This window comes from Trachemys scripta, chromosome 12 (genome assembly GCF_013100865.1).
Source record: "Trachemys scripta elegans isolate TJP31775 chromosome 12, CAS_Tse_1.0, whole genome shotgun sequence".
Lineage (NCBI taxonomy): Eukaryota > Metazoa > Chordata > Testudines > Emydidae > Trachemys > Trachemys scripta.
Window position 1 is genome coordinate 9,736,310 of NC_048309.1, and position 72,089 is coordinate 9,808,398.

Consider the following 72,089-nt stretch of genomic DNA (forward strand, 5'->3'; position numbering starts at 1 on the left):
GGAGAGAGAGAGAGGATGTGATCTGCAGCTCCTGATTCACCCAGTGGGTTGCTCCAAGTAATGTCAGTTCGACAAAGAGGAGACACCAATGGTCTCTAGCAGCTAGAGTAGGGGTGAGATAGGACAGCCCTCCCCGTCTCCAGGATTTCAAGCATTTCATGCACATACACAAAAGCAAATAGCCAGAGATTGATGGGCATGGCAAAGTGACACCTGAGCTTAGGCCCTGGGTTCCAGGTGTGGCTCTCCATCCCATTGCCAGCAGCAGTTCACTAAGTGAATGGAGAGCTTTAGAACTGGGCTGCAAGTTAGAGATGCCAGTGGAAGCACATCCTGTCCTCATAGGAAGCCAACGGTGGCCACGTCATTGACAAGCAAAGGGGCAGCTTCCGGTCTAGTCACTCACAATGCTAGACTCTAACAGCGTCCCAGGGAGAAAACCACCTCACCAGCAGGGGTCAAGTTCAGAGTCTGGCCCACAGAGCAGGGGCCCTGAACTCTGCCTCCATGTGATCAGCCATGATCGGCCGTAGCTGTTTTACATGTAGGAGACAAATGAACCATTTTTAGTAGGAGAAAGAGAAATGGGTCCCCTGCACATGTCCACCTGTGATCTCTCACCTGGGCCTTTGTTCCAAGCAACGCCTGAGCTGCCTGCATGTAGCATAAGAGATGTTATCTTTCCATTCCCTTGTTCATATTCATCCTTTGTAATAACATTTCTGCATCTTTGCTGCACTGTTTAACTGGCCTACTTACAACCACAGCATAAACTTTGGCTTGCATTTCCTCACAAGGACAGGCAGTCTGCTGAGAGTGGAGCACCTCCTGCCCTGCCAAGGCTGAACGCTAAAAGGATGCCTCACTGGATTTTAAGTTACATTTATGAGGCGGCATCATGAAAATACTAATGCTATTTAACACTTACACAATGGCTTTTACCCAAAGCCCTTAAAGTGCCTCACAGAGATGGATCATGATTGGCATTTTACAGGTGGGGAAACTGAGGTACAGAGAGACATGAATTAAGTCACTTGCTCAAGTGAGTCATTAGATGAGTGAGGAATTAGTTCCGTGCTTTAGCTACGATGCATCTTCCTCACCATTCATTCAACCTGTTTTATCAGGTTAAATTCCATCGCTATGTTGTAAAAACACAGATCAGATTTTCAGATAGTGCCAGGGACTCATGGAAGATGCCTGGTTAAAGCCACTGAACTGTTTAAAAACCTCAATCATATGTGTCCCGGCCTCTTAGCAGATTCCATTATGTCTTTTTGGTTACAAATAGCGTTCCCTGTATCAGTCCTTTTAAGAGGGAGAGGGAAGTTAAAGGATGGGACGGAAACCAGAAGGAAGAAGAATTTGGGGGCTGATTTTCAGAATGTCGAGGCCTGAGATCTATGAATTTGGACACCAACTTTGCATCTGCAGTTGCCACAATTGCACATGCAAACAGGCATTTATATCTCCAGTCACAAAAACATGCAAAATAAGCCCTTGTAAATATATGCAGCCTTCAGGCCTCAGCCTTCTGAAAAATCAAGCCATTATGACCTCTGCTTTAAAGCAGTAAAATGGGGATTATACTAGCATTTTCAGTGCTCTTTGATGTCTTTTGATGAAAGTGCAAAGTGTTATTTTACTACAGAAATGTTCACCACATGCCTGTCAAGGGCAACCGCATTCCATACTCAAGCAGAAACAGAGCCTTAAGTCTAAGCTGATGTAAAACTTGTTCAATTATTGTTCTTTCTGCACAAGTTCCGGCATGGACAGCGATACCACTTTAAAAGTTTTGCCTATTTGGAATGATTCTACCAGTGTGAGAGACTCCATGAATTTAAAAGTATAGGATAGCCTCTGAAACAGACAACAAACTGGATGACATTTTTAATCATGACCATTGTGTACTGCAGAAAATTCTTTAATTTCATGCACAAACCAGGTGTTTGTAGGCACGAGTGGCCAACTGTCTTTCTGACTGGTCATTTATACTTGCAAGGCACACAGGGTGCATGCACCTTTGTGATAATTCTGCACACACTTTTTTACATGCAATGGCAGAGAATTTTTAAAGTCAGACCCAGAGAGAGGAAGTGTCAAACTACATCCCTAATGCATACATCATTCGAATCTACTTTCTGGATCAGTTTGGTAGAAAGCATTGCTCCCTCAGTGGAATATTTCTTCCAAGGGAAGCATTTAAATCAACAAATATTGAAAAACTGGTAGCAACATTGAGAAAGGCTTCAGGAAGATTTATAACTTGGGGGGGGGGGCGGTCAGTATTTTAACAGTATTGGTGTATATGCGGATTTTTAAGCAACATTATATAGTGTATTACAACTGATGCTTCTGCTCTTATTGCTTTGATAAAACACATTGGGCACAAGGGAGATATATAATGTTAACATTGCTATCATGTACATACCTGGTAAAAGCACTCTCAATTTCATTATTTTGACAGGCAGATTCCATTAATACATCCACAACAATCATGTTCCTCTTTTTAAGAAGGTAAAAGAGAAGGATTATTAAAAATTACAGGCAATCCTTCTATCCACTTAATCTCACCAAATTCATTTTACAATGGCTGCCAACACCAATAACATCAGGCAGTATAATCAGCAGTGCATAACATAGCAGAACCTGGGTATTCGCCACAAGGATTTCTGTCCTCACCCCACAATGAAGCTACTTTTCCCTGTATCGTCAGTTGCCCCCAAAATCCATGTAGAAAAGATGTCTGTTAGATGACAGTCTAGTTGTCTCACCACACCCCCGCCAGCAGGCCCTTGGTGTAGCTCTCAATACTGAAGAGTCAGGGTTAGTGAATAGGGTATTAGGACAGTGTGTCAGGTACCACAAGAGTTCTGCCTCTGGAAGGGAGGGAGACCATAGAGTTCCTGAGCACCATGGGAGGAGGTGGAAGGGAAAAACATCCCGCCCCTTCTCCTCCACCGTTGAACCTCACACACTCGTGGCCAGTAGGACAAGCCTCTTGGCTAGGAGGTCACCTGCTGCATGGTTTGTTGAGGGCTGATTGGTGCACGCCACTGTTTGAGGCTCTGCTTATCATTGATTTATGGGGAATTAACCTGGAGGTCAATAGGGCTTCTGCGGGAAGACAAAGTAGGGATGCCCCCAGAAACTGAACTATTCTCACTTTAACTTAGCATGATGTCTACACATACACTTGTTTATCTTACACTAGGCAAAATCCCCTCATGCTCCCCTAGGTCTCACCACTGCCCTTCTCCTGGCCATGTGGCTCCTCATACTTGTGCCAGGCCTTGAAGCTGTCACTGGGAGAGTCCTGCAGCCAGAGCAGAGAGGAAACAGGCTGCTGGAAACAGGGCGAGGCCTGGAAGGCCCTCAGGTCAGACTCCTAGTGCAGCAGCTGGCCCTAGAACAGTGACAAGGAGGAACAGCCCTGTCCATCCTACTGCCCACTCAGGTTTAGCCCCATGACCCCACCATGACAAGGGGCAGCAAGGCAAAAACTGAGTGAGTGGCATTGCATGGGGGTCGCCATGCCACTCCAGGGGCAGTGGGCCAAACTTCAGTGGTGCTGGGAACCATGTGCATCAAGTCGCAATGCCACTCGCTCCATGTTGGACTCGCCATCCCCTCTCCTCACCCCTGCCATTGAGACAGCTCTTGCACCAGTACTGAACCAAACCAGCTGGAGTTCAGGGAGTCTCCCCACCACAAACTGGGCCCCAATGCCTAGGTTTTCTATGCCTGAATACAACCCTGCCAATGGTACACACCATCACGCCATGCGTTCGACTGTGGGCACCACTGGGATGAAGTGACTCATTTTTTCTGGAATCTGGATTGGAATCTGCACCATGTTTGTTAATATGAGCTGCTGGGGTCCACTGTTACAAGGCATGGGGAAAAATTCTCATTGCAAGCAAGTGTGACAGAAATTTAGTGGATCAGAATATTACTGGCTACCTTTTGCATATGTAAGCCAGGCCCGCCCGGCATGGTGCTTCTCAACCTAGGCTTGAGAGAGAGATTGAAGGATCCACTCACCTTCCTGGCTCTGTTAAAGAAGTCAGAGAGGAAGAAAAAAGGGAGGGAGTGAAAAAGGCCTTCTTGGCTCCTGTATCACAAAAACCAAGAAGAAACGGCGACTAGCCAAGAAAAGGAGGTGCAAAAGCAATTGAAGGACTTGAAGGAGCAGATATCACAAGGATATCACACGGCTGCTGTGCAGATATCACAAAGTCAAATCCCTTTACCCAAGCCTGTCATGGAGGAGGGAGGTCGCCACCCTAAGCAGCCTATTCAAACACATCCAAATCAAGAGAGAGAGAGGAGACCATCTCAACCCATGGGCCAAAATCCTCTGGTCTGCTTCAACTGTGGGGAAGCTGGGCATAAACCCTGGAGAAGTCCTAAGCCCAGGAACAGGGAAGGCACGATTCGGAAGTGCCTACAGGGTTATGCCATTCAGAGAAACACCTGAGGGTCCCAACTGACAGACTTCTCCAGCATGATCAATCTCCCTGACGTAGTGACCACTCTGGGAAAGTACCTGCCTAAAGATCTGGTAGGACCAGCCTTGGAAGTAAGGACACACCTGTAAAGCCAGCTAAGGCAATGACTCCCAAGTGACCCTCAGCGTTAGATCCCTATATGGCAAATTACTGCGACACTTGCCTGCCCACTCTGCAAGGACTAGCTGTATGGGGACTAAGTGTACTCCAAGTACATCATGGTTCAACTGGCATTTCCCCCTGATGTGACTGGAGTCGGTGTAAAGTGGACACATTAGCCTTGGTCTGCCTAGATCCACAGAGGGACACACAGGTGCCTGTTCTCATTGGTACTAATGCCAATATGCTTGGACAGCTGCTCATGCTATACCAGGGGTAGGCAACCTACGGCACACGTGCCAAAGGTGGCACGCGAGCTGATTTTCAGCGGCACTCACACTGCCCCGATCCTGGCCACCGATCTGGGGGGCTCTGCATTTTAATTTAATTTTAAATGAAGCTTCTTAAACATTTTAAAAACATTATTTACTTTACATACAACAATAGTTTAGTTATATATTATAGACTTACAAAAAGAGACCTTCTAAAAACGTTAAAATGTATTACTGGCACGCAACATTTTAAATGAGAGTGAATAAATGAAGACTCGGCACACCACTTCTGAAAGTTTGCCGACCCCTGTGCTATGCCATGAGAAGGGAGGAGGCGACCATCTTTACATGCTCTGCGTACACCCTATGGTGAGGGATGCCTACCAGAAGAAGAAAAACTCACGTGGAGATGCCCCTGCAAGGAAGATATTGAAGTTTGCAGGGGAGCCCACAGTGATACCTGCAGGAGCGAAAAGTCTTGTAGAAGCTACTCCATGCAGAAAGCACCAGGGAAGAGGCTTGAGCCACATCTCACGGGAGAGGCAACACATATAAAATTTTGCTTATACACTTTTGGTGCAATTAGCACTTAGGCAATCATGTCCAGCCATTATGGGTGGGATTTACCATTGGTCTTATTCAGATCCCATTGATGTCAATGAACGCAGTGCCCAGCCAACTGAGTGCTTTTTAAAATCCCACCCTTTACGTCTAATCATTTGGGGGGGGGGACCTCCCATTACTTTCAGTCATTACTTTGACTATTCTGAGCTGTTAATTTTGTAAGAGATAAAGACAGTCTGCCTTCTTCTAATTAAAAAAAGCACTGGCATTTCCTATATCCTCAAGAGAATGAGTGCCGCCTACTGTTCTTAAATGGGCCTACTCCTGATGGTTTTACCCCCATTTGATCAGAGACACTAGCTGTTGACTAGCAAAATGGTATTTTTCTTCTCTGCTATTACTGTAAATAACTTTATAAAGTCTACATCTGCCACAGCTTTGTAACAAAATAATTCCACATCCCACTTGACCACAGGGATATGGAGATATTAAAGGTGATAAACATTTATCCTGTCAAGTGAAATCTCTTCAGCCTTTCCTTTAAGGTCATGCTAAGTGTAAGTGACTAGAATTTGTTCCTGGGCTGGTACACTTTCATGATAATTCTGCAAGATGAAATAGATACCACACCGTGATATCTAAGATACCATAGTATTTCCTTTAACTTAGGCTAGGAGACACTTTGGCATCTCAAACTGGGATCGTATAAATGCTGGCTGTGTAAATTCCCAACAAATAATGTGTTGTTACATGTTGATGAGTTAATGGCAACCACTGTGTATTGAACAAGGAAGGGGCTTTTCTCCTTTTGTAATCCAATACCATGTTGTTACTAAAGTACCTTTGATAAAGAGAACACAATGGTAGCGGATACCTTTAAGGTCTGAGCAGTGTCACAGCATCAACAATATGTTCACTTAATAAGCTTATAGCAACTGACCGATAAGCCAGGATCTGTGCAGTTGTAATGGATCCCTGCACAGACTCTCAGCCAGACAATCCGATTCCTCTTTTCACAGTGCCCAGTTTGAAGGCAGATATTTCAGAGATGTGCATATGGATATAGATCAATAGAGGTGACTGCTCACGTTGACAGGACGTTAATGAAACTGATCCACAGTGGGTGATTTACCTATTCTGAGCTGTTAATTTTGAAAGAGAAAAAGACAGGCTGCCGCCTTCTAATTAAAAAAAGCACTGGCATTTCCTGTATCCACAAGAGAATGAGCGCCACCTACTGTACACTCACTGTCTTGGAATTGTAGAGCAGTTTTTAATTTCATTTCATATCAGTAAACCCAAACAAAGAGAATACACGGCAATAATGAACAGAGACAGAAAAGAGAGAATTTAGGGGCACCAGTCAAAACTCTGATCTGGTGCCAGTGCCAATCAGAGAATTGTGAGCACAGATGTGGCATGGGGGTATAACAAGCTGTGAAATGGACAGTGAGTGAGAGGTGAATAGAAAATGTAAGAGGAAAGTCTCTTTGACATCTTGTAGTGAAGGTGGCTGGATGAAATATGGCATTTAAGGTACTTTAACATACACAGGCAGGGCTAGCGTCCTGAGTCCTCGGAAAGGGCACTTCTGTATCAAGTGACAGTATTGAGATGCTTCCTTGACAAACTGTTCCCCAAGAGATTGCTCTGAAATGATTGGATTGTGGTGTTGGGGTTTTTTTTAGCATGCAATTCATTATTTTGCTGTCTAAGGAAAGGAATATACCTGACTATGGTAATGGAGGAAGAGAAGGGTAGAAATGATGTGAAACATAATCACAACGTAGAAGTGCTGAAGTTTGGTTAAAACCAGAATATTCAAGTCGGGAAGGATCCAGCAAATTTATTTTTCTCAATATATCTCACGTGTTTAGGAGATGGGTTTGTTTTCCAAGGTGGTAAAGAACACTCAGAAACCGTCTACTAGACAAAGGAGTAATTAGCAAGACCAAACAATAGGGCACAGATTCCCTGAAGGATTATGTACTTTCATTGGTCTGAAGTCAATATAAAGATTCCAATTTACTTCACTGGGCTTTGATTCAGTCCCTTCGAGGCCAAACAGTGGAGTTAGTGAGTGGGTACAGTTCAGGGTCGAAAGAGTTGGCAAGTATGGAGCTAACATGAGAGGATCAGTTTTCTTTACTGTGTAATCAATAGCTTGTGAGCATAAGGATTTAGGATGGATCCATACTTTCGTGGGAGAGCATCCAATAGATGTTCCTGTTGGTAGGCTAGATTCTGTCTTTAAGGCTAAGCTTTTCAAGAGGGATTTACAGGGTTTGAGAATCCAACTGCCAGTGAAGTTCAATGTCATTTGGGTGCCTAATTCTCTTAGGTGCCTTTGTGAATTCTAGCCTTAGTTTCTTGACAGTAGGACTTTCGGATCTGAAAGCACAGAATGGTCAGACTTTGATAAGGGACTTTGAAGGAGGGAAAGGCTTGTTTTTTTACAGCTGCTACAAGGATCTGTTCTGCACTTGATGGGCCAAATTCTCTGTCTCAGTCAATGGAGCTGAAGGAGAAAGTAGTTAAGGACATTGAGGTCAATGGTAATTGGGACAAAATACAACATGGTTTTACAAAAGATAGATCATGCCAAACCAACCTGATCTCCTCCTTTGAGAAGGTAACAGATTTCTTAGACAAAGGAAATGCAGTGGATCTAATTTACCTCAATTTCAGTAAGGCATTTGATATGGTTCCACATGGGGAATTATTAGCTAAATTGGAAAAGATGGGGCTCAGTATGAAAATTGAAAGGTGAATAAGAACTGGTTAAAGGGGAGACTACAACGGGTCATACTGAAAGGTGAACTGTCAGGCTGGAGGGAGGTTACTAGTGGAGTTCCTCAGGGATCATTTTTGGGACAAATCTTATTTAATCTTTTTATTACTGACCTTGGCACAAAAAGTGGTAATGTGCTAATAAAGTTTGCGGATGACACAAAGCTGGGAGGTATTGCCAATACAGAGAAGGACTGGGATATCATACAGGAAGATCTGGATGACCTTGTAAACTGGAGTAATAGTAACAGGATGAAATTTAATAGTGAAAAGTGCAAGGTCATGCATTTAGGGATTAATAACAAGAATTTTTGTTATAAGCTGGGGACGCATCAGTTGGAAGTAACAGAGAAGGAGAAGGATCTCAGAGTATTGGTTGATCACAGAATTACTATAAGCCGCCAATGTGATAAGACTGTGAAAAAAGCCAATGCGGTCTTGGGATTTATCAGGCGAGGTATTTCCAGTAAAGATAAGGAGGTGTTAGTACCGTTATACAAGGCACGGTGAGACTGGAATACTGTGTGCAGTTCTGGTCTCCCATGTTTAAGAAGGACAAATTCAAACTGGAACAGGTAAAAGAAGGGCTACTAGGATGATCCAAGGAATGGAAACCCTGTCTTATGAAAGGAGACTCAAAGAGCTTGGCTTGTTTAGCCTAACCAAAAGAAGGCTGAGGGGAGATATGATTGCTCTTTATAATTATATCAGAGGGATAAATACCAGGGATGGGGAGGAATTATTTAAGCTCAGTACCAATGTGGACTCAAGAACAAATGGATATAAACTGGCCATCAGGAAGTTTAGACTTGAAATTAGATGAAGGTTTCTAACCATCAGAGGAGTGAAGTTCTGGAACAGCCTTCCAAGGGGAACAGTGGGGACAAAAGACATATCTGGCTTCAAAACTAAGCTTGATAAGTTTATGGAGGGGATGGTGTGATGGGATAGCCTAATTTTGGCAATTAATTGATCTTTGACTATTAGCGGTAAATATGCCCAATGGCCTGTGATATGATGTTAGATGGGGTGGGATCTGAGTTACTGCAGAGAATTCTTTTCTGGGTGTCTGGCTGGTGAGTCTTGCCCATATGCTCAAGGTGTAGCTGATCGCCATATTTGGGGTCGGGAAGGAATTTTCCTCCAGGGCAGATTGTCAGAGGCCCTAGGGGTTTTTCGCCTTCCTCTGCAGCATGGGGCACAGGTCATTTGCTGTAGGATTCTCTGCACCTTGAAGTCTTTAAACCACAATTTGAGGACTTCAGTAGCTCAGATATAGGTTAGAGGTTTGATACAGGAGTGGGTGGGTGAGATTCTGTGGCCCACATTGTGCAGGACGTCAGACTAGACGATCATAATGGTCCCTTCTGATCTTAAAGTCTATGATTCTATGATTAGTTTACACTAGCAGAAACTTTGGCCTCGTGGGTGGGTAGCCCCTGTTGACAATACTGGAAGTTAGGGGAGTTATTGGAAATACCTCCTTATACCCATTAGAATATAGAGGTAGTGTTTCCATCAAACTCTGGATGTATACTTAGAAACAGAGGTTGGGAAAACATCATGTAAGCATGAAGCTAACTTGACTTATGACTTCCTAGTTATTTGAGGCCTAGTCCTGCCACTCTTACATTGAGTGGTACCTTACTCGAGTAACCCCAGCGGGAAGTACCAATGTGAGTAATGATGGAAGAACAAACGTTTATTATTTTACACTAGCACTGATGTTATTCATTGGGTAATAAAAGTGATCCTTGGATTTCCACCCCCACCCTCCATTTTATTGTGTATTAGAAGGAAGATTATTTTATTCTAAATGATTGGGCTCAGAATTAATGTCTGTGTTTGAGTTATAGAGTTTTTGTTGATTTAGCCTCTGGTGGAATTCTCTTCTCAAACTAATCCAGTTGTCAGACTCAATCCTCATTTTCAAATCCAAACAGAAGAATTTTTTCTCTCAATATTGTATTTCTTCACTAGACGTTAGCTTATGAGCTCTAAGATGCTTCTGAAAAGGGTTCTGAGAATAATAAGTATGTGCCTAATTATTTTTCGCAGTGCTTTTGTAGCCATGTTGGTCCCAGGATATTAGAGAGACAAAGTTGGGGAGGTAATATCTGTTAGTGGACCAACTTCTGCTGGTGAAAGAAAGAAGCTTTCAAGCTACACAGAGCTCTTCCTCAGGTCTGTTTTTGTCATTCCTTTCTATTCAGTTTGTGTCTCGTGTTAATTTTTGATGTAACTTTTTCTGCTTAGGTTGTAGTATGCAGGCCAAAATGTTGGTTAAAATTAAGTTTTGAAATCCACATGCAGGCATCTTGTTAGGTCTGATTTACCTACCTGCAGCTCCCAGTAAAGTTAAAAAAAAAAATCTTTATGGGCAATTTTGCCGTGAGCACAAGACCTTTTCCCGGGTTAGAAACTTGGGGACAGGGGCAGCTGCAAAAAGCACTCGGCACCTTTGAAAGCCTCTTTCACCTAGGTGCCTAAATTGTCCAGCTTTATGCACCCACCCAGGCTTGAAGAGTTTGAGCTCCATCTGCAGGTCACGTCCCTTCCAAAGGAATCCATTTTGTCACTCGTATCTGCTTCTTCCACCGCTTGTGACAATTTTTCACAACTCCTCATTGATTTTTATGCAAAGAAGTCAGCTTTATGGCAAAAATGGGAGTGTGTGGATGTGCCTCTTCGGAGCTCTTGTGTGTGAAAGCACTAAACTCCACTTATAAAGGGGAAGGTGCCATGATAACTTGGTGCCGCATTGGATCAGCATGGCTGTGCTATAGTACAAGTGCTCGCTAAGGAAAGGTACGAAGACTATTGCAGGAACTTCCTCTTATGTCGTGTTTCCTCAGTGCTCTGCACAACAGGGCTTATTCAGAGGTCCCAGTCAGGAGCACTAATACAATACAACTATATACTATATATTTGTTAATGGGTCAAATCCTGATTCCTTTACACAAGCAAAACTCACTTTCATGGGAGATTTCCCTCAGTAAAGGCTCAGGACAGAAAGATTCGGTACTGTGTGTTAATATCCATTGCTTACTATAGTAAATACATTTAGCATTGGAAAGTCTCTTGTGTGCCTTGATTGGGTGCCAAGATTCTAATCTTGCTTATACCAGTGTAAATCCAGGGTAATTCCACTGAACGAATCTATCTGTTGTAACTCCATTTGCGTCAGTGGAATTACTCTTGATCTACACTGGTGTAAGCAAGATCGGAGTCTGGTCTGATCTGAGGCAGTTTGCTATTACAGCTGTGACTGTGCAGGTTCTGTGGCCTGCAACGTGCAAGAGGTCAAACTAGATGATCACAATGGTCCCTTCTGACCTTAAAGTCCATGAGTCTGGGCTGATACTCGCTACTGCCTGCCACATGGCTCAAGGAATCCTGCTGACACACATCCACAACCAAAAGCTCATCGCCTCGCTATTTTCTAAAGAAGTTGCTGTTTTAACACTTACTTCAAATCTGGTTCAGTTACAGAAGGGGACAGGAGGGGCTCAGAACCAGAATCTAGAATTGTTCTACTTTCTCCATTTGCCTCCCATGACACAAGTTACTTTCAATGTCACATCCCCAGAGGGCAGGCGTGAGTTCATGGGGTACGTCTACAGTGCAGTTGGGAGGTGTTACCGCAGAACCTATAGACAGACCCAAGCCAGCTTTGGGTTCGCTAGGTCAGTAACAATAGCAGTGATGTTGCAGCAGCACAGGTGGATGCATGACTTAGCCCCACCCACGCAGGACTCTGGGTACATACCGGAGCAGCTGCCACTAGATCAAAAACTCACTGAGGAGTGCTTACACATGCTGCAATCCCACCTTCTGACTGCACTGTAGACATAACCACGGCGAACAAGCCCATGCAAAATGCAGAGTTTACATTCCTTACCTGCTCTTTTACTCTCTCTCCTAAGCATGTTTTACTCTCCTCCTCCGCAGGATTAGCCTCAAAGGCAGGGCATGCTTAGACTGAAAATAAAGATAAAAGATCGAAAAAGTTCTAGGGGAACACAGTCCCTTCTGGAAAAGTCCTATAGCATTCAATAGAGAGGAACCCAGTTAGGTTCCATAGAAACTACTCCAAACACCAGGAGAATTTAATAGAGAATGAGATTCCTTCTATAGGAAGGAAGTGGAATTCTATGGAATTTTATAGCAGGGATATAATTCTCTATTAGGTAAAACAGGATGATTCAAAGGGCCTATAAAATGGCTACCTTTTTCTATTAAATTCAACAGGGTGTTTTTTTTTCCAGGAATGGCTTGGGGCCAGATTGTGGGCTTGGGCTAGGGTTAGGATTGGAGTCAGTTGGTGTCCCAGTCTAGCCTTAATGGCCCTGTAGGGAGGCGGTGTAGTTCCCCGGTGCCCCGGAGAGGGACGAGCTCCACCGGACACCAGAGTGGGCAGAGCCAGAGCTCTCCCCCCAGAGGGTCAGAGGCTGGACAGGAAATATAAGAGCCCAACCCCAGAGCTCACTCAAGAGGCAGACGCTGGAGAGGCCAGACACCTCCGGCCCAGCTCCCGCTGGGGAGACTCCAGCAACCAGCGGCGGGCCTGGAGACTGGCCTGACTGGCCGACACTCGACACGGACCAGCGTGTGGGAGAGTTGCTAATCCTACCCCTTGCCAGCTACCCAGAAGAGTCGCTGAGCCTACCCCTCACCAGCCACCCTGAGGATCCAATGGTGATTCACCCCCCTGAGGACACCACCTTGATGCGTGGGTGGCAGTCTCACCCTCTCCCAGGCTGCTCGGAGCCTGAAGTGTGGGTGTGCCCTTTACCTGTGTTTGCTCAGCCCCTGCCTGAGCCTTGAACTCATCGCTGCCCTGTCCTGCCCCAGGGCCTGGGCTTGTTAACTAGTGAGGTTTTTACCACGAAAGCTTATGCTCAAATAAAACTGTTAGTCTTTAAGGTGCCACCAAACTCCTTGTTGCTTTTGTGGATACAGACTAACACAGCTACCGCCTGATTCTTAACTGCTCCCTGTGTTTGCTCAGCACTTGCCTAAGGTCCTGAGCTGTGACTGTTATATAAAGTCTTCTATTACTGCCCCACCCTGACCCAGGGCCTGGGCTTGTTATCTGCTAAATACCTGCCTGGCGGCTTGAGCCAGGAAACCCGCGTCCCAGCCAATTCCCCAAGGGGCCAAGCAAGGACTAAGGGAGGCAGTGTGGTTCCCTGCCACCTTGGAGAGGGATGAATCCCAATGAACCCTCTCTACAGGCCCACACATTAAAAAATAAATAAATGAGGCAGATGCAATGAAAATATTTCATTCCTCTCCTTCTTGTGAGCCTGCTGGCAATTTTAGCCAAGCCAATGGGATTTGTGTCCCGCTTTTGCCTTCTGGAATCACATGTGGGCCCTTGGCAGCTGAGGGGGTTAATCCTCCATTTTCTTTATTCTGGCAAAACTCCCACTGATTTCATTTTGGAGTTGTGCCTGTGTAAGGAGGGCAGGATGGAGCTGTAAAGTGATAAAGGAGTAGGTGGGTAATTGCTGTAATTCAGATGTCAAGTAACCAGCCAGACTATTGTGTCTTCCCTTCCCTTCGTGTTCCTTTGTATTTTTCCACCTTCAGCAGCCCTGTTTGATTCTGACTGCGGTGCTTCTGCATTCTCACCGATTCCAACAGGCTCAATCTCATTTTCTGTCCTGTATTCAGCTGGGAGATTAGTAAACCAGAAAGTGGGTGGAATGTAATCTGCATTGTGACACGATCCCCAACAGCAATATTCTCCCCTGGGTTAAAACACACCTGACATGATAGGGCATGGGCCCGGAGGCCATTAGAGTCCAGTTCTGAGTGGCGCCAGCTAAGGGCACTGGAACCTTTGTAGAAGTGGGGGCATAACATGAAATTCCAAAATTCCTGGAAATAATTGTAATTAACAACACACATACAGGTCCCAGTATAAACAATGCAAACTCCTTTTGGAGCCTCTTAAATTCTACTGCTGGATAAGCCTGATGGGCTTTGCTGCACTGAGGTCAGTAGAAAGACTCCCATTAATTTCAGTGGGCTTTGGATCAGGACTAACTTCAATCCCATGAGATCAAACATAGAAAAACAGCTCTACAAATGTTTGAGTGCTAGCCCCTGAGATATTGGGGGGTGTTTCAGTGGCTATCAGATTCTTTTTGGGTTCTGTTCCCATCTTTGCCACTCTTCCAGTATGTGACATTAAGCAAGTGCTTCGGCCCGTATTTTCCAATGTGGGCGCCTACGATTAGCCACCTAAATCCACTTGGGTACCTAAATGAAAGTCCTGAATTTTTCGGAGGTGTTGACCACCCACCTCCGTTTTCCATTAGAGTCAATAAGACCATTCACGTGGAGAAGGCGAGGAGGATTTGGCCCTAGTCATGTTTTGCTGTGAGATTTCCTATGACTTGGTGGCAGAGTGTAGTCCTCCTCCTCCTCTCTCCCAGAGAAGCTAGCTTTTTCTGAATGAAAAAAGTAGAATATATACTATTGGGTGTTTTGTTTAAAAACAACGAGGAGTCCTTGTGGTACCTTAGAGACTAACAAATTTATTTAGGCATAAGCTAAGTTTAAAAACGTGTATCATGCTTAATATTTATTCAGCACACTAAAAATATCTTCCTGGGCTTTGCTTTCATTTGGCTCATAAACCTGACTGTTGCAACACCTAACTACAATATTTATTCAATACATTAGCACAGCATCGGTTCAGAGATACTTTATATTTCGATCTATGATACTTATATGTCTCCTGTTGCCGTATAATCAGAGCATCTCGCACCCTTTAACCTATTAACCTCACCAGACCTCTGTGAGATAGGACAGTGCTGCTGCCCTCATTTCTCAGCTGGGGAACTGAGGTTCAGAGAGACTAAGTGACTTGCCCAGGGTCACACAGGAAGTCAATGGTGCAGCAGGAAATTGAATAAGGGTCTCCAAAGTCCCGGTCTAGCACCCTCACAGCTGAACCATCCTTCCCTGATTTCTTTATTACAAGTGTAATTCTGCCCCATTTTCTCCCACTGAGTAGTACCTGGCTCTCAGAGTAGTCTCCTTGCAATCGGTGAGACTACTTGTGGCCAGTTATGGGGGCGGGGGACAGAATCAAGCCCTGTGTTCCCATGAGACATTCAGCCTGATTTTTTTTTCTTTAATATTTTTTTGGCATTTTTATGATAGCGCAAAGGCTTTATGCGTTTGTGCTGTAGGAGCTGAACATACACATTCATTTGATTGACAGTGCATTATTCTGTGATCCTGCTTCGCGGGCAGGCATGTGTTATACCGGTACATTCAGATGAGGTCATTTATGCCTGGATTTCCTAGTTTTCAGCCTAGCCCTTGTATGAGCATTCAGGGGAGGGGAAGAAGTACCTTCCCATTTGTGTGGCCCATGTGAAGGCCAGGCAGAAATGATCCCTAACTATGCCCACTGAGACCCCAGAGCCCCAAATGGGGTGAGCATGGCTCCTCCTCCTAGTACCCCAGCCAGCCCCGCACAGAGGGGTGTTCCAGAGTGATGTAGGAGTCTGTGCTCTCCTGTATGCACTGCGAAGCTCCAGGAGGCAATCTGCTGCCCAGGGTGTCTGAGCTCCCCCTGGAGCAATGCAGCACTGTCCTGTCCCCAATACGGTGCTGTGCCTACGAGGCACAATCAAGCCCTCTATGATTTATTATGGGCTTAGACTTTACAATTTGAGTAACTCCAGAATTCCTTGTTTGGTCCCTTAGAATATATAGCTTTGAAGAGATCCATTTTTGTAATGAGATTGCTAGGGCCCTGTGGGTAAGAAATTGCCAAGAGACCCTGCCTCATTCAGCCCAGATTCCATGAGCTGTACCTCCTCCAGCTCCTGCCATCACTTGCTGCTTTTGTGCCCCTCTTGCCCCCCATCACCCTGCTTGTAAGGAGACAATTTGATCCCATCGGTGTAACGCTGGCAGCTCTGACAGGGCCGGCTCCAGCTTTTTTGCCGCTCCAAGCGGTGAAGGGGGAAGAAGGGGAGGGGGACCCCGATTGAGCTGCCGCGGAAATGCCGCCGAAGATGAAGAGAGTGAATGAAGGACCCGCCGCTGAATTGCCACCGCAGACCCGGACGTGCCACCCCAACAACAGACTCCCCTGCCTTTCTATTGGCCGCCCCAGACACCTGCTTTCTTCGCTGGTGCCTGGAGCCGGCCCTGAGCTCTGAGCAAACGGGCATGTTCACTCCTTCAAAGTTGCTTTGTGACCAAGAAAATTGTGGGCCTGATCATCCTCTCATCTGTACCAGCCAAGTCCATTGGCTTCAGTGGAGTCACTTCAGATTTCTCCTAGCAAAGCCGTATCAGGGCCTGAAGAAGGGAATTCTCTCTAGCTCTAATGGATTTCCGAAATAGGGACTCACTAGTCGCTATCACTTTAAAATGAATTTCTAAATGAAAAGACCCTTTATGCTGTCAATATTCTAACATGGAGATAACAGGTTCTGTTGGATTTCCATCCGCAGCTGCCTGTGTCAGCAGCTTTGCAGAAGCCTGAATACACTCTAGTTTCTACACTAAAAGCCGCTTCTCTATGTTGTTTTTTCCTAGGTACAGTGTGCGTGCTGGTGCCTCATACTGCACTCGCCGCTCCTTTGTTGTGTAAAAATGTGTCATGTGTTCTCTGGAACATTTGTTGGTACAGCATCCGCAAATCACTTTTCATTCTCTCCCATGTCTCTTCTAAATGCAATTCAATTAAATAGACTGATGGTGTTTGTATTAATCTAAACAGCGTTCTTGGCAAGCTGACAGGCTGAACTGGAAAGAGTTGTTGTGTTCTTTTCATGAGAGCCGTGATCGCAGCAGGGGTTTCTTGGACCAAATGTAGCAGGAAACTTTTTTTTTTTTTTTTTTTAATCTCATCTCTGGTAATGAAGAGAAACTGTCCAGGGCAGGCAATACACAATACAGGACATGGTATGCGTCCTCATACCGCCTGCAAAACTCATTGGGGGAGATTTTTAAAGGCACCAATGGCAGGTAAGCACCTAACTCTCAATATTATTTATAAAGTGGTAGCATCTAGGAGCCCTAGTCAAGACCCCAGTGCGCTAGGTGCTGTACAAACACAGAACAAAAAGATTATTCCCCAGAGCTTACTATCTAAGCACGTTTATAATTCATTGACTTTCACTGGGAGTTTGGCACCTGACTGCATATATGCCTTTGACACTCTCTCCTGTTTTGTTTGCACTAAGAATCCCCACCCTGGAATAGCGTGACAGGGTAAACGATCTTGCAAACAAGACACATATTTTGTGGAGGTATTTTCACAGGGATTTTCCTTGATATGCTGCCACAATGTTGCGATTAACTAACCTCTTTAAAAAGAAAACCGAAATGCCCTGTCCCAGATCGTATACATTTCAGCAGTGTCCCAATAAGTCATATTCACGCTCGAAGTAATAGCAGTCAAGTCAGCAGAGGTGCAGCAGTGGTTGATTTATACCCCTCTGTCCATGTGTTTAATATTTCTAATTTGCAGATAGCTTTCCATAGCATGGAGCTTTGTTCTGACATTTTTATTCTTTGCAATAGAGACATTAAAGAAAAATAGGGTAAAGAGACATCCTACCAATCTTGGTCCAACAGGGACCTTTTGAGCTATCTCTAAGGTACCTGTCCTGGGGTTGGGGCACTGGACTGGGTTCAGTTCCCCACTCAGCCAGGGATTTCCTATCTGACCTTGGGCAAAGTCACCAGGCCTTAGGAAAATGGGGGAACTTGCACTGCCCTACCTCACTGGGGTGATGTGAGACTAAAATCCATTACTAAGTGTGAGGCGCTCCAAGACTGTGGTCACAAGGGCCATAGAAGTGACCTAGACAGCTATCCAAATGCCACCCAATTCCTCTCCCCACCACATCCCATTCACCAGGGCTGTGCAGCAGCGAGGTCTGTGAGTGTTTGTAGCTCCTGCTCCAAGGCCTGGCTCAAGCCTTCTCCCTGGTGCTTGCTGTTGTAGCAGCTTCTCCACTCTCCTCACGTGGGCTGGGTCCTGGGTTCTTCATTTTTCTGACTCCCGGCGCCTCCACCCAAATCTTGGGCCCGGGACACAAGGGGTGCTGGGATACTGCACAATGCTGCTACCGGGCAAGGAGTATAAAATCCAGTGTACAAGAAACACCAAAGTACATTAACACAAACCCCAGCGAATGAATGACGCACCCAAAATAACAGTGTAACAAAGGGGCCTTTATTTGGAGCAGGAACATAGATTCTGGAGAAGAAAAGGGTCAGGGTTAACAGGTACTGAGCATCAATGCATTCCCTAGCTCCCAACCCCACAACTCTTCCCAGCCCCTCCCTGTCCCATCTGGAAGGTGCCAGGCAGATGGGACACTGGAGACAAATGCCACAGCGCTGTGAACAGCTTAAACAAAAAGGGTTCATTTACTGTGTCTCCAGGTGCAGCAGGGTTCTCTTCTGGTTTCCTGGTCTGGCATCCTATGAAGGTCTTGTCTGGCTCTTGGTAGCCAGTGCTGGGTTGGTTCCCTGCCACTCTGACACTGGTCTCTGCTGGGCTGGAGCTGCCTGACCCATGCAAGTGGATCCCACAGCAATGCAAAGATGTCCCCTTTGCACACGGGGTCTGGGGGAATCAGAGATTCCTTGAGCTGCTCTGCTTCTCACAGCTCCCAAACTCGGAACTGAAACTTAACAATCTCTTTGTCTCTGAGCCAGGCTGGCTTATAGTGGGCTCAGCAAACAGCTTGTCTGGAGCCCCCATGCAGAAGCCTGCCTATTGGCCTCAGCCAGAGTTTCTAGTCCATTCTGTTCCCATCGCTGATGCTGAGTTTGCTAGAAGATGGTGTCAGAGGGCTCTGGTACCCATGACACTTGTAACCCCTTTGCTAGGACCCTGTAGAGGCTCAGTCTGGCACTCCACAAGCTGCAATAGGGTTGCCACCTGTCCAGGTTTTACCAGGATTGTTTCTTTTATGAGGTAGCTGTCCTGGGGAATCTGTGAAGGGACTCAGTACACACTGCCAGCTGTCCAGTTTTAGGGGCTCAGGATCATCATGGAGATCCTGGGTTTTTGTACCTGAGAGGTGGCAACCCTAGTTGGCAAAGTCCAGGTGGGGGTTACATGAATATCAGTCTTCTTTCCTCGGCAGCAAAGTAGCCTCAGGGCTGTGTCCCCCCACCACCACCACTGCTGCCGCCCACTGGATCCATTGGCTTATCAGTTCCACATGACAGAACAAGGAGTAATGGTCTCAAGTTGCAGTGGGGGAGGTTTAGGTTGGATATTAGGAAAAACTTTTTCACTAGGAGGGTGGTGAAGCACTGGGATGGGCTACCTAGGGAGGTGGTGGAATCTCCTTCCTTAGAGGTTTTTAAGGTGAGGCTTGACGAAGCCCTGGCGGGGATGATTTAGTTGGGGATTTGTCCTGCTTGAGCAGGGGGTTGGACTAGATGACCTCCTGAGGTCCCTTCCAACCCTGATATTCTAAGATTCTATGATCCTAGCCCTGTGCAAGGAATCCCCATGGAGACCTTTGCTATGCTGTGAAGCAGGGATGGACCCCCAGGGCTGGCTCCTTGAATCCTGCTTACCCAGCAGCAATCCTGCCGTGTCCAGTGCCTTCCACAGCTGCAGGATTTCCCCCCTCCCCTCCCAATATTTAATTCATACCGATTTGGGAGAGAATCAGGTACTTGTTTAATACCATCCCTCTCCTACAGTTTAGCGTGTAAATCCTTTCCAGTCCCCAGCTTTATTCCCTTTCTTGCCTCCTCCAGTGTTTAGAAATGTGAGGGACGCCAAGCCAGGCATGTGCAAACCTCCCCACGCAGCTCAGTGTCTCAATCCTGACCCGCAGCAAACCTGCTAATCCAGCTCTTAGCCTTTCGGAAGCAGAGGCTGCCAGTTACAGTGAACTGCGGCAAATTGCAAACTAGTGGGAAAACTGAGGCGAGGAGGAGATCACCAAGCTCATTTTCACTCAGAGCCTAACTGGGATTTGAACCCTAGTCCTGAAGGGATGTTCGTTTAATTGCATTTTTCCCATTTGTTCGCTCATGTGTGGAGCCTTAGTTTACGCATGCAGCAGATTTTGACTTGGCAACGTCCAGACTAATTTAGAGCATATTTGCATTGTGCTGAGCTTCAGTGTTGCACCATCATGTGGCTACTTAATGCAGTGAACTGCAAATTTAAATACACAATGAAGGGGGAAAAAACACCCTCTACTTGAATTTTTATCCGTTGCACCTTTTACCAGCAATTATGGTATTGTGCTAAGCATCATTTATTTTCTCTGTTGCTCTGTGGTATTTCTATAGTGCCAGTCACTGGGATTTACACGGCATATTGACACATGCAAATCCCACATGTGGACATTTGTATGCTCCAGGGCAATTGCAAGTGTAAGTCCCCCTTTTCCACCCACCAGGGCCACCCAGAGGATTCAGGGGGCCTGGAGCAAAGGGGAGCAGACATAAAAAAAGGTGCCACCCACTGCGGCGCTTGTACTCACCGGGCGGTGCTCCGAGTCTTCAGCCGCGGGTCCTTCACTCGCTCCACGGCACTGAAGGACCCGCCGCTGAAGTGCCACCGAAGTCCCGGAGCGAGGTGAAGGACCTGCCACCGAAGTGCCGCCAAAGACCCGGAGCGCCGCCTGGTGAGTACAAGCGCCACAGCAGGTGGCGCCTCTAGCGAGGAAAGGGATTCTCGTCCAGGGCTTGCAGGGCCCAGGGCCTGGGACAAATTGTCCCACTTGCCTCCCCCCCAACACTTTGCTTGTTCTCCCGTAACCACTGTACTTTTGAAAGTCATAAAAAATTTCTTAAAGTACCAAATAGAATTAAATCCACTAACCAGAGCACATCTGTCTCAAAGGAAAATAGAGAGAGACATTTTTATCTGTCATTCTAACTTACCACTTAACAGAAATATACTAACAAGTGGAGTTATCACCCAGGGCCTCCCAAGCTGAAAGCAGGAGCTTCTGATGTCAAACGCAAAGGCCAAAAAGATTTTTGTATAAAGGACAAACTCTAACCCAAGCACACAGCACAAACACCCAATAAAACATAATGGGCTTCTCATTTAACTGTGAGGCTAATTAATCACTGGAACAATTTACCAAGGGTGAATTCTCCATCACTGGCAATTTTTAGACCAAGATTGGATGTTTTTCTAAAAGATCCGTTCTAATTCAAATAGGAATTATTTCAGGGAAGTCCTTATGGCTTGTGGTATCCAGTAGGTCAGACTAGATGATCACAATGGTCCCTTCTGGCCTTGGATTCTATGAATTAGTCCATTTTTTCAAATGATGCCAGTGAGAGGAGAGACTGTGTCCTAACAAAACCAAATCTCCTCCCCCTCACCGCCAGGCAACCTGCCTACCAAAAAGAGATTCTTTATAAAGAGGTTTGTTTTGAAACTGAACAACAGTGAATATTCTTCTTTTGCTTCTGCTGCTTTGTCCAGTAGCCTCCATATTCAGTTTACTGATGCCATCTTCTGGTTAGTTAGTTGACTGCCTTATGTAGCAAAAGCCTCAGTCAGAAGCTTTAGTATTTATCAGTGCCGTTAAAGAGTTTTCTAATCACATCCCAAAAATAGTTTTCCTTCCTTATTTTTAAGAATGTTGATCAAATGAAATATTAGAAAAATATTAGTAAGGCAATCATATTCAGCATTTATGAATAATCATTATATTTTACAAAAACAGTTATGAATGTATGATTCCAACATTTTTTCCCATTGTTGACCATTAAGATATGGTGCCAATTTTATAATATTTACAATATATCTTATTGGTGGCATTCTCTCTGATCTGGCTCCAGATTATCCCAAATCACTGGACATTCTACCCCTTGAGAGAAGGTGAGCAAGAACAAACCATATATAATAGATGTCAGGTTGCTTAATGCACTACTGGAAACCACTCAGATACTACAGGATGAGGGTGGTATAAGAGCCTATATAGAACAGTGTCATTCTTTATGTGCTGCTGGGAATTTTCAGTGTGTCACAGAGTTGGGGGACTCTGTGAATCTGAGTTGTGAGATGGGATGTGAAACTGAGACCCTGACTACTTGTGGTCATTAAAGATCTGATGGGATTTTTTTTTGTATTCACCCTAGTGTCCTGGCCAAATCCTGCGTCAGGTAAATACATCCCGCCTATCAAAATCTCCCCCAACAGTTTCAGTTGGATATACTGAACTTCATTTCCTGACCTAAATGTGTGTGTAGTGTTGCTGAAATAAAGATATTATTACCATTATTGGTCTGAGTGGCTAGCCAAAAATTCAGGGTCCAGTAGGTTGTTCCAAGTGGAAGTAGAAATTGATGGAGTTTGGTATTTTCTTTGATGCAGCTTTGTTTATTTACAAAGAAGGTACAAAGTCCTGTGTCTCTGAGCACTGAGGGACTCAAATGACATGAAACAGCTTCTTTTGCTCAGAGCACCAAGAGCACTCGTTCCAGCCTGCACCTCTGACCTAAAAACCTCTTTCCAGTTGTCTTCCAGAGTCAGCTACCAGGCTTTCAGCTGCTCCTTCAGGCTGTCTGTCTCACTCAGCCTGTTCCTGTCTGATCTAAGTTTCTGTGTGATCTCTCTACACACACACATGCGCGCACACACACACACACACACTCACACTCACTCCCCTACCCAAAAGAATACTCAGCCAAAAAACTCCTGGGTGGATTCACACACATCTTTTGTCTTTGGTAGGGCTTGTGTTTACAGTGATGTTAATTGAAGGGTGAGTTTGCACCTACCGATCTCACTTGGGTTTTAACTCAACTCATCACAATAATCAGAGGGGTAGCCGTGTTAGTCTGAATCTGTAAAAAGCAACAGAGGGTCCTGTGGCACCTTTGAGACTAACAGAAGTACTGGGAGCATAAGCTTTCGTGGGTAAGAACCTCACTTCTTCAGATGCAAGTAGTGAGGTTCTTACCCACGAAAGCTTATGCTCCCAGTACTTCTGTTAGTCTCAAAGGTGCCACAGGACCCTCTGTTGCTCATCACAATAATATCCACCCAGCTCATAACGATATGTTGCAAGCCAGAAGTGGCTGCACTTCTGTAGGGGTGAGATGATCCTTCTATAGCATGTCAAACATATGAACAGAGCTACAGAAAGAATGGTGCCACATGAACATGAGAGGATAGTGCAGAGTCCTGCTGAGGCCACCGAGAATTAAGCAATAAGCTATAACAAGATGGGTGATATGTGATCGGGGTATTTTTGTCAAGTGCATGCAGCACCCTGAGAAATGCCCCAGTACCCGAGTACAGGACAGGGAGGAGCGGGTGGCTGCTAGGGTACGTTTAAGTAACAACAACAGGCGTTTTGGAGCATTGATAACAGCTTACTTTGGAACAAGAAGGACGTGCCCCCGTATCACTGTGATCAAGGTCAGTGGGCGAAGGTTCAATAAACAGAGTCAGCATAGGGAAGTCCCACAGCAGGCCGGGGGTAGGGAGTCCTATCCCATCCTATCCGGGCTGCAACCTCATGGCTTAATTAATCTCTGCTGCCCCCTTTTGTGGGAGGAGGGATCCCTGATGCAGGGTGGGATGAAACATTTCTCCAGCTGGTAGTAAGACCAAGGCACAGTGACCAAGCTATTGTCTGTGTGGCAAGTTCCCAGCTGTGCATTCTCTGTGAGTTGGTTCCTGGCTGTCGTACTAGGAAGGCCCCTCCAGCCAATCAGGGAACAAGCCTCCAGAGCCCATTCGGAGGGTCATTTTGAACTGTGGACACTAGCGACTGTCAGCTCGTACATCTTCAGCCAGGCATTTCCAGCTTCGGTCAGACACTAATGATTTTCCAAATGCATCAAGTAAAGGGGAAGAAAAAGATCAGACGGAAAATGCACAGAGAAGTGATGTTACGCCAGTGACTCGTATGTGGGCTGCACTCCCTTATTTGCCAGCTTTGCAATCAGAATGCAATTGCAGGCTAAGCTGGGGAAGCCACATTTTTAATAACTTTCTCATTATTGTCAATTTTCAGCCCCAGCACACATGCAAAAAAGAAGAAAAATCCATTTCCAGTTCCTTTAAAGGTGCTAAATGGCTTTTGCACTGAGTTGTGAAAATTTGCCACTAGCACAATCGCGGCAAAGTCTGTTTGCCTCTCACTATCAGAAAAACCTTGGAGAAATCCACACAGGCCTAGGTGTGTTTTTTATACCACCCCTAATTCAACACTCTGTTGTTAAGTGTTTAATTATTAAGACAGTGAAATATGACAACAGCTAAGATGTTAATTGAGGGAACTAATTACAGCCACCACACACCTGGTCACCCTCAGCTTAAAAACCCTCCTGTCGTTATCATCTAGTTGTCCTTTGAATGACTCCTGATGTAGTAACCTCTTAATTCGGACAAACGGCTCCTTCAGACAGGAGCAGATGACTCTAAGTTGATGTAGGAAAATCTTCCTCCTCTTACGACAGCAGCTTAACGGTCCTGAGAGATCCCCTGTCCGTGCCACGACACAGAAAGGCAAGGTAGTGGGAGAACAGTGGGCAGGAAGAGCTTTTCCCTTAGACGCTCTGAGGAGTCTTATTATTGCCTCGCAGCCCAATGTGGAACATGTGGAACTCACATCAGCACATTGTAGGTCTCTGTCCCCCTGTAGCGGCAAGGCCATATAAGAGGTTTATGGATCAGCTGCTGCTCCTGGCTATTAGGCATAGGCCCTGATTCAGCAAGGTGCTTAAGCATGTACTTTAAACACATCAACAGTCCTATTGCTTTAAACACATGAGCCATTTAATTGAAGTTAAGTGTGTGTTTAAATGCTTTGCTGAGCTGGGGTTTTAGGCCTTTGCGTTTGGCAGCAGAGGCTCCTGCTTTCAGTTTGAGAGGCCCTGGGTGACAACTCCACTAGGGGGGTCATCATTCAACAAAACACCACAGGAGTTGTTGGGGGGTGAAATTTACAGTTGCCTTTGATTCCGTGAACAGCAGTGACTATAACTGACTGGCTCTGACGACTAAGTGCTGTGAGTGGCCAGCTCCCTGCACACAGGGTCCTGCTTCTACAACAATTAGCAGGAACATTTTCTGAAGAGTCTGAAGTCACTTTTGAAAATGGGGCTTAGCTTCCAAAGTCCAGACCCTCAACGGTACTTAGCAGCTGAACTCCACTGATTTTAGTGGGAGTTAGGCACCTAAACACCTCTGAGGATCGGGGCCCCAGGGGCTTTTCACAATTTTATTCTAGATCCCTCCAGCTTTAAAATGTATCCTCATAAGAACTGGAATCCAGAACCTTGGTGCAGTTTGATAGCTCCAGTTTATAAACAAGGGTGTAGATCAAACCAACTGCAGCCTCCTCTCTATTGTCTGATTTGAGGGAAGAGCCTGGACCTGAGGTGGTTAATTTCCCCAGGCCTGATTGCATGTCACTTTACTTTTCAGTGAGATTTTATAAATGAGGCAAAAACAAAGACACAGATGAAGACTGTGCAACAATAAACGCTTGTGCGGCTGCGACTTCCACAGATTTAAGCCCAGCAGGGACCAGGAATAATGGCGATTCACAAGCATCTTGATCAAACCTCTTACTGGGAGCAGGTAATTGAAATGCTGTAGTCCATCACTAGCACTTACGAAATTATGACCCCCGAAGGCGCTGAGTTTAAAGCAGGTCTTGAGCAACCGAGAGACCCCACACATTCCCTCAGACACTGGACGCAGAGGAAGAAGCGAAGTGTATGCTGAACAATCAGTGCTTTGGTCCCGGTCCTGCAGGCCAGAATTAGGAGGAGTACAGCATCAGACCCCATTTCTCTTCCACTTCCTCTAGTTCGGTAGCACATGCCACTTGCTCTGGGGTGGCACTACCTGTCACTCTGCCTCACACCAGGAAATGGCCTAATGGTTAGAGTGCCTGCTTGGGACAGCTGGGCTCAACTTTCTGCTCTACCAGAGTCCCTGTGCAGTCTTCGCAGCTTCTTATTTCCAGGGGTCACTTTGCTCACCTTGGCCTACATTCCTGTATACAAATTTGAGTTGCCTGAACACGCAGAAGTTCTGGGTACTAGTTCTCATTGCTACCATATTGCAGTTATTCCCTTCTGAGCCCTCTAGTTCATTATCATCTGCTTAGCTCTCTGAAGCAACTGTTCTTGTTAGTGTTTCTCAGTCTAAACCTTCTGCGAGGGACCCTTTGGTGATTATTTTGCTGCATTGGGCACCAGACTGGGAGTTAAACATGCAAAATATGCACCCAAGTGTGTGAGCATTTGATGTACCTAACACTTAATGGAGCAGTTCTGGTTCTGTTGAATGGGGCCACGGTACACATGCGCACTAGCCAGCTCATTGCAATACATTCAAAGGAGTCTGAAAACAAGTCCAGCCAGCTTGTTTCTGTTTAGAGGTGCAATAAAAATCCTGTCTTTGGGCTTTTACAGATGTGATTTTTGTGTATGTAAATGGCTGGGCCAAAAAATATTTCAGGCACAGTTAAAGGAGACCTGCTGAAAATGGAGCCCTGACTTTTAATGGAGAATTAGAAAGCAGGGGCTTAAACTTCAGACCTAGGGGTGGACTTCAGTATTTGCTTTTTTAAAAAAAAACAAAGAAAGAATGGCCTTTGATTGGAAGCTTGAAAATAAAAAACAGGAAATCACACCCAGAGCTTGGGAGACTGGTGATCCAGTATCATCATTACAGGCAGCATGATTGCAGCTGATGGTGCTAACAGTGTCACAGGGACTGCCTGGGATCTTTCCAATAGAGCTACATGTATTGGGGGGGCAAGCGACACAAGAAAATGGGCTGCTTCCAGATGCCCATAAACATGCCTGTCTCTAGATTCTTACTCTGTCTCCCATGATTAAGAGCCATTTTTTTACTGGCTTCCTGCAGTCATGTCTGCAAAAGCGTGATGGATGCAAATGTGTAATTTGGGTGAGATATGCCCTGATTTATGCCTCTTTCTCACTAGTTATTAATCATCATGTTGCTTTAAAGCCTCCAAATAATCCTTTTTGATTGTAGTAATCGAGTGGAGAGGACAGACCTCATCAGCTTGGGCTCCCCTGCTGCCAAACTGTGCTAAAAAGCCACTCGTGCCTTGAACAGATGTTGCTAGTTTTTAGACTAGTGGGAGATTAATGGAATAATTTAGCCTCCCTTTGGAGAGCAAATGCCAGCTCAGTCAAAATCCACACACTGACTGATAAGGGAGGGAGTGTTGTCTAAGGGTTAGAGCAGCTAACTGGGAATCCCACTTCTTGGGTTCTCTCTTTAGCTTTGCCATTCTGTGGGTGTTTGGGCAAGACACTTCACCTGTCTGTGCTTCAGTATCTGGGATGACGGTGCTCATTTGCTTTCCCTGAAATGTTAGGAGGTGTTTGTAATGTGATTTGAGATCCTTAAATGAAAACTTGGATGTCACTAGTGAGAGGCAGACAGACACTTGGAAAAACACTGACAGACATTCAAATAAATTAAGCATTGATTTATGCAATTAAATTGCACATGTAACTACCACAATTATGTGCACAAATCAGGGAACAGTGTGGCCAGCAGCATGCATTTAGGTGCGAAATGATCCAGTTTGTGATCAGAAATGGATGATAGCAGGCTAGGAATACATTTTGCACATGTAACTGCACAAAACTGACAGGAAGGACGGTCTTGTGGTCAGGTACCTGGGTGAGAGATCTGGGCTCAATTCTCCACTCTGCCACAGACTCCACGTGTGGCCTTGGGCAAGCCATTCACTCTTCTGCCTCAGCTCCCTGCCTGTAGCCTGGGGATAACAGCACTGCCTTACCTTACTGGAGTGTTGCACAGATAAGTACATTAAAGATTGTGAGGTGCGTGGACACTACAGTAATCAAGCCCATGTAAGTACCTTAGACAGATAAAAAGTCTGGTCCTAAGAGGCAGCAGTAGAGGCAAGGCACCTGCTCTAATCACTGTGAAAAGGGAAAGAAAGATCTTGTACTTAAAACCCAGGACTGAGGGTCAAAGGAGCCAAGTTCCATTCCTGGCATTGACACAGGCGTCTTCTGTATCCTTGACCAAGGAAAGATCTGTGTTTTGCCTTAGTTTCCATTCTCTGTAATAGGGGTGTTACTTCCATAGCTCACGGAGTTGTTGGAAGGTTAAATTGATTTAGCGTGTGTAAAGGGCTTTGAGGTCCTTGGATGGGGGCACTGTAACAGTGGCTGGTATTATTTTTCAGAGTAGGTAAAGGTTGGCCTAGGACATGTGATGGTGAATGCCTGTAATGGTGGGTCCCTGCCATTACACTTTCTCTTAGCTCAAAGACTGTGGGTTTGACCCCCACTCACACTCATCAAGTCTGTGTAATATATCTGACCCACAGTATTCTACACACTCACAGTACATGTGAATAGTGACCATCATGTGCCTTTCTTTAATGTGTGTGTGTGGGGGGGGGGTGTTTTTGTTTTACTTTTCAGCACCCTAAACAGAAAAAGACATCCCAACTCAAATCTCACTCCCGTGGGTACAGTTTGTAATAAAACAGCCCTCATAGGTATTGATACTTTGCTGCAGCCTGGCTAAAGTACTGGGCTTGATCTAAAGGCTCCCAGCTGCAATGATTAGTTAAAGGCAATTGATCAGAGTAATGATTTATTGTGTTAGCAGATCCTGCCTCAGGCATTTAGAAAAACTTAGCTCCTTGCCAGTCAGCGAAAGTTCTTTGATCACACTGGATTGAAGGTTTCCAGTTTTGAATTATTGGGTTAATGGCATCTGAGCAAAGGGATTGATAGGCTGAGTAAATTCTGAAATGGGAGTGCGGGGTCTGAGGTACTGGACTTCAGATCTACTTCTGATGGAGAATTTTGGTTTTCTCATGAAGAAAGAATACAACAGAGAAGTGAGGTTACGGCTGACCCCATCTTCTGCACGTTAATTCACTTGTTGCTGTGGCGTAGTGTTTGCAGATATCCTCCCTTTCCTCATTCATGAACATCAGTGTCATAACACAGCTCCACTGTCATGTTAGAGTGTGTGTGGACACTGCACACTGTTCTACAATCTATATTGTCAGTGTACTCTGAGGAAATCTCCATGATCCTTTTCTTGCTTTCCCATCAGTATCAAGAGTTTTGTCAATGATGCATGAGGAAGCCTACTGCATTTCTTCTGCATCACAATCACCATGTAGTTTCTCTCTGTGGAAACAGGTGTTTTGGAGAAAGCGGACAGTCATGCCCACTGCTGTTATTCACGGTTTTTAGCATTAAGAAAACGGCAGCTTTAGCAAGTCACTTTTTACTAACAGTATTATATTCACAAAAGTGTAACAACATGGACAGCCACCAGGTGGCAGCATACCTGTGACATCACAATACAGTAGTGCACATTGATAGAGTTCTGCGTGGAGACAAAATTTTTATCTGCATCCAATCCACAGACATGGTCTACGGATTTCCATGGATATAAAGCAGATATCCACAGTTTTGCAGGGCTCTAGCTATAAAATTTGGATCCGCATCCATCCACGATCTGTAATCATGGTCAGTGGATATAAAGCGGATATCCACAGATTTTCAGGGCTCTACACATTAATATGCTACAATTTGATACCATATGGCATGGATGCTATAAACCTTTCAAATCATTTTTAGAAGATGCTGCAAAGGCATCGGATAAAATTAATTTTAATTGTAGTAGTAGTAGAAATATGTTGCCCCTTAGACAGTCATACTTCAAGGCCAGAAGAGACCATTATGATCCTCTAAACTGACCTCCTGTATAGCACAGGCCACAGAATTTCACCAATGGTTCCTGCATCTAATCAATCCCTTGTGATTGAACTAGAGTGTAGAGTTTTCGAAAGGCATTCACTCTTGAATTAAAAACTCCCACTATTAGAGAATTTACCACATCCCTGGCTACTAGGTCCAATGGTTAGTTACCTTCGCTGTTCAAAACAGGGTCTTATTTCCAGTCTGCCTTTTGCTAACTTTGACTTCCAGCCCTGGATCTTCTTTTGCCTTTGTCTGCCAGATTAAAAAGGTCCCTTTAGTGTCAGATAACTCCTGACTGCGATCAAGTTGTTGCTTATGCTCTCTTTAATAAGGTAACTAGTTCGTGCTCCTTTTGTTTCTCACTATAAAGATGGGTTTTCCAGACAACAAATGACCTCACTGCATGCACCTCTGCAGCAAGAGAGTGTACAAACATCAACAAGAGGCCTGGGATTTATAGGGGTAACATACTACCATGACATAAAGCTTGCATCATTAGTGTTTTGTTTTTTAGCACTTAGTATTGCTGCTGACTGAAGCTCTGAATGAGACACTTAACACCACTGAGCCATTATCTCTATGGCCCATAAGACTACATAGAAAAGCTTAAATCAACACAGAAATGGGTGTGTGCAAAGGAGTCAGCCATTATGTTCTGTGGCTGTTTCATTTAGTGATATGCTCACATTTGGTTGAAACTGAGTCTCTGCACAGCCACGGAGATGTGCTAGCATATGGCAGTTCATTTCAAGTCCAGTCCACTGTCACCTGGTGCTAAAACCTGATGGGAATTTGAGAACAGATTTGTAAACAGAAGATGCCAGCCCCTGGCAAAATGGAAGTGAGATGTTGAGTCCCTATTGTGTGGCCCCTCTGCACCCCCTCTAGCAGGTGTGCGGGACAGTTGGGCCTAGAGTAAACAGCATAAAGACACAGGACAATGTGAACAGGAACATAAAGGGTTGAGTCTTGCCCGGAAGTGTAACAAAGATGGACCTGGGCGGGTATCAAGCAGAAGAGAATTCCTCACGGGGGCACTTGTGAGAGGCGGTCAGGGGTCACGCATGAGTAGGAGCATGGGTTTATTTTAGATATATAAAAAGCCCGATTCAGACAGTTAGGCTCTGATAGAGGCCTCTCTACAGGATGGGGGAGCAAGCAGATACCGGACACAGTGTTAGTATACAAAACTCTGAATACTTTTATTGGTTACAATATAAACCTCAATCACTCCACATTCACACCCCAAACATACTGCACCAGAGTCCGAAGATTAGAATGAAATCCCGACGGCCAGTCGAGGTCCGCTCCAATCAATCATAAAGGCATGGGGAGCCAGCTAGCACCTCTTCAAAATTAGGGCTCTGGATTGATGGCTGACTCCAAATTGCAGATGTATCAGGCAACCATTTATAGTCCATTCCATCGCGTCATCAGTCCTTTGTTTCTGTTCGCTGGGCTTTTCACCCACAACTCCAAGAAAACAGTCCTGGGCATAATCCAAGGCATTTCATTTCCCCAAAATTTGTCCACAGCTGTAATGGATACATTGCCATGACAACACCACCGATGTTATTCCCCTTTCTGATGATTCTTTATCTTTCCCATGGACACAACAATTGTTTCGCACGAACAGTCCTTGACCGCTCGCAACCTTAAATCCTCGCTTCGGTTGCCAGCATGCAACCCACGTACTCATGTCAAGCGCACTTCACTCACACTAGGCCTCAAATAGCCTATAACGTATTACAACATATTTATATATGCATACATATGTGTGACAACGTATGAGGTTATCTCCCAACAAGACTCCCCAAAGTATATGTACAAAATGCAACTCACCAGCTAAGCTATTAACAAACTCACCAGTGTCAATTAAAATCCACTTCCAGACTCAGAAAGTCACCTGCCCCCAAAGAGTTACATGTTCCCCACCCAGGCAGATCCTTGTTCAAGCAGCACAGATTAGAGCTCTGTTCCTCCTGTTCCCAACACACAGGCTATCCTACAGGAGCTGAAGGAGAATCCCTACCGCCCCACACACATCCCCGCCTGGCTGCTGGTATATCCCTGTGAGTCTCCAGACTCTGGAGGCAACACATGTATGTATGTTCAAGTGGGTCTCCTGCACACTGGCCCGTCCATTATACTCTTACAACCTAGCATTTCACTGAATAGACATATTTGTACAGCAATCTTTGAGGGGACAGTCGGGCCTAGAGTAAACAGCATAAAGACACAGGACAATGTGAACAGGAACATAAAGGGTTGAGTCTTGCCCGGAAGTGTAACAAAGATGGACCTGGGCGGGTATCAAGCAGAAGAGAATTCCTCACGGGGGCACTTGTGAGAGGCGGTCAGGGGCCTTTCTTCCACACCCTCAGATAATTTATGCATGTATCAAGATTCCATTTCACCAGCATGCATCTGCCCCAGCAAAGAGCTCAGCATGTCCCTGGAACAATGCAGCTAGAAAGTTACTCAGCATGCTCTGGGTGGGAACCTTGTGGGCACTTCCATCTATTTCCTTTGCTCTGCCAAAGCAAACCACCCCAGGTACTGAGCCACTGCTAGGACTTTGCTCCTCTAACCATACAGGGGAAACTTTTGGGGCCCACCTCCAGATTCTGCACACCTGCTTTTGCAACAGGCCTGCACCCACAGAAGTGAACAGATGCCCATTTTGAATGTACAAAGACAGGCTTTGCCCACACAAAATGGGTGTGAGCCAGCATCTGTGGGTGGAAGACGAGCCAGCTACATACAGAAGAGCTGCCGCACAAATTCAGGACTAGCTGGAAACGTCATTCGCTGTCCTAATAATCAAAAACCTAGCATTTACCAGAACTTGTGCTTGCTTTGTGAACTGAACTCCGAGCAGAGCTACTGTAAATATCATCAAGATGGTGGCTTTTCATCCATTTCTAAACCCTACACGGGCTTCAAACACCCTGGATTTTAAAACATCATCCTAGTTCTAGAGTACTCCAATCTCTAGCTCTCTGAGGGGTGAGCGCAGATATCTGCAGACCTCAAGAATGAGATAGGGCCCAAACAATTGGTGACCTGGTTTCCTCCGACATTCCAATTTGTGGGCTGCACTAGCCCTACCTAGCCCCTTCACCCAGAAGATGAAGCTACAATATTCAGTGCTGGCAACAATGACAGGCTGGCAATAGTGACAAGTCTTTCTGAATCTCATAGGGGCCGGGGGGAAAAGGAGCCACTACCGCTGGCTGATAGAAATGACAGTCTTTGTCAGATTAGTTTGAGAGAGAGTCTGAAAAGAAACACAGCCAAAAGGAAACATTAAAGGAAAGCACTGAGCCCTTGATCAGAAAGGGGAGTCCCACTGACTGCAGGCGGCTAGGGATGCTTGATGCCTAGGACCTGACCAGACTGGACCTGCACTTCAGTCTCTTCAGCTCAGAAACAGCTGGAGTAACAGGAGCTCTCTGCTGACATCTAAGAGCCTGTCAAGCCAGGCAGAGAACCCAAAGGAGAGAGACCCAGCATAAAGTTTATAATACAAATCCAAACCACTGCCCAGCTCTGTTTATAGTGTATCACTCAGCCACACGTACAACTCTGGGGACCTTCCCTGTAGGAGAGAGCCACCAAAGGTCAGCAGATGTTTGTGCTTGGGTTGAGTCTCTTCCAAACCCGTTTGGGAAGGTCCCCACCATTCCATTGTTCCTATGAGAGTGGCTGTGACTGAAATCATTTCTGGCAGATTTCATCCAGAGCGGCGAACTTTGGTCCCAGGGTGTCCAAGAAATCCTTGGGCAGTTCATCGTCGAAAATGAACACGGACCTGAAGGAGCCGCCTCTCTCTAGTTTTCCCTCCTCGGCATATGTGTGAGGTTGGTAAGTGATCATGTTCTCCTCCAGGTTGCTGAGGTGATAGAGCCTCTGAGTAAGGGAAAGAGAATAAGAAAACAAAATTTCCCTGGAGACTCAACTCTCACATCCTTTTGGAAGCCCAGTGAGATTCATCGTAAGCAGCAGGTTAGCAAGAGTCCCAGGGTGATACTGTGAGAAATACTAGTCACTCCCACCCAACCAGCCAGCCCCTTTAAGACCCATCAGCTACGCCAAAGAGCGCCCGGGGAGCAGCGCTGCAATACAATAGCACAGGGAAGCTGTCAGAAGAAATACAAAAAGCATGAAAAATTACAAGTTCCCCAGCCAACACAGCATGGAAAGAGCAAGGAACCTGGCTTTACCCATGCACCTGCAATGGGAAGCACTGCAGCGCTGTAGCGAGGCGGTGGGATACCCCACAGCCCCGCTGAGGGCCGAACCACCCCTAATACCAACGTGGGCGGAGCCACCGGGTCCGGCACCTGCCCCTCAGAGGTCACGGCACCGACCCGGGAGTATAAAAGCCCGCCTGCAGAGCTCAGTGGAGCCCAGGCCAGCGGAGAGAGCAGACGTCTGTGGCCGAGCTCCCGCTTGGGAGACAGCTGCAGGCCACGACCGGCCTGCTGTCTTACCACGCCTGCCGAGCCTACCTCTCGCCCGGTACCCTGAGGAGGACTGGCCAAGCCTGCCCCTTTCCTGCTACCCCGAGGAGCAGCCGAGCCTGCCCTTTGCTGCCTACCCAGAGGAACCGATGCTGGTGGAGAGCACCGAGGACACTAGGACGGCCCAGGTACCATACGAGGGGAAGTGTGGAAGTAGCCCGGGGGCAGCCGACCCCAGTCTGGCTGTTGCACTGCCAGAGCCGATGTCAGTGTGTTGCAGCCAGGATCCCCACTGACAGCAGCGAGTCTCTGCAGCTGCTAGGGCCCCGGGCTGGGACGCAGTGGAGTGGGAGGGCCTGCTTCCCGACTCCCCCTTTTTCCCCTGGCTTAGAGAGGCTAGGACCTGTGGAACACTGACCCAGCCCCTGCCTAAAGGCCTGGGTTTCTGACTGACTATTTGTTTGCTGCCCCGCCCTGACCTAGGGCCTGGGCTGCTACAAACCCTCACCCAGCCCCTGCTTAATGGCCTGGGTTTCTGCCTAACTATTTGATTGCTGCCCAGCCCTGACCTAGGGCCTGGGCTGCCATAGACATTGCCTCAGCCTCTGCTTAAGGGCCTGGGTTTCCGAGCTACTGACTCAGCCCCTGCTTGAGGGCCGGAGCTCCAGACTGCGTGATTACTGCCCTGCCCTGATTGAGGGTTCGGGGCTCTTTTCGGACCTATTGGGTCAGCCCCTGCTTACGGGCCTGAGTCCCCTAACCGTGTGTCTGCTGTCCCCGACTGCCGCCGGACCAGAACTGTCGGCGGACCAGAGCGAGGCGGTGGGATACCCCACAGCCCTGCTGAGGGCCGAACCCCGGCCGAGACTACTACACGCGCCCATTTCCTGTTCAGAAAGGAAAAGGTGCATATGTGACGGACACACAAATGTCCAGGTAACTTGAGGTGACCAGAATGGCACAGCAAGGAGTGCTGGAGACACGAAATCTTCAGCAAAGGCTCAAAGATCGTTGTAAGTGACCCCTCCTCACACTCCCCCAGCTTGTGAGCCTTGCTCTCAGCCAGGGGTTCGGATTCTGCTGCAAGTTAATGCCCGTTTTACGCACCCTAGCCCCTTTTCCCATTCCTGGAAGGTGTGTTTCTCCTATGAGCATCTGCAGCCAAACTGGAAAGTTCCCAGGGCATCCCATGTTCCACAGCCAGGACCCACTGACAATACTGAGGAGTTCAAAACCAGCCATTCCCTACCTGATTCAACATTTCACCCACTGTTTCTACAGTCGCAGGGAGGGGTCTTCTGTGGAGTGTCTCCATGCGTCTAGAATACTGGACCCCCTGAAAGAGAGACATAGCATTGGACCTCAGCAAGGCCAGAGCCCCTCCATCAAGATTTTACAAGTGTCATTCTGGTCTGAACAAATTCCTCAGCACTCACTAGATGTTATAGCTATTTCTCCTGTGCGTGTGTAACCCACACACTGGGTGTGGTGTTCTCTCCCATCTGGTGGCACCAAGACCACTTAGACAGAGAGGTAAAAATGAGTCTGCTCTACAGCCTTAGCTAACAGCCAGTTGGCTTTTAGCTCGTGGTAAAGGCTCATGTACTAAGCTCCAGAGGTCCCCGGTTCGATCCTGCCCACAGACAACTGGGGTCTGTCAACATTACATGTGTCTTGTCTATTTAGATTGCAAGCTCATCTGGGCAGGGACCATCTGCTACTCTGTGTTTGTACAGCGCCTAGCACGATGGGCCCCAGTCTTGGTTGGGCCTTTGGGATGACCATCATAAACATGGTGAATCATAATAATTCACTGCATTCAATTTAGTTAAAGACACCAAAGGGAGGACCTGATCCTGCCAATATTTACTCCCGCAAGTAGTCCTTACTCACAAAGGCCTAGTGTTTTAAGTGAGGCTTACCGACTCAGGGTTATGCTATGAAAATAAAGGTGTTAGGCTTTGCATTTTTTTCTAACCTGTCCCCAGACAGAGATAGTTTGTGGAGCCCATTACTGAGCATAACACAGTGAAAGGCATTCTACTTACGTGGGAACTGTGGTTGTCACCTAGAAGTCTGGACTGGACCATTGTACTGGCACCCTTTAAAAAATAAAAACAGGGAACTGTTGCATGATTCCAGGAAAGTTATTAGGGGTTAATAAAACCCACCACAGTTAACCTCTCATCCCTTTCCCCCATCATTCCTCCCCCCACCCTACCCCCCCCACAAAATACTCTATGCTAGTTTGTAGAGTTTACTTACACATCGACCTTGGTCATAGTGTCCTCGACTGGATGTAAGGGAGGGAGATGGTGCCATTCCATTTACATACTACAATAGCAAACAACAATCTCACATCACTAAAATACCTGGCTGGATAGTTAAGAATCTTATCAGGGGAAATAGTTTTATTCTGACTGGAGACTAAGCTTGAGAAATGTCAGCCTCAGAAAATGATACGTGACTAAGCACAGTGCTTAGAATGGCAGTGCGATTTCAGGGTTATTATTTTCAAATAGGGCTGTCTTAAGTTATTCTTTTCACTGTGGTTCAGGTCATAGGCAGTGTGTTAGGCACATCTGTGACGTTGGCAGACCAGGTGCCAGCTCATGCCAAAGCCCCAGGTCAATTCACTTGTGTATTAGTATTGATCAAAGTAATTGTTAAATGTATAAGAATGTATTTGGTGTTTAAGCATCATGAAAATGGGATGTTACATGCATTTTTTTACTTATCTGTATCCTGTTATAATGTAATAGCAAACATTTACATTATAAATAACCCTTCAAAGAAGCCTTGTGAAATGCTAATGAAGGACTTCAACAGAAAAGTGCTAATTTCAAATCTAGTGGCCATAATATGTGATGACCGGAGGTCAATGACTCAAAATTCATTCTTCACTCACTGTCAGAGGAAGAGCCCAAATGGATAGAGACACTGTCAACTTGTTTTCTGTCAGGAGAAGCTATAAAAGATGGATTCAAGGAAAGATCCTTGATCTCTGGACTGTCTGGACTCTTACAGGGAAGTGTACCAGATACAAAGCAGAGGTCCCCAGAGACAATCTGGGTGGCAGCTTGTCTGGGTGGCAAAATAGGCTGGAGAATCTACGGGGACTGTCTGTGACTCCATGGTAAGACTGATATAGCAATCCAGGAGTTCACATTTGTTACTGATTTGGTGAAATCTAAATATAGCCCATACTACCAGCCTGGGGTGTCTGCCCTGTTTTCCAACAGTCTGCCCTGAGGTAGGCTCTCACAGTTGTGAGCCACTCCAGACCTTAGGGTGTTAAAAAGGGACCACTCCATTTACAAGAATATATAAACAAACAAGTGGTTACCTCAGACATTTGTTTTCCTTTTCTAATTTGTGCATATGTAGAGAATTGGCTTTCATAATCCAAAACATCAGGCATAACCTGCAGAGGGCAGAGATGAAGACGTGCATTCATTAAATGTACAGAACAAAGGACTATTAATCCTTATTGGCTCCTAACCAATATTTTGCAACCCCTGCCCTTCGTCATCTGTTATTTCCCTGTTCTCACTAAACAGCCAGGTATCACATGGCAAGTAGAGATGGAGGAGCCACTCAAATCTTTCCTCAGCAAAGCACCATGTCTGCCTTGTTAATACATTCCAACGGGATGAGGTGTCCAAGAAGAAGAGTACCCAGAAAACCATTGGAATGGCAGAGGGTGCATCAGAGTTAGTCCCCATTACCTGGATAACCCAATACCATACAGCAGGTCATTTTCCTTCCACATTCTGCTGAGAAAGGGAGCAGTGTTCTGCTCAACACCAAATGACAGGAGACATAAGACCGGATGGTTGATAATCTGGGCAGACAAGTATCGAGTTGGCAGGATGCTCACAATAGGAAAGTGGATAGATATATGCTCAATTACCCACCTGAGACAAAATGTTTCCACTCTCTTCATTGTATTTGATTAAAGTCTGGTTGCCTTCTTCAAAAGGGAAATTGACTTGTCTTTTCCTGTTTTCAGATCCATAGTAACACCACAGCAGAAGACAGCCTGCCACTGAAACAGGAAAAGAATGACCAGAACTGCTACTGACACCTCACAGCCTTTCAAAGCAGCCCCGCTGGCACCTCACTGAACTCTATGAATGTATAGATCAGATTTCAGATCATTCATTAATTTGTTTCAGACATAGGAAACATCAGACTGGACTAGACCAGGGGTCCAGCTAGCACAACATCCTGTCACTGACAATGGCCAGCTCCAGATGTTTCAAAGGAAGGTGCAAGAAATCCCACAACAGGCAATTGTGGAGTAACCTTCCTCTATGGGAAATTTCTATCTAATCAACTCTCCAACACCACCTACTATGAAGAACTCAAAGAAGACCCCACACCACAGGAATTTAAGGATATCATCAAATCCTTCCCCCAAACAACTCCAAGAGAAACTCTACAAACTCATCCCTCAAGAACCCACCACTGGGACCTTCTACATGGTTCCCAAGATACACAAACAAGGGAACCCAGGCAGACACATCATATCAGCAACAGTACTCTCAGTGAAGGAATATTGGGACTCCTAGAAACCATCTTCAAACCGGTCACCACACAAAAAAACTTCCTCCAGGACACAACCAACCCACAAACTCCAGAACATCAACAATTTCCCTTGGGACGCCATCTTTGCCATCATGGATGTCACTTCCTTATACACCAATATCCCCCACAATGACAGCATCGCTGCCTGCCTCAAATATTTACAAGACACTGGACAACACTGAGATCTCCACCCTGAACACATCGCCAAATTCATCCATTTCATCCTGACCCATAACAACTTTATATTCAACAACAAACATTTTGTTGAAACCATCGGAACAGCCATGGGTACTAGCATGGCTCCCCGATATGCCATCCACTTCATGGTCCACTTGAAGAATTTCTGGACAAATGCACCAGAAAACCACTGATAAACCTAAGATAAGTCTATAATATTTTCATCCTCTGGATAGATGACCTAAACTCCCTCATAGATTTTCACCACAACTTCAACAGCCACCATCTGTCCATTAAATTCTGTTTGGAAAACTCCCACACTAGCATCAACTTCCTGGACACCAGAGTCAGTTTCAACAATGGAACCCTACAGATAACTATGTACAAGAAACCCCAGATCACCACACTTACCTCCACAAATCTAGCAACCACCTCAAACACACCAAGAAAGTTATCTACAGCCAGGCACTCTGATAGCACAGAATATGCTCTAAGGAGAAAGTCCAGGATATACACCTTAGCGCACTGAAAACTGCCTTCAAACAAGAACACTCCACCAGAGAAGTGGATCACATCATGGAACCAGCCTGGAGTGAACCTGCTTCAATACAGAAATAAAACACCCTCTGACCTCACACCCCTCCCTGTCACCTACCACCCCTTACTGGAACCCATAAGAAGCATCATCAAATAAATACAACCCATGCTCAGTGGGAATCCATCCTGAAAGAAATCTTTTCTGAATGCCCTATGCTGGCCTTCAAAACAATCCCCTAGGCTCCCTCTCCAAGCTCATCAGAAGGAAGCTCCCCATAGACTAGGACACATCAACTCACAGCTGCACCAGACCCCACCAAAACAACAGATGCAAAACCTGCAGACATATCTCCACTGCTGCAATGATCAACCCCTACTTCCATTGCTATCATAATATGTCGTATACCTCATTCAGTGCACTAACATGCCCAATAATAACTATGTGAGTGAAACCAACAATCACTACCATCTCGAATGAACTCACACAGGAAAATAAGATAACACCCTATCACCTGTGGGTGAACACTTTTCACAAAGTGATCACGCTATATCTGACCTCTCCGTCCTCATCCTCAAAGGAAACCTGCACAACACCATCAAAAGACAAGCCTGGGAGCTTAAATTCATTACTTTGCTTGACACTAAAAATCATGGATTAAATAGAGACACTGGATTTATGGTTTATTAAAACAATCTATAACCCACCAATAAAACCTACCCCAATCCCAGATTCCCCCTTTTCCTTTCCCCCGGTGATGGGAGGTCCCTTGAAATCTGTGTTAACTTTGGCTACACCATCTGCTCCACCTTGTATTTAGCTATGACACTCAGTATGTTTCCTAGACCTCACGAAGAGTTGTGTGTAAGCTCGAAAGTTCGGCTCTTTCACCAACAGAAGTTGGCCCAACAAGAGATATTACCTCATCCATGTTGTTTCTACAATATCCTGGGACCGACAGGGCTACAACAACCCTGCATATCTATTCCCAATCAGTTAGGCTAATGCCAAAAGTTTTATCCTTATACATTTTAACTTCATCCAGGAATCTTCTCACTATCCTTATAGGTGCCTACATTCTACTCAAACTTTCTATCTTCCTACAGAACTCTTCTTGACCTCAATTATATCGTTCCAAGGAACGTGTGACTAATGTTGGCATGTGGCCATGAGTTCCAAAGGTTAACTACATGCTGTAAAAGAGAGAATTCCCTTTTATCCATTTCAAGTGTCCTGCCTTTCCATTTCGTTGGATGTCCCCTCATACTAATACGAGAAAGGGTCAGCAGGAGCGTGGCATACATTTCACGCTCCACCTTATCTCAACTCCTCTCTAAAATACGCTGCCCTGAGCTCTTCACTCTCTCCTCAGATGGAAGACTTTCCAGGACTGTTCATTTCCACTGCTCATCTCTGAACCCTGTTTTCATTATACTTTTGAGACAGACACACACTGTTCCAGATTAAAGTGTCCCAGCTCACCGTGTGATGCCATTGTAGAACTGACAGTGTTACTTTCTAACCCACTCTTCATACAGCCTAATGTTGTTTGCTTTTTCGATCATGACTGCACGCTGAGGACAGGTTTCCATTGAGTTCTCCACAATAAAGCCCAGGTCCTTCTCCTGAGATGCTACAGCTAATTTAGAGTCTCTCCCCTCCCCTCAATGTGGATGAGTCATTTAAATAATCCCTTCCAAGGTCCATTACCCTTCATTTGTCAGCACTGGATATCATCTGCCATTGTGCTGCACATCATAGCATTTCTGCCAAATAATTTAACAGACTGTTCTCTTGGTTGCCGGAGATGAAAAGACAGCAGTGGTCATTACATGAACACAGCTATGGTTCCCATTGCAAGACAAAGGTGGCTCCAGAATGTAATAAGGCTTCAGATCTGCTTAGACCACTGAATGGTGGTGACACAAAAGAGCAGATATTTAGTTCCACCTTTACAGCATTCAGACATATTAAGAGAGTCAAATGGCCATTTTACTGCCACTTGTTCCTTCTAAAGGCAGGTACTATATGCCACATATTAATAGGTTGCAGCTCCCATGAGATCTTATAGCCAGGTGATGAGTAAGTGAGGGGTAAATTTTAGGAGGTATCTTACCTAGAGATAACAGGAGGACTGCCAAAATCACAGCAATGGCGCCACCTCCAAGACTCAATGGCATGGAGTTCAGTTCTTCGCATACGTGTCCGTCTGGGCAATGGCAGAGTCTCACAGACAGATTCTGCTTCATAGAGAATAATCCCTGCCTGTCCAGAATTAGGAGAGGCACCAAATACTTGCCACGTGGGAGGTTTCTCAACATTAAAAGTTCAACTGAGTCACCTAAAAGAAGAAAGGCAAGAACTCCTGAGCCTCATGTAAAAAGCAATAAACAGCCAGAAAGCACAGTGTTGATGGAGGAGTGGCTTTTTTTTCCCCGTTTTGAGCCCTTCTGAGTTATACAAACTGAGTGGGGGAATTGATTGGAAGCACAAAGGGACAGAATGTCAGTGAGGATAGGTTCACAATTTGGTGTTTAATTTGCACACGCCGCTACCCAGACAGTGTGCGCAAAGTGGATAACTGCATGTGCCAGTGTTTTAGTGCCTGCCTGTACCTGATAACTGTATCCAGTAAAATAGGAGATCTACCACTTTCCAATACGTGTAATGCCTTCAGTTCCATAGTCACTGTGGCGATGATCCCAACAGAAAACCGTTTCTTGCCATATGTGAGATTTTTAGAGGCCTCAAAGCAGAAGGCTGAATGGTGCAAAATCCTATTGAGCCTATAATCATGGGCAATTGTATTAAAAGACATCTAAGCGGATTCTGACCTCCAGAGTTACTCCAGTGTAACTCTGGAGTGGCTCACTGAAGTGAGAGTGGACTTACTCTGAATCTACTCCGAAGTAGGAGTGCAGAACTTAAAACATTGAAGTGATAATAAATAACAGATGGTAAACATGACTATGCCTGTGTGAAACAGTGACAGGATGACAAAGCGAGCAGGGGTTTCACAGGGTGTGTGGGAGGAAGAACTTACCAAAACTCTTTCCCAATCTCCAGTTTTGCTTTATACTTTCTGAGTCATCAGCGAGTTTAAATGTAAATGGACTGGCATACGGATCTGAGTCATTATCCTCTGCCTTTATGATGAGAGGAGTCAGTCTTGCTTTGTCACAAACTTCTAAGAAACGTGTGACTAATGTTGGCATGTGGTCATTGATGTCAGACAGGTAAAGCAGAATGGTGCCAGTGCCCGTCTGCGGTGGGACCCCTAGGTGGAGAAAACAGAGGTTGGCCAAGATATTGGCAAGAGGCAACAGTCTGACATGATTCCTCTGCCCAATTCATTCCCTATTAGTCCCTGTCTACGTTAATACATTAGCAAGATGTAAGGACATTAGGATTTTCTGCACTGATCCTCCATTCAGATTCATAGTCAATCGTTTCATAGTGTGTCTTTTACCTGAGAATATGCTTTATTAGTAATAATCAATTAGCCAGTAATAATCAATTAACCCTTGATACTACTGTCAATTAGATACATATCATCATCCCCTCTTCCAAATGGGTTAGCTGAGGGTATGTCTACACTACCTGCCGCATCGGCCGGCAGCGATCGATCCAGTGGGGATTGATTTATCGTGTCTAGTCTAGACACGATAAATCGACCCTCGAGCCCTCTCCTGTAAACTCCTGTACTCCAGAGCTGCTAGAAGCGCAAGCGGAATCGACGGGGAGCGACAGCAGTCGACTCACCGCGGTGAAGACACCACGGTAAGTCGATCTAAGTACATCGACTTCAGCTACGTTATTCACGTAGCTGAAGTTGCATAACTTAGATCAATCCCCCCCCCCCCCAGTGTAGACCAGGGCTGAGATACCAAGGAGTTAGATGCATTTCCAAAGGGTACACAGCAAGGTCACAGTCAGGACTACAACATAGTCCTCCCTCTCATTCCCCCAGTCTCCTGCCCCAATTATGAGATCACAGAAGGAAGTACAAAAGGAAGGTGGATGGTCCAGTACTTAGGACACGAGAGTTCAATTCTCTGCTCTGCCATAGATTTCTTGTGTGAGCTTGGGCAAGTCAGTCCATCTCTGTGCATCAGTTCCCATCAGTACATGAGGGATTGTAGCACTGCTCTACCCCTGTAATCCATCATCTGTACTGCAGCTAATTAGTCTCTGGGTAAAATCAGAGGTGTCAATTGAGACCTGCAATGCCCCACCTCTCCCCCTATAAGTTCCCAACACAGCTGCAATCATCTGAGGTGATGCGCTGACAGCACCCTTGTCTGCTAAGTGAGGCCAGTAGCAGACCATTCTCACTGAGGGAGGCCTCATGCTCAGGGCCGGCTCTGGCTTTTTTGCCGCCCCAGGCAAAAAAGCTTCCCGCCGCCCCCGGCCCCCCGGCGGGGAGTGCGGCGAGCCCGGTCGGGGTCCCACTCTCCCCAACCGGCCGGAACGCCGCCCCCCCTCCAGGTGCCGCCCCAAGCACCTGCTTGGTCAGCTGGTGCCTGGAGCCGGCCCTGCTCACGCTCCCTTGGTCCTCTAGAGCTCATATCTGGTGAACTTTAGGGCACAATACAAGTCTGGCCTGTTTTCCAAGGTGCTCACTTGAGGCACTGATTAGGAGACAGAGTGGAGCGGATTTTAGAGCGGGAAGGGTTTAAGCAGGAGGCTGTTGGGAAATTTGTTTTCTTTGAATGTTTATTTGCCATATTGTGATGATGGTTGTGCCTTTATCCTTCACATGTGTGCCTGGAGAATTTGACAGGTGTCACTGAAAATCTGATCCTCTGAACAAATATGCAAATGAGCAGCATTCTGGATACAAAACAAGCAGGGAGTCCTGAAAAGAAAGACTTAGACATATCAGCAAGTGAAGACCTTATTCACTGTGCAATGGACTCGAGTATCCCCACTCTTCCTCGACAGAGACTATTTTTCCAGTAACAGAAGCTGTTATTCCTCTCTACAGTGATGCTAATGCTCACAGCACATACTCAGAAATGGTCTCATTTGCTACCATCTGAACAGAAACTTACCATCATCGATGGCATGAACAATGATGGGGTAAACACTGTCATTCACATAGGGGGATTCCCAATCAAGTTCTTTCATGGCAGTAATAACGCCAGAGTTCTCATCAACAGTCACCCACCCCGCTGGATCATGAAATACTGTGTATCTGAACAAAACAAGACAAAAAACCCAAAGCCACACAATTATTTAAAATGTCTTAGGCACTCAAATACAAGTTCCGTTACATCTCCTGGTATCTTTTTAAGCCTCAGATATTTCCACTCTGGGACTTCACTTTGTTTAGTGTTTCTTGTTGATGAAAAGTGATGAGGTGGCTTCACTAGGGACTGAATTTTCTTTATCAGCCAAAACATTTGCAGTGTAGCTAGCAGCAATGCAAGGTTTCCCACACAGTGCTGATATGCCTCTCCCAGAGCCTGGAGGAATCACTGTTAAGGGTGAGATGATAATTTAGTTTCCATTCCAGTTCAGGAAGGAGGAAGTCAATGGGAGTTCTGACCAAGCAAGCACTGTATGATTGGAATCATTATTTTTACTATTCCAAAAGCAAAACTAGGTATTTTCTGTCTAAGACTGGAGGGTTGGCTGTATCCAGTCAGTCTAGTGCTCCAACATACAGTTTAGAACAGTTGCACTAAGTTAAAAAGCTCTTTCCTTTATGTTCCTTAACAATTTCCCCAGCTCAGGGTTTATAGTGTCTCCACTTACTTTATATTATTTGGCACCACATCTGGATCTACAGCAGAATATTTTCCAAGCCTCGTCCCAGGCTTCACGCCTTCTTCTTTTTGAAGAACAAGTGTAGGAGGGTGAAATTCAGGAGCATCATTTGTGTCTAGGACTTTCACAGCCACGGATGCACTCATGGGGGCTACAGGAGGGCTCCTCAGTTTCCCTTTATGACATGAAGATAAAGGTTCTTCATTTTCAACAGAAATGACAAGTCTCTTCTCTGAGTCACCTTCATAGTCCAGAGGCTGCAAACCCCAAAGAGAAGCTTTCATTAGAAATTATGGCTTTTCCTGTGGAAAGATCATCTCTCTATAAGTGAGAGCAGTAACTGATCCCAAATTACAAGCAGCTCCATTAATATTACAATCAATCGGTCCATGCTACAAAATGCCATATTGTATCAAATCTATGGCTTCAGTAACATTACCTTAATAACCCTTAAAATGCCCTCATTTGTTTCAGGATTGGTCTCAACGATGAACTGTTCCTTTTCATTGCCTTTCACTATTTTGTACTTTGCTCTCCAAGCAGGTGTATTTGGAGAATCTTGATCTTCCACCTGGAGCCTTAACACGCCTGGTCCTACTTTGCCTTCTTCAATTTGCAACTGATACTGAAAAAAAAAAAGGGGGGGGGATGGTCTCATCAATGTCTAACCAGGAATCATCACATTGAACTAGTCCATCAATCCAGGTTCCCATCACACTTCCAAGCCCTGAAGATCCACTTCACAGAGGCCCTGTTCCTCTGCACTAGCTTTAGGGTCCTTACTCCCTGGTTGTGCAGCTCCAGTATAGACGCACAACTAGGCCCTCTCCTACAGCTTCCTCCAGGACCTTGTTCCCCAGGATGGCAGAGGCTCTGTGGATATGGCCTGAGGTTGAATAATCTCTGAAGATCTGGGTGGGGACATAAATCTGCACAGTGCAAATATCTCCCTAATAATAGTTACTTCCATCAGATTCTGTATCTTCTGCTGGTAATTTTATTTTTTTGTTTAACGCTCAATGATGCCTCCCTTACTCACACAAAGTAGCAGTTTACTCTGCGAGCTGACTTATTGATATCAATTAAACTACTCATGAAACAAGGTCCTACTCAACGTGACTAAGGGTGGTGGAATCTAGCACCTGTATCCTGGAGCTTATCTAAAGCACCATCCATCGCCAGAGATCATGGAAGCTGATACCATATGGAGTGAACAAATCAAGATGGCTACAAAGGACCATAGAACTTAACTAGCATGTTTTATCCCCACAAAGCCCAAACTTCACCCAGAAACCTGCTGGAACAGGTGCATTTTTGCTCTAGCTTTAATTTCCAGCCGTGTTATCCCTTTCTCTGCTAGACTGAAGAGTCCATTATTATATAAGTGTTACCTCAGATAGATACTTATAGAATGTAATCAAATCAACCCTTAACTTTCTCTTTGATAAGCCAAATAGATAGACTCAAGGAGCTCAATCACTAAAGGCCGGTTTTCTAAGCTTTTAATCCTTGTCATGGCTCTTCTCTGAACCCACTCCAATCTATCAACATCCTTTTTGAACTGTGGGCACCAGAACTGGATACAGTATTCCAGCAGCAGTCACACATTGCCAAATATAGCGGTAAAATAATTGAGATTCCCCTGTTTATGCATCCCAGGATGGCATTAGCTTTTTTGGCCACAGTGTCACACTAGGAGCTCATGTTCATCTGAGTATCCATCACAACCCCCAAATCTTAGTGCTGTTTTGTTAATAACTCACATCCATATATACTTTAGCTTGATCTTGCAAGGTGCCAAGCACTCTTAATTTGCCATTGAGCTTACACGGCACCTGGCAGGATTGAAATTTCTTCCTCTTGGGATGATTCAGTAAAGTACCTGCACTTATTCCTTACATTTTCCTTGGTAAATTCAGGCGGGTGGTTGTTTGTATCTTCAACGGCAATGTTAACTGTTGCAGTAGATGACATTTGTGGGGTACCATCGTCTCTGGCTTTGATCAGAAGTTTGAAAGAGCTGGCAATCTGAAAAACAAGTTAATTAACTTCCAAAATATAGGTTAGGAAAAAGTGTCTGGTCGCTGCTACAAAACTGATCCTTTAAACTATTTATACTTGTGAATCTCTCCCTACTTCAGAGATTCCTAGATGAACCTAAATTTACACATGGCAAGTACACCTCTACCTCGATATAACGCTGTCCTCGGGAGCCAAAAAATCTTATCGCGTTATAGGTGAAACCGTGTTATATCCAACATGCTTTAATCCGCCGGAGTGCGCAGCCCCGCCCCCCTGGACCACTGCTTTACCACATTATATCCAAATTCGTGTTATAGCGGGTTGCATTAGATATATTATGTACTTCACCTGATGATCCAAGCATCCTGAAATCACTATAAAACCCTCGGTAGGATGGATGTTAAATCTGGGCTCTTTCAGATTGGGTGTCTGTGTAGTAAGGGAATAGGTCACCCGAGAATTAGCTGTGTCTTTTTCATCTTTGTCAAAAGCTGTCAAGTTGAAAACTGGCTTATCTAGGATGAAGAATTGAAGCATTTGTTACACGAGCTCACTACTGACATGAACAGTCAAACAAACAGAATGCAAACAGAAATCTCAGGATGTGCTTGGGCCTAATGACCTTTATCCCTCTCTACTTCTTCTCCCCTCATTACTCCAGGCCTTCTGCATGTCCACTAGACTCCTCTATGCCTCCACATATTCTCTCCACATTTGGACTGAGGTTTGCCACTTATGTTTCTCTTCCTCTGCAGCTCCTGCCTCCTCTCCTGCCGTTATAATTACTCTAGCTCACTTAGGGACACACATTTGTAAGAGAGATATATACTATAAAGATATTTATTGCATTTCTGTATTTCTTTACTAAACATTCACTGGTTTCTAACCCAGCAGTGCCACCAGTCAACCTCACACTATGTGTTCACAACACTGTTTTTTCCGAGCACACCCAGTCCAGTTTTTTGTTTATCGTCTGGTTCATTAGTGAAACTGGAAAAGGTTCAGAGATGGCTTCCATGCAAGGAAAAACTAAAAATATTAGGGCTGCTTAGCTTTGAAAAGAGATGACTAAGGGAGGATGATAGAGATCTATACAATGTAGAAGGAGTGAATAGAGAAGTGTTATTTATCCTTTCAAACAACACAAAAACCAGGGGTCATCTGATGAAGTGAACAGGCAGCAGATTTAATGCAAACAAGAGGAAGTACTTCTTCAAATAATGCACAACTAACCAGTGGAACTCATTGCCATGGGATGTTCTGATAGCCAAGAGTATAACATGGTTCAAAAAGAACTGCATAAGTTCATGGAGGGTAGGTCTGTCGATGGCTATTTGGCAAGATGGTCAGGGATGCAACCCCATGCTCAGGACTGCCTTAAATTTCTGACTAACCAAAGCCAAGAACGAAAGACAGGATGGATCACTCCATAATTATTCTGTTCTCTTCATTGCCCCTGAAGCTCTGGTACAGGCCACTATCAGAGACAGGATACCAGGCAAGATAGACCATGATCTGACCCAGTATGGCATCTTTTATGTTCTTATCTGGAAGGATGAAAGGGTCCAATCCTGCAACATGCTCAGCACCTCCTGTAAGGAGTAGGGCCCTATCAGCTTCCAAGTCCAACCACTAAACAACTGGTTCACATGCCTGCCAGGAACACTGAAAGCTCTACTGCTGAAAATGACTTTGTTTCATATGGAGATAAGGGATACTAGAATTATGTACAAAGGCCCTAAACCTGTTCCCACTAAAAATCAATGTGAATTTTGCCATTGACATCAACAGTGTATGACCCGGGGATTGTTATTTCCAGGTTGGAGCTGGCCCTGTCTACTTCCCATCCCTTTAATTTCTCTACAATTTTGTGCAAGTTTTGACTGATAAAAAGGTACCAGACCCAAGGACGCTGGAAGTTTTGCTAAAGATATTTGGTGTTTATGTATAACATGCTGCCACTGTGTATTTAAAGTTGATGTAGACAATAACTTTGGCATTACAGCTTCTCACATGCACACTAAGACACTTCATGCAGGGCTTTCATTATGAACCTTCTGTGGTCTAGGAAAATACTTGACTTTAAGCCTCAAGCTTTGCAAAATCATTTAAACTACATGATAAAAATGACTCCCCAAACTGCATTCCCTTTTTTGCTGCATTCTTTACAAGAAACTGATTTCAGACCAATTCTTCCTTTAGTTAAGACTTCAATCGATTGCCATACTGCAATCAGAGGTGAAAGTAGCAAAGGAATTACTATAGGGCCCAAGCCTGAAAACAACAGCATGTATCATGGTACTGAAGGCAATGGGGCTACTTGTGACAGTCTGTAAGCACCTGTTATCAGATACTTACAGAATTGTGACCTGTCTGTACATTACTTATGACTTCAACAGAAATGGAAAATTGTTCCTTCACTCCCTAAACCCATGTATATTTGAATAAAAACTACAGGGGAGGGGAAAAAACCCACAAGCCACTAGAAATCGCTTCTTTAGATAGCACTTACCTGTATCATGGTTTTCTTTTATAGCAATGTTAAATTCCTCCTTGGGAAACTTGGGTGCATTATCATTAATGTCTTTAATCTTAATAATGAAAAATAAAGATTTGTCCACTTTCTTCCCAGTCACTGTATCTGCAACATCGAAACGTATCTGAGTAATGGATATTGATACAGAAACAAAAGTTAGCTATCAGAATTGCACAGGAAATCTCTTTCAGCTATTTCAGTTTACACATATTTGGCTATTTTTTTTATTTTTTTTTTTTTTTTTTTGCTTTGCATCACTAACAATAAGTTGCTTCACTTGGCAAAGTTAGTATAACTCAAAACAATTACCCTCTGCATTTAAAAACTAAACATGGTAAAGTTCTAGACTTTCTGTAAAAATAAATACATAGATAAAATGGAAATGCAGCTGCGCAAAATAACCCAGCAATGGGAGAATCTAACACATCATGTAAATTCCGGACACCATTGCTGCACCTGCCTTCTGGTCCACCTGATGTAGTTTGTGGACCAGGCTTGGCAGGCTTCTTTCTGGCCCATTCAACTATGCACCAGCTTGGCCTGGTTTCCTCTCCACACTGTGCTTGTGGGGCAGCACTCCGGACAATAACTCATGTGGTGGAAGAGGGCTCAACTCTACATCGGGAGGGTGGTTCACAATGCCTAGCCTCCCTGAATAAAAAGGCCAACCTTTGGTTATGGTACCTAAATATTGAGCTCTGACATCTGCCTACAAGAGGAGAAGAAAATTTCTGATGACCAATATCAATACTTCCTTTTATACATCAGCAAAAATTTGCTTCCAGAAATAGTAACGATGCAATAGCACTGTATTATAGGCCAATAGTTTATGGTTTTACAACTCATACTTTTCTACTAGAACTGCAATTTATCATGAGGTGTACAACAAGAACCTTCCTTAGAACTGCTTATGCTGCTTCATAGCAATAACACTGTAGCTATGCAAGGAGTAAAATTCTGGGTTTGCAGAACTTCAAGCATGGCACAAAGGTTAGACAATGACATTGATCAATGTTTAGATAATTTAAGCAATTTTATGGAGATCATTGGCCATGCAGATATGCATTGACATATTTATGATAACTCTTACGATATTTATTATCATAAGAGTTAAGCAAGAAAGTAACAAACAAATACAGACTTGAATTTACTACTGGATTTTCTCCTTCACATGAAACATTTAGCAGTAGGAGAGTAATTTAGAGTTGCCATATGCTTAACTGTTCTTCTAAACTCTATTTACCTTAAAATAGGGGGTGTTCTCTCGGTCAATGGTACGATGTACGTACACATGTCCATTGGCATTGTCTTCTATAGAAAACAACCCAAACTCTGGAGATTCATTTACACCAGGTCCACTGATTAAATATTTTACGGACATACTATATGACACGTTGTTGAACAGCTACAAAAGAAATGGAGCATTAGTGAAAAGCTAACTGTATCATAAGGATTAAGTTTCAGCACCAGGATTTAAAGGTTTTAAAGACACACTGACAAAAATTCAGGACAACATATTCATCTGGTACATTTCTGTAGTCATGGTTATATGAATCCACACTCTGGGAGAATAAATACAATAGGATGTTTCTAGCTACTATGTTAATTGAAATTGTGATGCCAATTTTTGATAAGAAGCCATTTTTACCAGAAGTGGGAGATCTTCATAGTAGTTATGGAGCCTTTGTAATTAAGAGTTTGATCCAAATCCTATTGAAATTAATAGAAAGCCAGTTGGATTGGACCATAATGTATTAAGAGCAAGGACAAACTCATAAATTAAAGAGCAACAAATCCCCAGGCCCAGTTAACTTGGACCCAAGTGTTCTGAAGGAACTGAAGAACAAAGCTGTTACCAAAAATCTATAATCACCCATCAAAATCAGCAACTGTACAAGCTGATACTGAGGACAGCAAAAAGTTATGCTTATCTTTAAGATATGATCACTCGGAGAACCTGAGAATTACAGACTAGTGAACCTTACTTCATTATCAAGCAATCTTGTTGAAACTACAATTAAAAATAGATGAATACTATAAAAAAATGCCTAGATGAACATAATATGACAGGGACAAGCCAGCACTGCTTCTGTAAAGGAATATCAAACTTCCCTATCACCGTTCTTTTAGTGTGTCCAAAAAAACAACAACCAGTAGATAAAGGAGAACCAGTTGGACTTTCAAAAAGTCTTTGACAAAATCCCTTCAAGAGGCTATTAAGGAGACTAAGTAGCCATAGAAGGAGAGGCAATGTACTGTCATGAAAAGACCAAAAGATCAATCAAATAAGGAACAAAGACTTTAGTTTTCTATTGGACTTTCTCCTCCATATAAACTCTAATGTACCTAATGCTAACTCATAGGAAGAAACAACTCCTATGGACACTTCTTCCTGAGTTGTCCATGGGTTTCTTTGCTTCCTCTGAAGTGGCTGGGGCTGATCAATGTCAGGGAAGGAATACTGGTCTAGATGGACCAGTGGTCCAACCTGCTATGGCAGTTCTTATGTTTCTATCTTATGTGGTGTTTAAGGAAGGTACCAGTCTCTCAAATGAGGACCAATCATGCTCCACAGTGGAAGAGTGGCAGCCTCTCCACCCCATTACATTGGAGGCCCCAATCTGCGATGGAAAGTATTCTATAGAGGAAAGTAGGAATATCCTTGCCAAGAGCTTTTGTTTTACCTCTCCAACAAGTTTGGGGAATGGTCCTTTGTCCTCCTCTTCAAGTTCAAAGGTGTTTAAAATCCAACTCCTTTTTGTACGCTGTAGAGGACGAAGATTGTCTGACTGATAAAGATCCAGCCCCTGTTGGTATAAGAATGAATTCCGGTCACAAAAGTGGGAGATGACTCTCCCAATAGATTGTGAATTGCAGATTTTGCTTTTATGATTCAACTATTTTATAAATGAAAGAAGTCTGAGTATAAACCTAATATTTTAAAATCATTAAAGTTTTCAACAGAACTGGGATTACAACTTGGAATTTCCTGATTCTCAGCCCTATGTCGGGTACAATAGACAAGAGGGAAGAAAGTGATTGATCAAGTGTTGTACCTGTCTGCTCTCTAATACTTCCTCTAATAGGGAGTGAACTTTTCCCCAAGCATACATACTAACAGGCTCAGCCATAAGAACAAATTTGGCACTTAGATACAAAGGGGGCAGGTACCTGATGGAAATACTTTTGCAAATAGGCCACTCTTCCCTTTGACTTCTCAAGCATAAAGCGTTCATCAAAGAGTGGGACCTGGCCTTTTAATAATGCAACTAATTCTTCCCTGCCTTTTCACATCATGGTGATTTCTTGCAAGCCAAGACTAGCATTGCAAATCCTAAACATTTACATATCACTCTACTCCCAATTTTAAATACATTATGTATTAAGTAAATTAGTAGATTAACAAACCTTGCTGCTTGTCTTGTGGATGGTCTTTATTAGACTGACACTGTCCTTTTCAGAAGAGGTGTTGCTGGCAGCAGTAACCTTATAAAACAAAATAGCTTTAATTAGGGGGATGGCTAATTATAAGATGTCTGTGAGACTTATGTAATATTGTACTTACCCAACAGAAAGTACATTGCCTTTTCAGACAGAAAAAGGAACCAAAAGACATCTGACTCTAAGAAGAGTTCTGATCAAGTATTTCCCAAATTGTGAAGTATAAAACAGTTTGATTTATAGTGGATTGGGTTTCTTTATCTCTCCAGTGTGACGTTGTGCAGTCTATATGGTTTTATAAAAACTTGATAATAAGTCAATATAATGTAACTGAGATAGTTTTAGAGAAAATACGGTAATAAGTGAATGTAACGTAACTGGGATATGCTTCATGCAAAAGGTCTCTTGTAAGGTATCATTACAAAGCTTATAATCTACTGAGTATGATCATCTGATTTGTATAAATGTACCACTCTTGTATCTAAAACTAGAAATATAAAATGTAACTATGAGGGCCTATTGTAATTGTGTAAAGTGTGGACCATTAATGATGGTTTGGAATCTTGATGACTCCCATTGTCTGCAGATGGCTGTATTTACCTGTGAGTCTTCCTGTATATGTGTGTGCTGGTAAGTGAGTAATGAAGTCTTGCAGTGACATGTGATCATGTCACATGAACTGGAATCCATCTTTAACCTGGTGCTTTTCCAGTGAGGGGGGTGGAAACCCAGAGGAACAAAGGGTTCCTGCCTTATGCAAAAGATATATAAAGGGGGGAAGAGAACAGAGGAGGAGGAGCCATCATGAAGAATCCCCTAGCTACCACCTGAGCTGCAACAAGAGCTGTACCAGGGGAAAGAATTGTGCCCAGGCCTGGAAGGTGTCCAGTCTGAGAAAAAAAACTTACTGAAGCATCTCTGAGGGTGAGATTATCTGTATTTGGTTTGATTAGGCATAGATTTGCGCATTTTATTTTATTTTGTTTGGTGACTTACTTTGTTCTGTCTGTTACTACTTTGAACCACTTAAATCCTACTGTCTGTATTTAATAAAATCACTTTTTATTTAGTAATTTACTCAGAGTATGTATTAATACCTGGGGGAGCTAACAACTGTGCATATCTCTCTATCAGGGTTATAGAGGGCGAACAATTTATGAGTTTGCCCTGCATAAGCTTTATGCAGGGTAAAACGGATTTATCTGGGTTTAGACCCCATTGGGAGTTGAGCATCTGAGTGCTAAAGACAAGCACACTTCTGTGAGCTGGTTTCAGGTAAACCTGCAGCTTTGGGACAGGAGATTCAGACCCTGGATCTGTGTCTGGAGCCAGACGGGAGTGTCTGGCTCAGCAAGACAGGGTGCTGGAGTCCTGAGCTGGCAGGGAAAACAGGAGCAGGGGTAGTCTTTGCACATCTGGTGGCAGCTCCCAAGGGGGTTTCTGTGATCCAACCCGTCACAGTAAAACAGAGTTTGATTTATAGTGGATTGGGTTTCTTTATCTCTCCAGAACTTACTAAGAGTTGCTAGTATCATAAATTTGTTTATCTTCTTGTAATAGTGTTGCTTCACACCTGACTCCATAAATTTGTTGGGGGGTTTTCAAATTCAAACAAATTCTAGGAAATACTAATATTCTGATATGCAGTCCTACAACATGCCAGTACTTACCCTAAAAGGATAATTGCCGTGTGTCAGCATGCTGTCTTGTAAGTTCAGACAGAGACAGAGGGAAGATGGAAACCCAACATCAGCCCCCACCCACCACCTCTCTCTCAAACACACACACACACACACGTGCACAAATGTCCTCTGCAGCAGGAGTGTTCCACAGTAATGGTTTGCTTTGTGTCCCGGAGCAGATAAGCATGTGGGCTGTCAGAAATGGAAAGGGGATAGCCGCATGCCTGCAGCCAAGTTCAAAACAATGACCAGAGTGGCCACTTGACTTCAGGGGATTATGGGATGTTTCCAGAGGCCAATCACAGTGCAGTAATGCAACACATCGTCCACACTGACACCCTGGCACTCCAGCCGGGGAATAGCAAGCTCTATGCTTCTCGTGGAGGTGGATTACCAGGAGCACTCCAGCTGCAGAGTCCAGGCACTGTAAGTGCCTTGCCAGTGTGGACACCTCAGGAGTTATGGCGCCCAGGGCCGATTTAATGCGCTCTAACTTGCAAGTGTAGCCAAGCCCTAATTGACTCAGGTCTTTAATTTCTGCCTTTCCATCTCTGTAACCCCCCCACCTTCAGACTTATTGTATCTGCTCCTTTTGAGAGAAGACTTAGAAATTATGCTCTGTTTGCTGAATATGTCTGTATTATTATTCCTCACTACCACCCACTCCAGACACACTCGCAGAGTCGTGTGGCATTTAATAGATTTCACACCACAGATTTGCCAAACATTTTCTGATACGCTGTGAGAAGCACTTCCAGATCCCATCCTCAGCAGGAGCCATCTTTAACAATCAGTTGGCTCCGCCAGGGCTGTGCCCTGTTATTTGGCAGAGCTCTGCATTTTTTAAACATTCAGGTAACACAGCTATTCACTCTCTTCTCACAAATCTTAAAAAAAAAAGGGGTGGGGGCGGAGGGGGAAGAGAACCTTTCCCCCTCTATGCATCCGAAGAAGTGGGCTGTAGTCCACGAAAGCTTATGCTCTAATAAATTTGTTAGTCTCTAAGGTGCCACAAGTACTCCTGTTCTTTCCCCCTCTAGAGACTCAAGCCCAGATCCTTCATGGCTATACAACAGCAGGGCTTCCTTGACTTCAAAGATGAGGATTTGACCCTTAAATATTGTTACGCAAAATGCTCTTCTGGAAAATCTATTACAATGCAAATAGACATTCACTCGCAATTTTAAAGGGACAGCCACACGGGAGGAGCTGACCGAGCTGGGTACTGGCTTCTGCAAGCGGCAGCCCAACTTACTGCTGCTTTCACTGCTGTGGTTCCTGGCCTGGTCGCTGGCCATGGCCCTGCTGGTCTCGCTCATTGTCGCTAGAACCCTGCAGCTCCACAGATATCTGCTTTATATCCATGGATATCTGCATCCAAGGATATCAATTTTGTATCCGCGCAGGGCTCTAGTTGCATTGAGATCTAACCCACAGATTCAGTCTGGGTTACCCTTGGCAGCTCTATCTTCTCCCTGCAGAGCTGGACTGGATCTAACTGGTGCTCAAACTGTTCGCCAGTTTTGTACCCCAACAGAACGCAATATGGATTGGCTAGGAGCTTCTAACTATGGGGGGTATGTGTACATCCAGGAATGTCTGCCCTAATTAAGGGGGGGGAGAGAGAGAGAGAGAGAGGTATGTGTACATGCAGGAAGGTCTGCCCTTAATGAAGCCTTCTACACCAGCATCAAAACAGTTACCAAACAGTTTTTAACTTCCTGCATTCACTCTAGTGTGATGAAATAGCAATTACTACTTTGCAGTCACTCAAGGCTCTATATTGCCACCTTGTCTGGGAATGTTTCCATATCAACTCAGAGCAAGTAGAAACAGCAGCTGTAATTACACCATGAAATTAGAAAATAAATGGGGGTTAAACCGACACTACCAATGAAATTAAGGCTAACACTAGTGTTACAGAACATCATGTCACTGATGCATCCCCTGAATCCCTGCCCAGGAAGAGTGTAAAAATAACTGCAGGTTGTGAATTATTTGACCCACCATATTTGAAGGTCCTGAACCCATGAGCAGATACCTGAACTACTTTTAAATTGAGAAACTTCACTGAAGACATTTTTAAACACCAGAAAAGACTAGACTAGACCACTGGTCCATCTAATCAGATGTCCTAACTCTGACAATGCTAGATGCTTTAGAAGGAGATATAAAACAACACACCTAGCTAACTTATTTCAGTTGTTTTTTCACCAATTTACAAATTTTTGTATCATGACCGCTGGAAACATTTGCAAGAATAAAATCCTATGAAATCACAAACTCTTAACTTGCACAGGATCAGCTAATAATAAGAACTCCAAGCACAAAACCATAAATATGTATAGAAGTATTAGCATCGATGCTCTACAAAAAGGGAACGGACTTCATTATTATTTTTAGACAGGTGTATATTTTATACTAGTCTGTATATTAACCAAATACTATAAGAATGAAATTATAGTATTTATATCAGTACATTATTATAACAGCACTATAGGCAGTGCATGTATACATGTGAAAATTATAAAAAATATAGGTTGTCTGTCTAATTGGTACAGGTATATATAAAAATATATATTTACAGTAGTTAAGTATAAATTATTAAATTGTACAACCACAAAATAAGAGCAAGTCTTTGTAAACCAGATCTTTTTATTTTATATTCTTTTCTATTAATGCTAGTAGTTCATAAATGAACAGGTGTGAAATATGCATGTATTTACTAAATGATAATCAATTGATTTTGCATTCTGTGGGTTCTCCTATATGCACTTGTGTTTAAATAAGGCCCTGATTCTGCAGAGCCTTTCACAAATGCTTAACTTGAAGCATGTCACTACAGTAGAACCTCAGAGTTATGAACACCTCGGGAATGGAGGTAATTCGTAATTCTGAAATGTTCATCACTCTGAACAAAATGTTATGGTTGTTCTTTCAAAAGTTTACAACTGAATATTGACTTAATACAGCCTTGAAACTTTACTATGCAGAAGAAAATGTTGTTTTTAACCATCTTAATTTTAATGAAACAAGCACAGAAACAGTTTCCTTACCTTGTCAAATCTTTTTTTAAATTTTCCCTTTTTTTTTTAGTCATTTACATTTAACATGGTACTAGACTGTATTTGCTTTTTTTTTTTTTTTTTTTTTCTGCTGCTGCCTGATTGTGAAGCGTGTAGTTGAACGGGTCAGTTCGTAACTCTCAGGTTCTACTGTAGTTCCACTCATCTTAATGGGACTATTCATATGCTTTAAAGTAATTCTTTGTAGAACTGGGGACTGAGATTGGTACCAACACTTTTTATGTATTATTTCCATCGCTTTACCTTGTAGCAATATCTTCAACTTGTTTGGTTATTTTTTCCACAAAGGAACCTATTTCATAGAATCATAGACCTGGAAGGAACCTCAAGAGGTCATCTAATCCAGTCCCCTGCACTCAAGGCAGGACTAAGTATTATCTAGACCATCCCTGACAGGTGTTTGTCCAACCTGCTCTTAAAAATCCCCAATGATGGAGATTCCACAACCTCCCTAGGCAATTTATTGCAGTGCTTAACCACCCTGACAGTTACGAAGTTTTTCCTCATGTCCAACCTAAACCGCCCTTGCTGCAATTTAAGCCCATTGCTTCTTGTCCTATCCTCAGAGGTTAAGAAGAACAATTTTTCTCTCTCCTCTTTGTAACCACCTTTTGTGTACCTGAAAATTGTTATGTCCCCTGTCAGTCTTCTCTTCTCCAGACTAAACAAACCCAATTTTCACAATCTTCCCCCATAGGTCATGTTTTCTATACCATTAATCATTTTTGTTGCTCTTCTGTGGACTTTCTCCAATCTGTCCACATCTTTCCTGAAATATGTCGCCCAGCTGAGGCCTAATCAGCACGGAGTAGAGCGGAAGAATTACTTCTCATATCTTGCTTACAACACTCCTGCTAATACATCCCAGAATTATGTTTGCTTTTTTTGCAAAAGCGTTACACTGTTGACTCATATTTAGCTTGTGATCCACTATGACCCACAAATCCCTTTCTGCAGTACTCCTTCCTACGCAGTCATTTCCCATTTTGTAGGTGTGCAACTGATTGTTCCTTCCTAAATGGAGTACTTTACAGTTGTCCTTATTGAACTTCATTGTATTTACTTCAGACCATTTCTCCAGTTGGTCCAGATCATTTTGAATTTTAATCCTATCCTCGAAAGCACTTGCAACCCCTCCCAGCTTGGTATCATCCGCAAACTTTATTAGTGTACTCTCTATGCCATTATCTAAATCATTGATTAATTGATTTGTAGGCTTGGAAGGATTAGATTTTTGTTGGTAAACGTTGATTTCACCGAACATACACAAGCTGACAAATTTCCATCCATGATCATTTCAATTTACAGCTAGACAATGTAAGAACAATTCTGCTTCAAAATGTACTAGAATTTGATTTAAGGATATTTACTTTGTATATTATGCTGTTGGGTTTTAATGGTTATAAAGCCTTAACTTTTTACATCTCATCTACTGTCATTAAATAATTAGTGTCCGGCCCCTCCATAACTTCCAACTCTGGAAATGTAAATTGATTAAAAATCAGACTGCTTAAAAATGAAATTAAAAAAAAAAATCAAATTCGGCCAAGCCTACCTCTTTGAGATCAGCGCCTCTATGAAGAACGTAGGTTAACAGGCAAACTATTTCAAGGGCAAAGATTTTTATTTCCAAAAGCGTCCCCCCTATACCCGGCGCTACCAGAGTGGGGCAGTTGAATGCGGTGGGGTGTCGCTGGTGGCACCGAATTACTCATGCACAGGTGCGGGGGCAGCCGAGGCAGACTCCGTGCATCCTTTCTCTGGAGCTACCCCAGCGCCTGCACCCGCCGCCTCTTCCACCGCACGGTGCCCGAGCTCCCCCTGCCCAGCCAGCGCGGGGCGCGCTGTCCCCCACGGACACCCCGGCACCTACCGCCAGGAGCAGCAGCGCAGCCAGGCACCCCATGGCCAGCGGAGGAGGCGGTGACCGGAGCGCGAGCGCGCCTGAGCCGCGGCACCGCAGCCTCCCCGCTTATAAAGCGGGCTGGAGGAGCGGCCTGGGCGGCCAGGTGCCGCCCCCTCCCTCCCCCGCAGGGACCGGCGCTGGGATGCGGCGGGGGAGTCGCTAGAGGTGCAGGCAGCCCCCGCTCCCGGCTCCCCACCCCCCGGTTGCGAAGTGCGGGTCCGGGTCTGCTCTGCACGCTCCGCTTCGGAGGCAGAGGTTGGGGCCGGGGCAGGTGCCAGCCCCGGAGCGCGCGTGGCTGGGAAGAGGGGGGTGGGCGCGCTACACAGGGCCCCCGGGGAAAGGGGTGGGGAAGGGGGAGCTGCAGGGCTCGTGCCGTTCTTCTGGGGCGTTGTCCGAGCCCCCCCGCGGCGTGATCCTGCGGCCCCCTCACTCCCACTGGCTGTGCCCAACGCGTGGGATTGCCGGAGGAGCCGGGGGGGCTCAGACTGAGGAAGGGAGAGGTGGTGGGGGTCAGCTCTGCCCCTAAAGCAAACTGTGTCCGTGCATGTGGACAACGTGAGGCTCTGCCCAGGGGAGATTGTGCAGCTGTTCAAAATAGAATCATGCAGCAATCTGCTCTGCTGGGCTCCACCTTGGTTGTGCTGGAGTGTAACCAGGGGCTCTCTCTGGCTTCTTGATTGGAGGGAATAAAAGGTGGCGTCCCTAAGCGCTGCCCACTTGTAGCACGAAAATGTGACCCACACCCTAGGTGCATAGGTGCTGGAACTGGGGGTGCTACCGCAACCCCTGGCTTGAAGTGGTTTCCATTATATACAGGGTTTATACACTTTGGTTCCATGGCTCTCAGCATCCTCACTGTACAAATTGTTCCAGCATCTGTCTCCCTGCATTGTCTAGGTCTCTGATCTTCTATCTCCTTTCTTACTGCAGCAGTAAAATAGTTCACAGTGTTGACGGAAATCATGATCACTGAGCATTGGAGTTACAGCTCACTAGATGAATGGGGCAGTTTGCCCCTCCCAGTTGTTCCAGGCTCTCTGCAAGCTCAACTGGTTCATCTCAGCATCAGTTAGTCAAGGTCACATTTTTGTGGTTTTCTTCACAACCACAACAGTTGGAGATTTCTTTTAAGAAGAATGAAACCTGAGATTCTGGAGAACACCACAGTATCTACAGAACGGTGGAGCGTGTTGCCTGGGCTGGTACCAGCTAGTTTCAAGTCTTAGTCAAGGGCACTCAGTGCCTCAGGGAGAACTCAACACCTGCCAGGCTCTGGTCCACAGTGTCTAAGGCAGGGTTCGGCAACCTTTCGGCACGCAACCCGTCAGGGAAATCCGCTGGCAGGCTGGGACAGTTTGTTTACCTGCAGGTTCAGCCGATCGCAGCCAGGACCGACAAGAGGGGAGGGGAAGCCGGTACAAATTACCGGGGCCCGGCGGTCTGGCTTCCCCTCCCCCCCGTTGCCTTTCCGGGGCCCAGCAGTCCAGAAGGGCCCGGCTTCCCCCGACCCCTCGTTGGCCCTGTTTAGCCGATCCGCCCTTCCTGGGGGGCCCAAAAAAAAATTTTCACTGGGGCCCAAACCCGCTCTCGATGGCCCTGATCGCAGCTCCCGCTGGTGCGGTTCGCCATTCCAGGCCAATGGGGACTGTGGGAAGCGGCGCGGGCCAAGGGATGTGCTGGCCACCACTTCCCACAGACCCCATTGGCCTGGAACGGCGAACCGCGGGCAGTGGGAGCTGCGATCGGCCGAACCTGCAGACGCTGCAGGTAAACAAACTGACCCAGCCCGCCAGCGGATTTCCCTGACGGGCCACGTGCCAAAGGTTGCCGATCCCTGGTCTAAGGTCTTGTCTGCATCAGGGAGTTTTTGTACCATTGTAGCTAAACAAATGAAGCTCCACTGGGGCAAACCCCTTGTCGGAGAAAAACTCTGGCTAACTGTAACCCTAATAACGCAAAATTTGTAAAAGCAAAAATTATATAAAGCAAATAAAAAAAACTGTATAAAAAGTTGTTGCGACCTTATATAAATAATATGTAGCCAACATAATAGACTGAAGTCTAAATAAATAAAATATATATATATCAAAATAACCTATGTATAAAGAAAATGCAGCTGTTGCTTATTAATTGTCTGTAACAAAAAGTATAAATGCTTGCTGTAAATGTTTACCTGTTAAAAAACCTGCCTAGGAGGGGAAAACCCCTGTGTCCTAGTGCACTCTCTCCTTCAACGCAATTGCTTAAAAAAATAAAGTATCTAACTTTTCTGTACCCAACCAAAAGAGTAAAAACTCTGTTATTCTCCGACACCCTCGTGTAGACTCATTGCACCAGTGTAAAACAGGGTTGTCACCAAGCTGCTCTCCTCAAAATGAATCCAGCCCCACTTCACTCCAATGGAGGGCAGGTATACGAGGGTGTTCTGCTCTATTACAGCTACATCAGCGTAGCTGCCACCCTGTGATGCAAACATTCCTGATGTTGACAAGGACTAGATGATTTTCTTTAATATGCTATTTCACTTCTAATATCGAGCTAAATTGAAGTATAGCAAATCACGTTGTGAGCAGCTTGACCCATGTCAGTCCCATGCTGGCTCTAGCCTTTCTCCACTGGTGGTTTAAATGAGCACCATTTCTGCTCATGCTACAATTCTAGCTGGTAACTCTGAGCTCATTGTATCAGTGAGGTATATACCAGGACAGTAAAGACCACAATGTGTTAATGCCTCATACTGTTGGTCATTTATCAATCAGTCCCAGAACCAAAGGAAATGAAAAACTACCTCTGCTCTAAGAACCCAAGCCACAAAAAAGGAGACCTGCTGTAGGTAGGGAAATGCCCTCATTCCCCATAGCTCAATGCAGGAGCAAGTGTAGTGATAAATGAATCATATATTACATTTACTGAGTAGCCTGACTATTCATACATGGATACCCAGTGTCTGTTCCTGAGCTTGGACTCTGGTGCCTTCACCAAGAGAAAGGGTGAAAATACCACCCTCAATTTAACTGGCCAAAATCATAGAAAAAATCTGCGATTACATGCAAAAAGTCTCCTAGGAAAGTAAGATGATTTCACGCAGCTGCTTTGGTAAATACAGAATATAAGATGAGGCAAAGCACGTGTCATCAGCTCCTTACACTGAGTTTCTGCAGCCATTGCATGCCTATGTGAAGTCCAGGGATAATTGCAGTCAAGGGACCTCAGATTGCCTCCTCAGTGCATGCCTGCGGGCAGACATTTCTTCAAAGGGCTGGGGAGGTTATGCGAACATGATCCCTTGGTCCTGAAGGAAGAAGTCTACATCACAGCATAATCTGTGAAGCCCTTGTGTACTGGTGAGCGCAGGGAAGGATTGTGGCCCAGTTGTCGGCCCTTACAAACACAATTGAGCCCTCTGTGACTTTGGATAAGTCATTTAGACCAGAGGTTCTCAACCAGGGGTACACGTACCTCTGGGGGTATGCAGAGGTCTTCCAGGGGGTACATCAACTCATCTAGACATTTGCCTAGTTTTACAACAGGCTCCATAAAAAACACTAGCGAAGTCAGTATAAACTAAAACTTCATACAGACAATGACTTGTTTATACTACTCTATATACTATACATTGAAATGTAAGTACAATACTTATAATCCAATTGATTTATTTTATAATTATATGGTAAAAATGAGAAAGTAAGCAATTTTTCAGTGACCGGGCATTGTGACACTTTTGTATTTTTTATATCTGATTTTATAAGCAAGTAGTTTTTAAGCGAGGTGAAACTTGAGGGTACAGAAGGCAAATCAGACTCCCGAAAGGGGTACAGTAGTCTGGAAAGGTTGAGAGCCACTGATTCAGACAAAGTCCTAATGGGAGTTAGGTGCCTAAATACCTTTGAGGATCTGGGCCTTTGTCTGTTTCCTCATCTGTAAAATAGGGGCAATACCCACTGTGAGAGATAAACGTCAATATTGACACAAAAATGGTTATTATTAAAGTTATAATTTATTCATATCATGTTAGGTTGTTACAAACTTTGCCACACCTTGTCTAAATTTGAAGAAATAGCAGTATTTGTAAGAACTTGTATATACATGGTGCTTGGAAAATAATTTATATACTTATGTTTTCAGTTGATTGTTTTATTAAAGTGTTCAGGTTAATTAAAAATAAAAAGAAGAAATCTCTGATTTCTCCCAATAAGTGACAGGCACAAGCAGCTTTGTTTTTGCAAACTGTGGGTGAAGTTATTGTAGATCCCACTTTTGGGAACGATTTAGATAACAGGGCAACATCCATGAGGAGTATCTGTCAAAGAGCCAGACACCACCTCCTTGTCAAGAAACATGAAGATGTTCTTTTTCTCAGATTTGATAGAGAAGTGGCGTGTAGCACCTGGTTGGCCAATGCCAGAAACACCAAGGCTGGAGCCTCTTCTCTTCTCTTTCTCTCTTCATAGAGGGAAAACTTCCATTTTAAACTCATACAAAGAATTCTAGGAATATTCTGATTAAAGATTGATTCCTTCTATAAACACTCTGAAATCTTTACATACCTTTAAGAAAAACAGGTATAGTTGGGAAATGTAGAAAATCTTCATTTATTCCTTAAATGCTTAGAAACAGCTTAAGTTTCTCTGAGATGTTTATTTCCATAAGTTTTGTATTTAAATAAATATAGATAGATGTTTTATGCAGAGATATAGCAAGGTCACTTGGTCCTATCACTGACTACTAATATATCAGAAGACATTTGCATATAAAATATTGTTGTTAATTGGGGAATTTAATTAGGTATCTGGCAGTGCTTAAGCAACTTCCCTATCAAACTCAGAAAGACAGGAGCCCCCTCTCCAAAGATTAAGAGAAGGGACAATAATTTATTTGATTGCATAAGTGTAAAATACTTTATTTAACAATTATTCAAGTTTGAAGAGACTATTTTGAAAGCTAATAAATTGCTTTTATAGATGATACAAGGGGTTTTGGACTTACATGAACAAAACCTCAACTCTCATGAAAGCCTAATGAAACTAAAGAGTATTTCAGAAAATGGACTGAATATAAGAAAGAATTAAAACTCTAAACTTAAGAAAATGTTCTGAGATTTCCCTCTACTAAACAGACAGTTACAACTCTTCTTGCATTTACATTAACAAAATGTATATTCATGAGGTAAAGATGCTATCTGTACCATCCATCAACCAATGAAAGGGTGAAATCCAGCCACACCCCAAAAGAGGAGTCTTGCACCTCCAGTGAAATTATGAAATAAGAATATAAATCTCTCTGAATTAAGAAAGCAGCACACTGCTCCCATCTCAACTTCAACATCACAAATGTCTCAACACACTCATCTCAGCCTGCTCATCTCATCTCCTTCAATTAAGCAAACAACAGCAAGAAGACGAAGCCACTTACTGCATCAGAAAGAAGCAGCATAATATTGTCACCAAAACCACAACATGAGGGGTGAGAAGAAGTTTGCAAAAGCACGGCCAAAGAACTAGGTTTAAATTTTTCTTGTAATGATTTTAATGGGACATTGAAATGCTACTGTAACTTAAGACAGTAATAGCTTCTCTTTAACACCAAAAAGATTTAGATTGTATTCCTAACAAGGAAGACATAAGCTAACTCAGTAAACAGAGAGAAAAGTGGGTTTAATTTTAAATTTAAATTTTTAATTAAAAAAATAAATTTTGAATATTAAGATATTTGAATATTTGAATATTAAGATTCTTAATGTTAATTAAGCTGCCTATCTCAGGACAGTTCCTGGAATGGCTTCTTTTAAGTAACTGAATTTAAATACTTTCTCTAGGTCCATAAGATTTAATTAAAATCACTCACCTTTCCCCATTTATAAACTGTTTAGGATATTCATGATAAATCAAAAAGGACTCACCTGCCCTTAAACAAAATCCCTTTGCCCATCTATAAACTGCTCTTGTATCTGTGATCCACTAATACAGGACTCACTACTAATTTTGGAAATAATACTCTTTGGTCTTAACTATAGAAAAGCAGCCTCACCAAAGGTGGGCCCACTCTCAGCGGTGTAATGTCTATTAGAAACTCTCCCAAGAGACATGTTGAAGTAACCATTGTTAGTATTTTTTTTCCTTTCCTTAATAATGAAACTGTTATAGTTAGTCATTATTTGCAGTGTTGTTGTGGTGGCGCCAGGGAATTAGAGAGATAAGACAGGTGAGGTAATGTATTAGACCAACTTCTGTTGGTGGAAGAGACAAACTTTTGAGCTATACAGAGCTCTGTGATCTGAAGAAGAGCTCTGTGTTGCTCAAAAGCTTGTCTCTTCAACCAACAGAAGTCGGTCCAATAAAATATATTACATCACCCACCTTGTCACTCCTAGATAATAATTGTGATTATTTTGCTTGTTTTTCTTGTGATGTCCCTTAAGGCATGGCAAGAATCCCATGTGACTAAAATAGTGGGAGTTGCATTCTTGATTTGGGTGAAGACAGACAGTTATTAAGATTTGGCTTAACCATTTCTTGTTTCCATAGATTATAAATTTAGTAATTTGGGGGATACAATTACTTAATGCTCAGCTAAAAAAAAACCCTTTCTACCCTACTTTCAGGCCTTCAGGTGGAAGGTACTGTGTAAGTCAAAGGACTATTATCAAAGGGGGAAAAAAGGTACAGAAGCAATCTGAACAGCGTAGCTGAGAGAAGATTTCAAAAATCTGTCTGTGATTTGAAATAAGCACTTGTGCATTTCAGCATAAAAGGATAGTGATCAGCCTTCCGGTGCTGGCTATTGGCAGCTCCTCCAGGCCATATTTCCATGGGCAAAAAATAGTTTTTTAACTAAAAAAGCTCCCTGGCAGTATGGCTTCGTTACAGCTGTATTAACAGAGACTCCCCCGGCTATGACTGACCCCAAGACATGAGGGAGGCTGTAGAAAAGGGCTGTATTGTCTTTCCCAAGGAATCTCCATGGTGCTGGAGAGGCTCCTCTACTGCTGCCATCTCCTGCTTGTCCACTCGCCACCTCTTCCCCTCTATTGCAGACCCTGGATTCCACTGAGATGCAGAGGGATGTGGGAAATGGTGCCATCGAGGTGTTTGAGCATCCATTCTGCACAGAACAACGGGAGACTTGTGCATGGAGGATTCTGCACTGTGCTAATCGGGGGACACAGACTTGGGCCTTCAGCAGTTACATAGCAATTGGACTGTCCCCAAGAAGTTCACACAATGACTCATAAGGAGCAGGTAGTTCTTCAGTACCTAGTTCACCACAGTTCCGTGGTAGTTAGAGCTGTTCTGGGTTATGAGCAGATGTGTCTGACTTGGCAGATTTCTTATCACAGGAATTCGACTAGCAATGATTGAGATACTGTTAAATGAAAATGGATAAAAAAACAAGTCATAACTACTAGTTCAGGTAGATCTAGTGCCAAGTGTTTGCTCACTTTATTGCACATTGTAGTTAAACATCAGTGACAGAAGAGAACAGGTATCTTCCGCCACAGAGTTCTTTGGAAATTTGATTTCCAAATAATGTCAGTTATTGTTTTGTAAAAGCTAGACAAACATGACGTGATGGCACGGGGTTTTAAGGTCATTTCCCTTGAACTATATTCTTAGCTGCCCAATAGAAGGTTATCTCTTCCGCTCAAATGACTGATTAAGTCATAAATGTATGCAACATAGCAATGAACTATGCCAGTATTGTGTTGCACTTCAGAGATACATAAGGCACCAATACAAATAATGAGGAAGTCCTTGGTGCTTCAACTTTTGAAATACTTTAACTCAACTGTTAAATAAATAAACAATTTTTGTAACATCACTATAACAGGGGCCCTTCTGTGCTCATGTCCTTTTCCCTGCAGAAACTGTGTGGACTCTCCTGGGTGTGCTCTCCATGAAATTTTATTTCAATTCCCTTTCACCAGTATCACTACAGTCCCCCATGCTCCTGCCTATTTACAATATTTGCCAACCTTTAGGCCCTCTTAGCAAGACCTGAGGGTAATAGAGATCTCCTAACTCTCAGCCTTTGGTATTACTAGACTCAGCTAGCCCTGTTCCTTTCCTTCCTGTGCCTCTTTTATCAGCCTGGCACTGATGGGGCCAATTAAGTTTTTCCCCCATCCAGCCCAATAGGCTGATCAGATTATTACCCCCAATCAGTGTCTCCTGGGGCACTAATTAGCATCTAAGTGATCACACTGCAGGCTCACCTACTCACTCCCTGCACTCTGTCACAATCATGTAAAATACAAGAGAAAATCTGAATAGTAACTAAATAAAATAGGCACTGAATAGTTCAGATGCAAGCAATAATATTTGAATTTTTAACAAACATAATGATTTGTCCTGCCCTTTATTCCAGCACATTATGATTTTTGCAAAGAAACTCAAATGTGATGGCTGAGTAAGGGTACGTCCAGACTACCCACCGTATTGGCGGGTAGCGATCGATTTATCGGGGATCGATATATCGCATCTCATTAAGACGCGATATATCAATCCCCGAACATGCTCCCTGTCGACTCCGGAACTCCACCGGAGCGAGCGGCGGTAGCGGCGTCGACGGGGGAGCCACAGCTGTCGATCCCGCACCGTGAGGATGGGAGGTAAGTCAGAATAAGATACAGTATTCCCGTAGCTGAAGTTGCATATCTTACATCGACACCCCCACCCTAGTGTAGACCAGGCCACAGGCAAGAAAACATCTTGATATGTGATTTATTGAAAACAACTATTATTTGTATTGTGACAATGCTTACTAGCCATAATAAGGTTTAGCGCTCCATTATGTTAAGCACTGTACAAACTCTTAAAAAGATTCCCTTCCTAGAAAAGCGAGTCATTATTTTTCTGTGGTTTACTTCCTTGATGAAAATAATACTGACATTTAAGATAAAGTAGGTCAAATGTATGGTTAAAAGCATCTTGACTGCAACGTGCCCTGTACAAATGATTTTTGAGGTAAATCATAGCATTTCTGGATCTTCCTGTCCCCTTTAGGTTGCTAATTTCCATGGAAAACCTGTTACATTTTTACCACTGGTAATACAGGGAGTGTGTTGGCAAGCTTCTTCTAATCTCAGCAATCGCTAGACTTCTAATTTTTCTGACATTTCTAACAAAACCTCAAGAGACTTCTTGTTTCAGCAAAAGAGAAGGATTCATTTTCCTTGAGGTAAATATTGACTTCAGCTTCATCTTGGTATGCTTGACATTTTTATTTACTCCTTGTATGAATAAATATTAATAGTTACCTCAGCAGAAGTCAGTAGAAAATATTAGAAAATAACAATGAGTCTTCATCAGTTTGACTTTCTGTTAAACTCAAAAGGAGGCCATCCCTGGGATGGGGATATACATCAAGTCTCAGTCGGGGGGAAAGATAGATGGAGGCTCAGCTACCAGGAATCATTGCAACTAAAAGCCCTGGGGTGGCCATCAGTTAGATTAATAGGTGTCTGGGTATAGCTGGAACATGAGATCAGTGTTGGGACCAAAAGAGTGGGTGGGGTACACCTGTCCAGGAAACAAAATGTGAAAGAGTTACACCAATTAAAAAGTATTACAGTCCTGCCCTTCAGCCAGTAAATGTTCCCTTCTGAAGGGCCCAATTGCCCCCAAACACATATTTCATCCAGTAGCTGGATTTTCAGGTCTTCTAAAAATCTTCAAACTCCATTAAGACAACCATTAATCTAGCTCACAAATGCTTGTCCTGGCTTGCAAGAGCACAGTCCTGGTTAATGTTTGCTTTTCTTTCTTCTGTGACAAAATCAACAGTATTTTCTGTACCACACAATTGCTGTGGGCACGGAGAGAGAGAGAAAGATCTTAGTATTTAGTTTGTAACACTCATGTGAAATACTTTATTATGATAAACCCATTTAAGCAACCCATCTGTATGCAGTAAATGAAAGGCCTTAAATGGGCGTGCTTCCTAATGACAAGATGGGGTGACAATCCTATAGCAAAAAAATTCATAGTACTTGGGCAAGTTCTGACCTCACAGCCATACAAATTCATTGACATCAGTGGTTTAATACTAGGATACCAAAGGGCAAAAATCTGCTCTTTCTTCATGAAGTCCAGGTGGAATTCTTCAAGGGCCTCCTTTCCGTGGGTCCATATGATGAAGATGTCATCAATATAGCGCAAGTAGAGGAGGGGCATTAGGGGACGAGAGCTGAGGAAGCGTTGTTCTAAGTCAGCCATAAAAATTTTGTTCCTGGACTTCAACAATTTCCACCCCACCATCAACCTCAGCCTGGACCAGTCCACACAAGAGATCCACTTCCTGGACACTACAGTACAAATAATTGATGGTCACATAAACACCACCCTATACCGGAAACCTACTGACCGCTATACGTACCTACATGCCTCCAGCTTCCATCCAAGACACATCACACGATCCATTGTCTACAGCCAAGCCCTAAGATACAACCGAATTTGCTCCAACCCCTCAGACAGAGACAAACACCTACAAGATCTTTATCAAGCATTTGTAAAACTACAATACCCACCTGGGGAAGTGAGGAAACAGATTGACAGAGCAAGACGGGTACCCAGAAATCACCTACTGCAGGACAGGCCCAACAAGGACAATAACAGAACACCACTGGCCATCACATACAGCCCCCAGCTAAAACCTCTCCAGCGCATTATCCATGATCTACAACCTATCCTGGAAAATGATCCCTCACTCTTACAGACCTTGGGAGGCAGGCCAGTCCTCGCTTACAGACAACCCCCCAACCTGAAGCAAATACTCACCAGCAACTACACACCACACCACAGAAACACCAACCCAGGAACCTATCCCTGTAGCAAACCTCGTTGCCTACTCTGTCCCCATATCTACTCTGGCAACAGCATCAGAGGACCCAACCACATCAGCCACACCATCAGGGGCTCATTCACCTGCACATCCACTAATGTCATATATGCCATCATGTGCCAGCAATGCCCCTCTGCCATGTACATTGGCCAAACCGGACAGTCCCTCCGCAAAAGAATAAATGGACACAAATCGGACATCAGGAATGGTAACATACATAAGCCAGTAAGTGAACACTTCAATCTCCCTGGTCATTCTATTACAGATTTAAAAGTCACTATCATTGAACAAAAAAACTTCAGAAACAGACTTCAAAGAGAAACAGCAGAACTAAAATTCATTTGCAAATTCAACACCATTAATCTGGGCTTGAATAGGGACTGGGAGTGGCTGGCTGACTACAGAAGCAGCTTTTCCTCTCCTGGAATTGACACCTCCTCATCTATTATTGGGAGTGGACTACATCCACCCTGATTGAATTGGCCCTGTCAACATTGGTTCTCCACTTGTGAAGTAACTCCCTGCTCTCCATGTGTCAGTATATAATGCCTGCATCTGTAACTTTCACTCTATGCATCCGAAGAAGTGAGGTTTTTACTCACGAAAGCTTATGCCCAAATAAATCTGTTAGTCTTTAAGGTGCCACCAGACTCCTTGTTGTTTTTGTAGATACAGACTAACACGGCTACCCCCTGATACTAAGGGCATAGTGTCAGGAGTAAGTGCAAGTAAGAACCCCTGGAACAATAGGTAGGTAAAATCTGAGTTGATAAAGATGTCATTTTGAGAGATAAACAAGTGATTTAAGGAAAGAGTGTGAAAAGTTAACTCTATAGAGGCTGGAGAGAATTAAGCAGTTAAACCTTGTAAAAATGTTAAGAACCTTGTTAAAATAATTCTTGGTTTCTTTGCAGCCATTCTAAAGGAAAAATGGACCCTTTTCCAAAAGAGTGTCTGTAAATAATCCAGGTATCTAATTAAAATCATTTGACTATAAACAATTTAGTCAGATTTGCTAAAAGAACATAGGGGGTTTTCTATTGGA

The 72,089-nt window shown here is 44.2% G+C and overlaps 1 protein-coding gene across 1 annotated transcript; it reads right to left on the reverse strand.

Moving 5' to 3' along the window:
* Positions 1 to 32,360: 32,360 nt before the first annotated feature.
* Positions 32,361 to 60,344, reverse strand: CDH26 (cadherin 26). Its single transcript, XM_034787916.1, is given in 19 exon segments — positions 32,361 to 33,720; positions 33,722 to 33,904; positions 35,708 to 35,794; positions 36,507 to 36,560; positions 36,724 to 36,792; positions 37,805 to 37,882; positions 38,376 to 38,506; positions 41,877 to 42,101; positions 42,804 to 43,037; positions 44,815 to 44,957; positions 45,521 to 45,789; positions 45,972 to 46,157; positions 47,432 to 47,560; positions 47,903 to 48,069; positions 50,067 to 50,214; positions 51,334 to 51,495; positions 52,775 to 52,897; positions 53,499 to 53,576; positions 60,173 to 60,344. Coding segments are annotated over 19 exon segments (2,661 nt in total). The 5' UTR covers positions 60,206 to 60,344; the 3' UTR covers positions 32,361 to 33,558.
* Positions 60,345 to 72,089: the final 11,745 nt, after the last annotated feature.